This window comes from Syngnathus scovelli, chromosome 16 (genome assembly GCF_024217435.2).
Source record: "Syngnathus scovelli strain Florida chromosome 16, RoL_Ssco_1.2, whole genome shotgun sequence".
NCBI classification, from domain to species: domain Eukaryota; kingdom Metazoa; phylum Chordata; class Actinopteri; order Syngnathiformes; family Syngnathidae; genus Syngnathus; species Syngnathus scovelli.
In genome coordinates, this window is record NC_090862.1 from 9,797,227 (window position 1) to 9,869,315 (window position 72,089).

Sequence of the window (72,089 nt, forward strand, 5' to 3'; positions counted from 1 at the left end):
AACTTTTTCATTTACAACCATTCGTGCTCCCACATAATTACAAGGTGCACATACTGTTTAAGCTGTAGTTCCTGAATTTCCTTTTGGGTGTTATCAAACCTCTCCTGAAAGGGGCGTTTTGTTGTCGGACATATTTTAGAGAGGCCGTAGCATTCTGCGCAGCCGTGGTGATAACAACCAAAATACTCAAACACTATTTTTACGCCCCCGATTCCAGAATAGCCGTCTACCGTGTAGTTACCTATCCTAACCTCGCCCCCGTTCAATGCATGCCTAATGTGAATATTTTGGCTATGCATGATCATGCGAAAAAGCTTTGTACTGACGCATATAGTTGTCTGAAGGTGTAATGGCTAGTGTTTGAGGGGTTAGAAAATTAGTGCGAAAAACTTTCATGCACGCAGAGGCTATTGTCACAGCATTGAATGGGTCTGTTCCGGTGGCCTCAAAAAACTCACTCCTGAATTTCTCACACCCTTGCATTCTCGCAGTAGGCTATCGCCTGTTTAGCAAAATCAAACACATTGCTAGCTTCTTTGGCATATCATTCATCAAACTTGGCTCGTTGAGGGGGTGACATTCGGTCGATATCGTAGTACGTACGGTGAGGGTGACACCCCACGTAGTTTAGATGCTCTAAAGAGCTGAATTTGTGTGGGAAATAACCCTTAGATTTGTCTTGAAGCCCCAGGGCCTTAGGCATCGCACTTAGAAGCATCGTCAGGAATGAGAGCGAGTCTATGAATCGAGATTTTGTGTCTAAATCGACAAAAGACAGAACTTTACTCCCCTGCATCAGAATGTCAAGTGTGAGACCTAATTCAAGCATTCTCCTTATCAAGATATATGAATCAAAACCTCTCGCATTCTGTGCAACAAATGTAGTTTGTTTAAACCGTGGGTTTCGAAAAAATCTGAGAAATTCGTCAACACAGTCTGTGCCAAACCACTGTTTCGCCAGTCTATTTGATTTACACCAGATGAGAAAAGGTTTGTGTCTACACAGGTTTTGAAATCGTAGTAGACTACATTTTTGCAAGGTGGTTGAGGCTTGATGGGCTGAATGTAGCACATGTTGGGGTTCAGCAAGGCATCATCTTGATTTAAGATCTCATCACACACTGTGCATTCTTAACAGGGCGATGTTTAGCACCGGTACCATCAGCTTTCACATAATACTGGAGACCACAATGCAAGCATTTTTTGAAGTGCAGTTGCTCACATGATTCGTCACTCGAAACTCTATGTTTGGCAAAGCATTCCTCATTACGACAAGTTTTGTTACAATCGGGGCAGATAACACGTTTAATCCGCCGTTGTTTACAACACGGATCGAGACAAACGTTACAGTGTCCTTCACACTGGTGCTGTTGCCAATTCTCGTGCCCCTTGTAGCAATGTCTGCAAAATAACGCTTGACCAACGAATGCCTCTATAGCTTTCACGCCGTAGTAATAACCCTCGAGGTGTAAGACAAAGTGTCATTGTCTGTTTTGGGAAAATGTGCGTCGAAAAAAGTCATGGGGCGACAGTCCTCTTTTCGGTACAGTACAGTTATTTTCCGTCTGAGAACTTTCCCAAATTTATGAACATCCCCCAAACTCACAGGTGTTTGACAATTCAACCCCACACTCTCATGTAAAAGCCGTGCCTGTCTTGTGGCCTGTTTTGTTGTTAGTGTGTCATTTAGCAGATAGGTTAGTGAGAGAGCAAAGCATAGATTGTTGTCTTTATTACGAGGTATGGGTAAGTGTTGTTTTTTCAACCTCAAAATTTCTCTGTTGGTACTGTTCAGCAACCTACAACGCATTCCACCGCGCAATGGAGTGACTATTTGTACAATAAGCTCTAAGCTCTCATCAGCCAGAAGCTCTGCATTTGATTGGGCTAAATGCTCAAGCATGTCTGATACACTATCTCTGATAGAGTTTATGTCACTTGTCTGCTGGTAGATGTGAGCTCTTTCATTACCACTCACTAACTCAGCTTGAATCACCTGGTTGTGCTCGGCTAACCACCTCTTGCAAAACATCATGTATTTTATCTTCAATTTGGAGGTAAAAGGTTGCAAAATCATTGATGTTCGCTTGCGATAGTATGTTTAACTGTCGCCTTACCTCGACATTATTGAAATGCGGTCTATTGACTACAACGTTCTTCACATGTCCTGAGTGTTGTTGTTAGTCACCTAAATGTTGAACAGAGGCTGTGATTTACCGAAGTCAAATTCCTTGTTTGGCACGCTCAAACATGGCGAATAAAAAACTCTTGAATCTTGAATCTTGAACAGAACCGCCGCGCTGATCAGTTAATACAGAACCGCTGTTAGATTGGTCGGGCATGTGTTGAAATGCTGATGTGCTGTCATCAATAACATCTATTTCGTGATCAATTATAACAGAGCAGTTGTTAGGCTGAAATGCCGGTGGAATGTCATCAATAGCAACCGGCGTTGAATCAACAGGCTTAACGGTCAACGGGTTAACCAGAGGCTGCGTATTTAGATTTTGGATCATGTTTAGCAATTGAACAGGAATATCAGGACTGATACGCCCGCTGCTATCATTAGCTTGGTTGTTTAATTCTGCTATCATGTTTACCAATTGTGACGGGATCTGTGTAGGACTTTGTCTACCTTCATTCAGACTTTGATTGTTCAGTTCATTTATGAGAACTTGTAAATGGGTAAGAATAGCAGGACTGACGGGGCTTTCTCCCTCCAACAAAGCAGTGTTCACATTGTTGAGCAAATCTGCTATTTGGCTCGTGGACGTATTGTTTGATAGCAAATCATTGTTAACGCTTGACAAATCTAGCTCAGGTGTTTCACTTCTTTGGTGTGTTTCGCTAAATGGTTGCAAATCTATTTCATCAATGTTTGTTAAGAAATCTGACTCTGCTGACGTGAAGTTTGAATGATCCATTATATTTCCTTTTTTACAAAACACAACAGAAACAACACAGAGTAGTAAAAAAAAAAAAAAACACACCTATCTTGATTCGGCCAAATCTATCAGGACACGTATTATCCTAAAACTTTCTTGTAACGGACTTTTGTAGATACAATTACCACTGCATTTTACAGGATGTCTTCTATTCGTGTGGTGATGACTCTCGCGTGCCGGCTTAGGCCCCCTGCTGGCTGAGTGGTTCATGCTGTAGAAGGATGACCCCCTCCTCCTCCTCCTTCCTCTTCGAACCCCTCGTCCTGTGTTACGACGCTTAACTGGAAGTAGATATTAAAAAAAAAACAGTTAAACCGTTATAATACCAAAAATAGCAGGTCGAATGATAACATAGAAAGAGAAAAAAAATAGAAAGAATACCTCTAACTTTGTTTGTCGACTCGTGAGGATGGTTCAAGCCTTCGTATGCCGAAAGAGCCTCCGCTAATTCTGTGTCCGTGGATGCTTCCTGTCGGTCGACGTGGGGCGTAAGTGGATTGGTTTCAATGGTAGCACGTGACTCTGATGCGGTTGGTCTTGCTGGCTCTGATGCGATTGGCTCTGCCGTTTCTGATGCTTCAAAATGGCGTCCAGAGACACCCACTAGAGTCTGTGTTTCAGAATCAGCTTGTGTCGGCTGCTCGTTTTGCCTAGTGGCCGCGGCCACGAGATCTGTTACATACATAAAATAAATCACCAACTAATAGCATTTATATTAACTACCTTAGATTGTCAAACGCACCTCTTGGATTAAGGTGCCCCCGGCTTCCCGGTAACGGGTTTGTGTTAGCCGGGTTCGGAGATTCGTCCGCAATCTAACCATAATTAAATTAACTCCACCGGAATCAATCTAATTTCTGTACGATGCCAATCCCTCTCAAGTCACCCGAAGCTCGAGCCGAGTAACTCAATTCGAGGCAAGACTTCGGAGTGACCGCATCGTATTGATGGCTCCCCGATAGTGTTTGAGGTTCTTATTTGTTACGGATATTTTTTAGATGTCTTTGTTAAGACCTCAGGGATTCGTTTGTATAGCGCACCCAAGCACTAGTTTTGCCGAAGTAAATTGTTGATATGAGTCCGTTCCACTTGGTCGCTCATGCAGCGAGCCGACCAACTTTTTTATTCGAAAGAGAATCGAATTAATAAAAGCGTAACAATAATAGCATTTAAGAAGAAAATTAATGCACTTTACATGATTAATTCTAACTTCCTATACGTAGATCTAGCACTTAACCGTCGGAATTCTTCACCCCACTTGATTGCTTTAAAAAGAGTAACGACTTTCTTAAAACGAATAAAAATGTCGTGCTCTATTTAGATTTGCCCAATAATTAATTTGGAAGGCAAGTCTACTTTTTTTTTTGATCGTGTCCCATTTAACTTTTGCCGCGGCCCGACAAATTTAGGAACTGGGCCGCGCCCGACGGACAATCGAAATACTTTTATCCTCCACCAACTCCAATGATTTATTTTAACCGTCGTCGTTATGGTATTTAGAAGAAGTAAATTTTCAACCGAATTCACTTTTAACGAAATCCACTCTTCCGTTAAATATTTACGAAAGTTATTTAATTCTCTAACTTGCTCGGAGTTACTTTTTACGCGGCCCGTCAAAAAGGGGAAGCGGGCCTGAGCCTTTCAAATAGTTAAATAACTTTCCGTTCTACACAAAACCAATAATCCGATTTAAACACTTCCGTTAATTTATTCAGACGAAACAAACTTTCGAACGGATCGAAATTCACTCGTGGCTCAAATAACTACGGAAGTTATTCAAGTCTCTAACTTGTTCGGAGTTACTTTTTACGCGGCCCGTCAAATGGGGAAGTGGGCCTGAGCCTTTCAAATAGTTAAATAACTTTCCGTTCTACACAAAACCAATAATCCGATTTAAACACTTCCGTTAATTTATTTTATTTAAATCGGCCCTAAACCATCGGTTGCATGTTCAGTACAAATCCGCGCACAACGAAGTAAGTAATATACAAAACACATTTATTGAAGAAACATGGAATAGAATTACAAATCTCAATTACTCCAGAAACCGAACAATTTCACTCACTGATACCCGTGTTAATAAAATCATTCGATCCTAGAACAATTCGATTGCAAAACACAGTTCATGAAAGAGGGAAGAGGTAAATACCAGCTGCGTGCTATTTTTGGTGGAAGCAAAGTCGAGTGATCAATTCGATCTTACTTCTAAAATCCAAATTAGAGAAACAGGCTGGCCTCGAGGGAGCCGGCGGCCCGATGACTATTCCCCCCTCTCGCTAAAATACATAAAAACGGTAATCCCTCACCTATTTCTCCTGTAAAGTTGTCCAGTCCAATTTTTGGGAGTAAATCCAAGTTAATTTCAGTCCAGCGATCCTGCGTCTCACACAAAGATCTTTGGGACTTTGGAAAAAAAAAAAAATCTTGAAACTCCTCCGGGCTTCTTCACGTATGAGCGCTCTTTTGGGGGAAAAAGCCCTGAAGCTGTCCCTGCAGGACTTTTTATAGACTCCTCAGTCCCCCCCCTCCCCTTTCTTTGTTCTATACCTTCCCTATAGGGTAAGACTGCCCAGGTTTCCCACGCCTATAGAATGAACTGGTCAGTTTTCCCACGCCTACTATAGAGTAGGAGTGCCCAGTTTTCTTCCCACGCTTGGACATCTGTGGCCTTCAACAGCTGTTTCCGCCCTGACCACTCAGTACTTTCCACCAAATGCACAGCTAGCCCCTGGTAAAACCTTTCACTTCCCCTTTTCTTCTCTTCCTGTTCCATGAAAATAACTTTTTAAAGATACGCTTCAATTAACTCTGAAATAAAAATCCAAACCCTTGACCTACTTCTCTAAACAATTTAGGTCACGCCACTATTCTCATAGTGACGGGTCTCTTGATCGAATTGACAAATAATATTGCTTAAAGCGGTTACAGAATACATTTTTAGACAAGCAAAGAAATCAAACAAAAAAATCACATTTGTGCTTCTCCAAACAATTTATGTCACACCACTATTCTCATAGTGACGGGTCTCTTGATCGAATTGACAAATAATATTGCTTAAAGCGGTTACAGAATAAATTTTTAGCCAAGCAAAGAAATAAAAAAATAAAAATCACATTTGTGCTTCCATGCGTGACTCACACTCTGACACCGTGTTCCTCTTTTATTTCTATTTTAACTGGCTTAGCTTGTTCTGGCCCCTCTTTTGGTCTCACGTTTTGGTCTGGCGCCATCTTTTGGACAAATTTGGAATTTCAACTCTGCCAATTTATTCCTGTGAACAATCCATATTCTACCATTTGCACCATCTCTACCCCCCATGTTACATGACACGCCCCGTTTGGATTGAAAACAGGTATAAATTATCTCTGACCCCCAAGAGCTAAGCAGCCATGTCGTCGTCCCCGTCGGAGATGCTCACAACCTCAGCGGTCGTCGAAGTAGGGCAGGCCGCTGCCATGTCTCCCTGTCTGGCGATCTCTGCGAGAGCGTTGATCAGGCGTGACAACCGACCAGAAGGGTTGTCGTCGTCAGCGTGGTCCTCCACCGCGAGGGCTCTCAGCACAGGTGGCGTTGAATCCCCTGTGGCCACACTCTCGACATCTGCTTCCTCATTCTCAGCCTCGCTCCCGCGTTCTCTGTCTCGAGCCTCATCGTCGTCCTCAGACTCAGAAGGAGCTGCATCCACATCCAGCGGGTTTACCAGCCGTACGGGGCTGATGGGCGAGTCAAGGGGAGGATCATCATCGTAGCCAGGCCCTCCATACGTACGGCTGCCGTCTGGATCTCGACGCCCCATGCAACCCTCGCATGGTTCTCTGCACCGGACGTAAGACCCATCCAGGGTCCAATGTCCAACACACCGTCCTCCTCCCCGACGCGCAGGCCGGACAAGCCCCACAGGGGCCTCGCTGGGTATCTCCATAGATCGGTGTAATCCATATCCTGCGTTTGGGTGCGTGTAAAAGTCAGCCGGGAGAAAGCGATGAGGAGGGCTCACCGTCAGACAGCGCCCACATTGCCAAGCGAAGTGACGCATTGAGTGCCGTTCAGTTGACGCCAGGTCATGTGAATCAAAGTCCAGATAGTGCCGTGGGTTCTTCCTGCTCCATGTATGAGAACCGTACGTGCTGTCAGGGGCCCTGTAGTTGTCTCGAGCAGAGTCGCGGTGGTCATCAAATCCGCACATCCTTCCCATCCGAGCTGGTCCAAGCTGGACTGCTCTCCCTCTTTTACATACAGACCGTCAGGGACCAGCCAAGCCAAACTAAAGCCGGCCTGATAACAACAGCTTCCCACATAAGATCTCCTGATCACCCAGGCCAATTTCATATGGGGCAATCCGCATAGGATGCATTTAGGTGCATCCGCAATACGGTGTACAGTCTGTAAAACATGGAAGCACAAATTTTAACATTTTTCATGTTACACATCAAACAATCACCCCTCTGCCAGCCCCTCGGTATACAATAGAGGGGCTTCTCTGCGGCTGCCCTCCCGCCTCTCGGGGCGGGAGGGGAAAAAAAACAGAGTATGTAAAAAACCAGGTTATCATTGCCAATTGGTCCACCACTTCGGTCCAAAGTAACACAGACAATGACCCCCATATTATGCACCAGAGTACGAGTTTGGCCGTACGCCATCTCCAAGCGACAGAGGTGCGAGCATGCTGGTCAAGTCTGGCTACCATCTTTATAACATACATGGCCATTCCTATCACTAATATTCCTTCCAATATGACAACCCCGAAAACAACATAATAAACAAAAATTGACACCACTTCCAAAACACTCCACAAAATAAGCAATACAATTTCGGCGATACCTCTGGGTGTATCCGGGTCAACATACATTCGGCCATGCATGTAGACTACAAAAAGACCCAAACCCATCGTGTGTCTTGTGTATAAAAATCTCAAAATCAAAACCTTGAATATTGATAGGACCAAAATCACCGGGCGAGTGAGTTGTTGCAAATCCCAAGACCCAGAACAGCAGTAGGTTGTCCAGATACTGAATAAAACCCAATATTGAACTTCGTTACTCACTCTCATCGCTCCTGGCCTTCCTCTTGGATTTAAAAACCCGCTTGAGTTGTTTGTTGCCATGATTAGTTCCTCTTTTTTTGTTTTTTGTTTTCTCTCTTGAAGTCCCAGTCTCTGAGCTGTCAGGCTCGAATGCCCGATGGCTGCCCGACTTCTCCTTTTAATACGACGTTCCGACCACCCCTCTTGCGGGCTGTCATTTGCCTAACTAGAGACGCCCCCCTCTCGCGGGGTTCGAACAAAATCTTCTTAATACTTCCTTTTATGGCAATGCACAGAGTCGTTGCTATTCCTATCAATGCAAACCCTACTAGCACCCACGCCCAGATTGGCCCCAGTACCACTTCTAACGCACCGCTGATCACATCACCAAAGGCCTCAACCGCGGCACTTGTTGCTGACTGAAGCACCGCCCCTATCTTCTCATACCAAGTGCAATCATGAATGTTCTCTCCATGGCCACATTTTATCCAATGCTCTGAAGGGGAGAAACATGTTCCATTATTGAAAATTTTATTGGGGCCAATCCAATCAAAACCTATAAACTGCCGCCCCTCACACAGACTCTTTCGGAACGCACGTCCCTCAGCAATCTGCATCAGCGCAGGCAGCCGATAGGGGATAGACACTGGCTCGCTTAGATTTAGCAATCCTTCATTTTGTACCCAGGTAGTACAAGGCACCCGGTTTCTAGCGGGCTGACGCCTCCACCTGTTTTGTGGCGAGACGTACTCCCACAAGGCCCCTTCCACACTCCTGTATCCCTCATCTTGATATTTATCTAAACAATATTCTTTCCAATCAGGCAGTGTAACACATTGTTCACGAGCTAAAGTAATCAAACATTTTGTTTTCTCAGTGTTACAAGTCATCGCCCAGGGCCGAGGATTCACATAGATATATGGGGAGTATATTCCTGTGGGCTTGATATCAGTCTCTTTCGAATATACTGTTGACATAAATTGGTATTGAACCCAGTAATTTGTTGTTACGTTTAAACAGAGTATAACCCATTGCTTCATCTCATACCCGTTAAATCCCCACCATGTCTTGGCGGGGTCCCGAACGTTTATTTCAGACCATGCCTGTAAAATTCCTTTCACTGTTTTGTTTACTAAGAGACTGGCACAGTTGTGAACCCACCTGGTGCCCAAGACGGATCGCTTAATCTCATCCAGGTCACATCGTGGTGACTTTCCAACCGTCCAATCCTTCCCATGCAATCCAGCATAAATTTTCCCCACTACACATTGGTCAATTTTGTCAAATTCTCCCGGATTTACCGTCAACAAATCGGCAGGAGTGGGTAACCGTTGAACCCATAAGTGCCTTGCTGACGGGTATAACCGGTGTCTGCCCTGGTAACTGCTGGGCACAGCCATCCGTCTTTCCACCTGCCATAGCCATGGCAATGAACTATTTAGCCAAAATTCAAAATCTACTGGTTCCTTATTTGGGTTGAACTTCCTCCCTCCCCTTGTTGACACTGCGACAGGGGACTTCATCTTTTGGAATTTATATGCCCACATTATCACATGATAATTATTTTCACAAAATTGTCCCACGTTAAAGTAACACGCATTTAACCTACTAAAAACTCTCTGACAGTCCCAAAATACTGACTTCTGGCTGTCGGGCAGGCTTCTCGGCACCCGGTTAAGGCGACGCTTACTTGAATAATCCTGAGTTTTTTCGCAAACCAAATCTAAACAACTCCAGCACGGCTCCCATCCGGGATAAGTGCCACGGCACGTGGAGTTCTTCATTGGGGCCGGGAACGAAAATTCATCCGGCCTTTTTCCACTCTTCTCCCAATACCCTCCTTTTGATTCGGGCAACGGGACACACGAGGCATTGCTATACCATTCCGCATGCTCCTCGCCCACTTTCAAAATCCAATTTCTTTTAACAATTTTCTCTTCACGTTTGTTTTTGCAAATCAAACTTATCGTTAGGTTAGCAAAGTTTTCTGGCGCTTTGAAATACCTCATATCACAAGCACTGATGTTACTTATTATTTGCCCTGTCCAATTCACGTGACCCAAATGATCGGGAAAGTGAGTTACTTCACTCACTATTTCCCTTTTTGTCTTATACCGTCTTTCCTCCTCGTCTCCTGCGCGCGGAATTGCCCCTGGTTCCAGTGGCAAGGCGATCATCTTCTCTCGTCGTCGCAGCACCGATGTCCAATATTGTCTGGTAGCGATGTCTGGTGCTATGGATGTATTCCATTTCACGGTGACGCTTCCAAAGTCCACTGCCCAACAGGTTTGATTGAAGAGCTTCGTTCGATCGTACTCGATATTGATCATCTCCATCGGGTCATAGCGGGCTGCGCTCTTCCAAAGTGTGAAGCCGAGCAGGACGCCTGTTAAGATGACTGAAATCATTATAGCTGTCAGCCAATCCGTCACCAGGTTCTTCTTCCATGATATCGCCGGCTGGGGAAAAATAGATGGTCTCCATTCAATTGTGCTCCAATCCATTGGAGGGTTGTCGGGTAGATTTGGTGGTTCGTCGCAGAAAGGCGAAGTGCTGGGAATCTCATACCCGCTGTCTGCAAATAAAGTTGCTCCTCGACTTTCAAAGTTCGACTCTGGATTCTTTTCCAAGGGAACTGCGTTCGCGTAGATTGGCTCCAGAGCTATCCATTCCTGGTTTGCATAAATCTCTTGCTCCTCTTCCACGAAAGCCGGATTCCTCCAGCTCTTCCCATCGTTGCCTGTGGAAGCCCTGGGCCAGGGGCTCAGCCCAACCGCCGGTTCCGCTAGGTCGCCACCAGCGGGATCATCCGTGTAGCCTGGGAGGGTCATTGGTGACCCCCCATCCTCCAGGGTCATTGTTCTCTTTCTCTTGGCTCCGCGCGGGAAGTTCATGGTGGGTCACTCCTCAGGGGTGAATGAAGATCTGGCTCTTCTCTCCTGGCTTTATAGGAGGTCTTCCAGCCCCTCCTCCTTCCCTGGTTCCTCCCTCGCGCCAAAGAAACCGTTCCCCTCTTCGGCTGGGCCCTTCTTCCGACGGTCTCCGTCTGGTTTTCTTTCTGTTATTAGTTATGTACAGTCCATTAACAATACATTGTTATAGTACTTCTATATACACATGTATACATACACCGCTATATGCACACTCATTTTTATATACACGTATGTACACATTCTTCTCTTTTTTTTTTCTCAGTCGTTCCCCCCCTGGGAATCTGGCTGGCTCCACAGCCTAGTTAATTTCTCTACTGCGGCCCGACCCCTTTTTTTCCTTTGAGGTTCTGTTTTTGTAGACCACACTGCATAATAGGAGGCCGTTTGAGCCAACGTTCCCAGTGGCCTATCGGATGCAGACGGCCCTGGTTCCTCGGGCCTGGTGTCTACCGCATCATTCCACATGTTGTTCTCTTGGCTACCGGCTTGTTTCCTGGTTTCGGAGGCTCTGCGCTTCATTTCTGCCAGCACTGGACATGTCTTAAGGGTGCGGTGACGCTCCGGACCCCATCTGGTGTTTCCTTTTCCATCACATCCAGGCGTGGGACACACCTCGAGGCTCCCCACATACACCGGGCAAGCTCTAAATGAGCGGTGGTGAGTTGCCCCTGGTCGGGTGCTACCGCTCCCGTCGCAGCCAGGAGTAGGGCAATTTGCCGGATACAACTTCGTCCAATCAAAAGGGGTCCAGTCTTGTAGAATCTTCCTGGGTTGGTCACTTACGCCACCGCCCTCCGCTTTTGGACATGATAAGTTTCCCTCCTGGACTTCTGCTTTTGGCGGGAGAGAAGTGGTTTGACTTTCCACTTGGACTTCTGCTTCTGGCAGGAGTGAAGTGGGTTGACTTTCCACTTGTACTTCCGCTTCTGGCAGGAGTGAAGTGGGTTGACTTTCCACTCGGACTTCCGCTTCTGGCAGGAGTGAAGTGGGTTGACTTTCCACTCTGACTTCCGCTTCTGGCAGGAGGGAAGTGGTTTGGCTTTCCACTTGGACTCCTGCTTTTGGCGGGAGAGAAGTGGTTTGACTTTCCACTTGGACTCCTGGTTCTGGCTGGAGAGGAGTGGTTTGACTTTCCACTTCAGTGCTGCCTTTTTCAACGTTATTTCCCTCCCTCAACACTGACATGTTCCCTACAGCTGGACTTTTTTGTGCCAATTCCTGGCCGGGACCTTCTTCCCATTCTTTTGCTTCCGACCGGTCAAGGTCATCCGTCTGTTTGGCCTTTCCTTGAGGTTCCATCGCCGCTACTGTGTCTGGCTCGTTCCTTGTTTGTATTTGTTCACTAGGAATATCCCGTACCTGGGGCCCGATGTTTCCCATGACTACAAACTGGCTAAGCCTTTTGGCCTCCAGTTTGATTCCCAGGAAATATATTCCTTCGTAGGGAATGATTGCCATTTTCACTGTAATCCCTACCAGTGCTGCTTCACCCTCATTCACTATAAGGACTGATCCGGCTTTATTCCCAGGGGCAAAACAGTATATTCCTTTTTTTGTCACATACTGGAAGTCTTTGTTACACGTGTCCAAAACACTTCGATAGCAGTACATGTTGCTCACAGTTGGGCTTGTCTCTGCAGGAGCTGCTGCCACTCTGAGCAATGGTGCGTCTTTGCACGCCACCAATTGGGCTATAGCCCGGGCCCAAGTCATGGGCCTCCAAGGTCCCTCAAGCAGGTCCCCAAGGACTGTGGTTCCTCCTGTGGAAAGAACCGACTCACGAGCAAACAAGGCCATTTCGTTGGCCTTTTCTGTATAACTGTCGGGGGCAGGCCGGCCGACTGGCCTTGGCCAAGGCCAACAATGGCCCAAGGCCACATAAAGGTTCTTCATGGCCTGATTATTATCATATGCCAGCCAAGATGCTCCTCCCAACACTGGATAGAGGGTCGCCAGGGGAGTCATTGCCCTGGTGATTTGCCATCCCTCTGCTTCTCCGACTTTCAATAATTTTCCTTTTGCCATGCGATCTAAACACATGGGGCAATATTCCAGCTCACCCCCGTCCCAAACACACGTGCACGAGCTAATTTGTCGAGCCCGTACATCCGTAGTTGGTCCGATCTCCCATTGTGAAAAGAACACCATTCGTGTCAAAATGGTAATTCGACACTGGTGGCACACCATGGCATCTAATACTTTGACTGGAAGCTTGTCCTCATTTCTCTGGGCAAATTCCAGCTCTCTTACATCGGTGGTCAGTACAGGTGGCATCATGAAGCCTACTCCCGACCACATAGTAGGCAACAGGTTGGGTGTCAAACAAATGACACAAGCTTCGTCGACCCATCTCCAGTGAAAATGTTCTGGTCCACCGGGTGTGCAACCCCGCTTGGCCAATCTCACCAGATTTAGGGCCCTTTCGGTCTGGATCCCATTTGGTGTTCTTCTTACGATGACCGCACCTTTGTGTGCGGCCATGCGCACGAAGGCCGGGATTGTTCTGTGGTCCGTTGCCATATGTTATTTGAATTACTTCTTGGCTTGATTCGGGTCAGCCGATAACGGCTTCAGCTGTTCAACTCCTTGGATACCTTTCTTCTTTAGTCGTACTGTGTTTCTATCCAAAACTTCACTAACGATGTCCGAGCAGTCGTACTTGGCCTTCACTGCCGTGTTGCTGTTCAGGTCCCTCGACTTGATCCACACCTTCTGTCCAACGCTGAACCGACACTTCTCTTTATTCTGGGACGAGCCGTCTTGGGTTCTGCCCACTTCTTGTGACACAAAGAGTCGTTGGTTCAGTTCTTCGGATGGGGAGGGCCGGCTGCTTCTGCTCCTCCCGTTCAGGTCTGCAACCAAATCAAGCAGTTTAGTACTCCACTCTTTCCCGTTTGAATTTTTTCCCAACCAGGTTTTGACTAGACCAATAGTTCTTTCTGCCACCCCATTTGCTTGTGGTGTGTAAGGAGGCGAATAGACTCTGACTATTCCCCACCTACGACACCACTCGCCCACCTGGGCGTTTTTGAAATGAGTTCCATTGTCTGTTCTCAACTCTTTCGGGATTCCTAGCCACATGCACCCATCTTCTAGTGTCTTGATCACACTGTTTGCATTGGCTTTTCTCACTGCTTTCAGCCCGACGTGTCCTGACATCGAGTCTACCAGCACAACCAGGTATTTCTCACCCTTTGTGCCACTTATTCCCATGGGGCCAGCCACGTCCATACAAACCGAGCCGCACGGCACAGTACTCCTGATCGTCAATCCGTCCGTGCGTCGTCCTCTTCGCCCTGCGTTGTATTTGTTGCACGGATTACAATCCCGCAGGACCGCACGAATCGTCCGGTCAGGGACCCAGAGTTCCAGCATCTCTAACTTTTTTCGCGTAGGCAGTGGACCCGCGTGGCCTAGTGCTTAATGCACTGCCGACACGACTTGCCTCACGCTCTCATCTGGGACCACTTTTCCCCGAGGGGTCTTGTCCCATTTTTCTGCTCCTACAACTATTATTCTTCTTTCCTGGACGTATCGATCAACTTCGTTATTACCTCTCCAATGAGCTCCTTCTTTCACATGAGATTTCTGGTGAACCACATCCAGACTCAAATTTAGCCGTAACTCGGCTATCTTTTTCCACACTTCATAGTGGGCCACTAGTTTTCCTTTCGCGCCCTCAAAGCCATTCTCTTCCCAAATGGCTAGATCGAATTTGAGAGCTTGCGCGCAATAATGACTGTCAGTTATAAGTCTTACGCGTCCAGCGTGATTTTTTTCCGCTTCTAACAGTCCTTCCAGCACTGCCGTGGCCTCTCCTGCTTGCGCGCTGCCGGGTGTCTTTCCTTTGCGGCGGCAACGCTCCACTCCATTTTGCTTCAGAATAAAACCCCAGTGGGCATTCTGCTCTCCTTCCTTTTTTGACCCATCGGTGTAAAGAGTCCATTAATAGGGCTTCTCTTCATCCATACTCTTTTTGAGTATCGGCTTCTTTGTGGAGGTTGTAGTTGGTCCAATTTCCAAGTCGGGGTCCAGTAGGATGTCTTCCAATCTGCCCCATCGGATGTTGGTCGCTTTAGTGCTCTCGATTGTAGTCTTTCTTAGAAAACGATGCACGTTACTTCCGGTCTGGACTTTGATACCTTGTCCTTGGGCCAGGTCTTTTAAATTACTCCAGTACCTTGCCAACACTGCAAGTTCTTTCTCCTCCTGGGGGAATTTTTTCTCGACGCTGGACAGGGTGTAGGTCCACAAGGCCACCAAACCGGCACCTTCGTTGCTGACCGACACCATTGCATCATTTTCTTCGCACTGCACCTTTGCGACCAGTCTTACTGTCAAACTTCGTGGCTCAAGCCGCACGGCTTCTCGGACAGCTTGTTTCAAATTATTCAAGTTCTGATTGTCACTGTCTGACCACTGCCACTTTGTTGGTTTTTGGTCCTCCGGAGTTTTCTTCAAGCGGCCGTACAGTGGCCTTGCATGCTTCTGATAGTGAGGAACATGATCCCGCACATAATTGCACAGTCCAAGTATTCGCTGCAATTCTGTTTCTGATCTCGGGGGCGAGATCTGTTCGATTTTCTGTCTAAATCCTTCTGAGATTCCTAGGTTCTCAGTCACTTGGAATCCCAAGTAATCCACTTGGAATCGGGCTAGTTGGCATTTCTTGAGATTCAGCTTGAGACCGGCAGCGGAGACTCGTTCCACCACTTTCTGCAGCAAGTCCAAATGTTCCTCCTCTTCGTCATTCGAAACAAACACATCATCGATGTACACTGTAACATCCAAACCACTCAGAACTTGTAAGACCGCTGATTGAAACACATTTGGGGAGTTTTTGTATCCTTGTGGCAATCTTTGCCACACGTATGATTTCCCTTTGTGCGTGAATGCTGTTTTTCCTTGTGATGTTTTGGCCAGTCGTAGTGAAAAGAACCCGTTTGCTAAATCAATGCATGATTTGTATTTCTTCACTCTTAGAGTCTTTAGGGATGCCTGGGGATTTATGAGGCTCGCTCGATTAGCCACCGTCCGGCGGTTAAGAGCTTTAAAGTTTATAACTGGCCTCCATCCTCCCCCGGACGCCTCTGTTTTTTTCACTGCCTGAATTGGGCTGTTGGTCACTGGATTTGATTCTTCCCGAATGATGCCAAGCTGTAGAAGTTCCTTCACGATTGTTTCCATTTCAGCCACTGCCTCGGGATTCAAGGGATATTGTCTCACCGGTGGATGCACTCCCCCTTCAATTGTGTGGATGTATTTTGATCCAAGGTCACCACAGTCGTTCTTGAAATGCGCCACAGCTGCCTTCTCCAATATAGCGGTCAGTTTCTGCTTCCCATCTGGAGACAGGTCGCTGTTTTGGACCAATTGGATCCGGACGGAATCCACATCCACAGGTTTGTACCACTCATTCAGTGGCATGGTTTTAGTTGGACCCACTCGGACTGTTTTTGCTTTGATGTTTTCCAATCTTGCTTTTACTGGCTGACGCTGATGTGCTGTTTTTTTCAGATCTTCGGCGTCTCTCAATGTCAGTAAATTGTGGGGCCCTTTCACCCAAACGATTCTTTTCCAGACTCCAATCGGCATGCTGGTCACTGATCCATCTGCCATCATAACAGAGGTGTCCTATCACTTTCAAGGCTTTGCGGGTCATCGACACCTCGGCTCCGGTATCTACTAAATATGGAGCTCCATTAATATCAGTGTAGAGATTGTCTCCCTCTCTGTACACACCCGATAGGGTGACCCGCGCCTCTTTTTCACTTATTTTCTGGGCCCAGCAGGGGCCGCAGCCTTGCGAGCCTCTGCCAGGGCCTTCCTTTCTTCTGGTGACATTTTGTCATACACATCTTTTGCCACATAACCAGTTGAATTCACTTTACCATAAAGTGGTTTGGGATTATCTTGGGTGTTTTGTCTCTGATTATCATTAGATTTTTGCCCCTTCCCATAAGTTGGCCGTGGTGGTGGTTTCCGACCTGCTTGTGTATCTTCTGTGCGAGTGCGAGTGCTGCCCGATGGATTCAACTTTTGTCTCTCCATGTAGTGTTTTGTTACTCTGTCCCATTTCTTTATGGATTCTTCGATTCGTGCCAGAGTTGCCTCCGCACCCAGCTTCACAAAAGTGGTGTCCTTGTCCTCGGTAACTGCTCTCAATACTCGCACGTATCTGTTTGGGCTTATCACTTGTTTCAACTTATGCCACACATTCAGCAAGGTGAGACCCTGTTTTAATGCTTCTTTAGCTCTGGTTATGTGTGCATCTTCGTCATCTTCTTCATCATCCACCCACCTCTGGTAGGCTTCCTGGGCTGTCTCATCCCTTCCAATGGGCTCGGCTGCAATATATTGCAGCCACAACTTCTTTGACAACTCTCCGCCCGGACCGTCTTTGATTACTGGCCAGGTTGCCAATAAATATTCTTTGACGCTTTCCTTTTGGTACTTTACGCGTACCATTCCTTTTAGAGTTTTAAAGGCTCGTGTCTCTCTTTCCAGGTCATTTCCGGGCATCCCTGTATTTTCCAGATAAGTCGCTCCCAGTTGCGTGGTGCTCGGCTGAGCTTGTTGGGTGAAGTTTCCAATTATGTTGGTTTGTGTGGACATTGCGGGATTAACAGTGTGTGTGTCCAAATCTTCACACGCTCTCAGTTCTGCTTGAGCGGCATCATACACACCCTGCTTCATCCTCCGCAACAATACGTCATACATTACGGTCACAAAGCCTTCCCTAAATTTTTTTGTCAAATCTGTGTAACTTACTAGGGTGTGGTAGGCTGGTGTGTTTAACACATTCATTGCCTCCCTGTAAGTTAGTTTCACCGGGATGTCTATATTTCTTTCTATTTTTTCCCACCAGGCCGGCGGGAAAGGGTATTCTTTCTGTCTGACTTCTGGGATGTAGGTTTTCCTTCCATCCTTGGTTTCCACCCATCCTAATTGAACTTCCCTTGCCAGCCTTCCCGAAGCCTGGAAGATGCTGAGCACTGGCTGTTGCTTCTTGGCTCCTTTCCGGGTTGCTCCTAACACAACTCTCGGCGGGGGGTCATTGGGATCAGGAGGGACCACCATCACCGAAGCCTGATTTTCCTCTTCGGAGACCACGTCATCACTTGAGGTGGCCGCCTCCCTGTCTTCTCCCTCTCCATCATTATCACCCTCTTCCTCGTTGGATGTATGAGCATGTTCAGTGGCCCCAACTTCGGTGTTCCTTGATTCTATTTGTTGACGTGAGCCCTGTACTGTGGAGGGTCTAATTTTGGGAGTAGACGTCAGGCGTGCTCGGTAAGAGGTACCAGCCACTTCTCGGTTTGATTTTAAAACCACTCTCCTCTCCCTTTCAATTCTTCTCCCTCTTTCCTGAGGTGGTTTCTCTGGAGCCGGGACCTCGGTTGGTGCCGGATCCGGCCCCCCTGGTTTGGTTATCTCTGGGTTGATTTTGTTGGCCACGGTCTCGTCCTCATCCCCTGTTGTTGGGGATGGTGTCCTTGACCGTACGGTCCTCACTTGCAATACTGAGGTAGAACTTGAGGCTGCCCCTTTTTCCTCTTCTGTTCGAATTGCTTTGACCGATGGATGGGGCAGGACTGTCACCTTCTGTTGTGTTTGCTGTTCCATTTCCTGCTCTTTCCGAGCCACCAGTAGCGCTTGGTCATATGTGGCTTCCAGAGCTACTAATTCCCTCTCTCTTCTTTGAGAGGCTGATATTGCCAACACAAACTCCAGCCCTTCCACTGCTGTGATCGGGGTGGCTATCTGCAGCTTATAAGCCCCTGCAATTGCTGTTTCTGCAATTTTCCATGACATCCGTCCAGATCTGACGCCATTCACTTCCGTAACTATTCTTCTGGCTCCCCTCTCGATGGCAGCATCCACCGCTTTCTCCAGAATTTTTGTCATCATCTTCAGATAGTCCTGCTGGTCCAGGTCTGCCCTCCACTTCTGCACGACGGCATGTATTATCATGTGGTATTTTGATCTTCCCCCACTTGTGAAGATGAAAGTAAGATCCTCCGGGTCATGCTCCATTTGTCGTCTTGCATCTTGTAGGTCCTCAATATATTTTTCACCGGCCATCAATCTCAGCCGTGAATCAAAGGTCTGGTTCCATGCACTGAATTTGTCGTTGGTGAAAACAATGAGGGCGTCCCCTGTCAGTGACCAAATATCTCCGACAAACTGGCACATCAACACTCCATTACCCACAATCACTTTCTTGGTTGATTCTTCCGGCAAAGACGGACGGTAGGGGGTCTTTTCTAAAGAGGAGATTAAGCTTCGGTGCAAGGGCGCCTCCGCGCCTGGTGTCCTTGGCCTCCCACACCTCCTCTGTGTCCTTGCTAGTGCCCAGTCCTTCTTCTCCGTTAGGAACTTCCTCTTCTTCTTCACTGGAGAATACCGGTTGATTAGTCGTTTTCTCCAAAATACTTCTCATCTTCGCCAGGTGCTGCAGGCACTCGTAATAGCGAGGCACTGCCTTCACTTCTCCAGGTAATGGGGTTGCAAGCTCGCTCTCGATGCCCGCTTCGTTGGTCAGCATTTTCACTATTGAGTCCAAATCTGTACTTGTGCTTATTAATTTTCTCATATTACATTCCTCCACCATTTTTGCCCCCCATTCACACCAGTCAGGTGCTTCTCTTCGAGTGTAGCCCCTTTCAGGGTGGGCTGACACTATTATTGATAGTCCATCTTCTCCTGGTTGCTCGGCAAAAAATCTTCCATCCCTTTCGATGGCTTCTTTCATCCGCGTCGAGAGGCCTCCCGCCTCTATCGACGGGTTTGATCCCACTATGTACTCAGTCCATTTCTGAGGCCACTTCTCTAGGCCTCCTCCATACAATATTACACATGCTGGTTCTTCATGTCGTCTCGGAGAGTCTGGATTAGACCCCTCCTTTCCGGTTCCTTCCATAGGATTTCCAGGTTCGGGATCCGATCTCCTTCCACCGCTAGCCATCTTTTCAATGAATAGCAGTTTTTCCAGTTGTAGGGTCGAGCTGTCTCCTTTCGAAGCCTTTCCGTGTGCACTCGGAACAGGGTCGATTCAGCTCTTAGTTACTCAGCGCCGCCCTTTGCGTCGCCTCTACTCAGAACACCAATATGAGAACTTTTGCCTCGCTTATTGATGCTCTCAACGGCGGGATGCACTTCTTTTTCTTTTTCTTTTTTCCCCACCAGGTTTTCTACTGACAGGAAATTCTAACAAGGGTACATTCAATTGCAAATTCTAATTCAAACGTTATTGTAGCGAACAGGAAATGACGACTAATCATCAGCCCGAAGCCACTCAGCCTTTCAATTCTTGGGAACCTGTAAGTCACAGAAGGTCTCCAACAGTTAAGAATCATGTACCATACAAGCCTTAGAAGAATTGTCTTGGCCGTTTTTCTTCTGCCTGGAGAGTAAGTACAGTTACTACTCCTGGTCAGCTTTTATTGTAGTCTTCAACAGCAGGAAAAAAAAGAGAAAAGGGCGGAAAGAAGAAAAATCCTTTTGTGAGTTCAGCGGACAAAAATCTGTAATCCTCTGATGCGTCTGAGAACAAAAACATTTTGTAATCCACACAGGTGTCCGGGAACAAGAAAATTTGTAATCCACACAGGTGTCCGGGAACAAAAAAATTTGTAATCCACACAGGTGTCCGGGAACAAAAAAAAAAAATTGTAATCCACACAATTGTCCGGGAACAAAAAATTTGTAATCCACACAGGTGTCCGGGAACAAAAAAAAATTGTAATCCACACAATGTGTCCGGGAACAAAAAAAATTTGTAATCCTCACAAGTGTCCGGGAACAAAAAATCTTTGTAATCCACACAGGTGTCCGGGAACAAAAAAATTTGTAATCCACACAGGTGTCCAGGAACCAAAAAAATTGTAATCCACACAATGTGTCCGGGAACAAAAAAATTTATAATCCACACAAAGAATCCAGCAACAAAAATCTTGCAAGGGAGAAATGAAGGTTTATTATAAAGTTAAATTGAGAAAGAAAAAGGAAAAGGAAGAGGGGAGACAAGTCTTCTCTTTTTATCTTTCAAAATAAAAAGCCCTCTCCACAGTCGGTCTCCTAATTGGTTGCCTTCTCCTTGGCCTTGGTTTTGGCATGAAATCTAAAACATTTGCAGGCTCCTCGTCGACTGGTTCATCTTCTGTATTTATACCCAATATCCGTACCCATGTGCCCTCTTTCTTTTGCGAGTTCTGCCGCATACTCTGCGTATACTACAAACATTACTTTCAGCACCCCATACAAGTACAAGCTGTGAAGGATCTCCTCCTTACTCATGCTTAAAGTAATGTGCTGAGGGGTGACGGTCACCGTTTACCATGACACAATACAGTTCTAATCCTCCCGTGCTATCAAGGTTCTTTTCTAGGAAACTCTATTCCTTAAAGAGACTGTGTACTTATGTCACTCAAGGCCGTTCTGACATTTATTTGTATCAGTGAGCGGAATTAAGACAGTTTCTGGGAAGAAAAAACTGAAAAACTCCACACAGGTTCGTTTTGGAGCTGTGAGCAAAACAAAAAAATAAATGTTCTTCTATTTTCTTATTTTTATTTTTTTTTTCTAAACTTTTAATCACAACCCCCCTCCTACTCGTTGGGCGCCAAAACGTCAAACGCACCTCTTGAATTAAGGTGCCCCCGGCTTCCCGGTAACGGGTTTGTTTTAGCCGGGTTCGGAGATTCGTCCGTAATCTAACCACCCGAGTTAAATTAACTCCACCGGAATCAATCTAATTTCTGTACGACGCCAATCCCTCTCAAGTCACCCGAAGCTCGAGCCGAGTAACTCAATTCGAGGCAAGACTTCGGAGTGACCGCATCGTATTGATGGCTCCCCGCTAGTGTTTGAGGTTCTTATTTGTTACGGATATTTTTTAGATGTCTTTGTTAAGACCTCACGGATTCGTTTGTATAGCGCACCCAAGCACTAGTTTTGCCGAAGTAAATGTTGATATGGGTCCGTTCCACTTGGTCGCTCATGCAGCGAGCCGACCAACTTTTTTATTCGAAAGAGAATTGAATTAATAAAAGCGTGACAATAATAGCATTTAAGAAGGAAATTAATGCACTTTATATGATTAATTCTAACTTCCTATACGTAGATCTAGCACTTAACCGTCGGAATTCTTCACCCCACTTGATTGCTTTAAAAAGAGTAACGACTTTCTTAAAACGAATAAAAATGTCGTGCTCTATTTAGATTTGCCCAATAATTAATTTGGAAGGCAAGTCTATTTTTTTTTTTTATCGTGTCCCATTTAACTTTTGACGCGGCCCGACAAATTTAGGAACTTGGCCGCGCCCGACGGACAATCGAAATACTTTTATCCTCCACCAACTCCAATGATTTATTTTAACCGTCGTCGTTATGGTATTTAGAAGAAGTAAATTTTCAACCGAATTCACTTTTAACAAAATCCACTCTTCCGTTAAATATTTACGAAAGTTATTTAATTCTCTAACTTGCTCGGAGTTACTTTTTACGCGGCCCGTCAAAAAGGGGAAGCGGGCCTGAGCCTTTCAAATAGTTAAATAACTTTCCGTTCTACACAAAACCAATAATCCGATTTAAACACTTCCGTTAATTTATTCAGACGAAACAAACTTTCGAACGGATCGAAATTCACTCGTGGCTCAAATAACTACGGAAGTTATTCAAGTCTCTAACTTGTTCGGAGTTACTTTTTACGCGGCCCATCAAATGGGGAAGCGGGCCTGAGCCTTTCAAATAGTTAAATAACTTTCCGTTCTACACAAAACCAATAATCCGATTTCAACACTTCCGTTAATTTATTTTATTTAAATTGGCCCCAAACCATCGGTTGCATATTCAGTACAAATCCGCGCACAACGAAGTAAGTAATATACAAAACACATTTATTGAAGAAACATGGAATAGAATTACAAATCTCAATTACTCCAGAAACCGAACAATTTCACTCACTGATACCCGTGTTAATAAAATAATTCGATCCCAGAACAATTCGATTGCAAAACACAGTTCATGAAAGAGGGAAGAGGTAAATACCAGCTGCGTGCTATTTTTGGTGGAAGCAAAGTCGAGTGATCAATTCGATCTTACTTCTAAAATCCAAATTAGAGAAACAGGCTGGCCTCGAGGGAGCCGGCGGCCCGATGACTATTCCCCCCTCTCGCTAAAATACATAAAAACGGTAATCCCTCACCTATTTCTCCTGTAAAGTTGTCCAGTCCAATTTTTGGGAGTAAATCCAAGTTAATTTCAGTCCAGCGATCCTGCGTCTCACACAAAGATCTTCGGGACTTTGGAAAAAAAAAAATCTTGAAACTCCTCCGGGCTTCTTCACGTATGAGCGCTCTTTTGGGGGAAAAAGCCCTGAAGCTGTCCCTGGAGGACTTTTTATAGACTCCTCAGTCCCCCCCCTCCCCTTTCTTTGTTCTATACCTTCCCTATAGGGTAAGACTGCCCAGGTTTCCCACGCCTATAGAATGAACTGGTCAGTTTTCCCACGCCTACTATAGAGTAGGAGTGCCCAGTTTTCTTCCCACGCTTGGACATCTGTGGCCTTCAGCAGCTGTTTCCGCCCTGACCACTCAGTACTTTCCACCAAATGCACAGCTAGCCCCTGGTAAAACCTTTCACTTCCCCTTTTCTTCTCTTCCTGTTCCATGAAAATAACTTTTTAAAGATACGCTTCAATTAACTCTGAAATAAAAATCCAAACCCTTGACCTACTTCTCTAAACAATTTAGGTCACGCCACTATTCTCATAGTGACGGGTCTCTTGATCGAATTGACAAATAATATTGCTTAAAGCGGTTACAGAATACATTTTTAGCCAAGCAAAGAAATCAAAAAATAAAAATCACATTTGTGCTTCTCCAAACAATTTATGTCACGCCACTATTCTCATAGTGAAGGGTCTCTTGATCGAATTGACAAATAATATTGCTTAAAGCGGTTACAGAATACATTTTTAGCCAAGCAAAGAAATCAAAAAATAAAAATCACATTTGTGCTTCCATGCGTGACTCACACTCTGACACCGTGTTCCTCTTTTATTTCTATTTTAACTGGCTTAGCTTATTCTGGCCCCTCTTTTGGTCTCACGTTTTGGTCTGGCGCCATCTTTTGGACAAATTTGGAATTTCAACTCTGCCAATTTATTCCTGTGAACAATCCATATTCTACCATTTGCACCATCTCTACCCCCCATGTTACATGACAAGATGAACGGTTGACTCACCGTAGTCTGATTGTGTTAGATAAACCCCACTAAAGTCGTCGTCAAAAGATGCATGGACATCGGCAAAAACGGTGATGTCTACAAACATTACATAAACATTACATCGTGTTTTACAAATAACCCCTGTGTATTATTATTATTATTTATTATTATACCGACAAAATAGTAACATGACTTACCTTTAACCATCTCGAAACAATTCTCGACACACTCCGACCCGTTGATCAGAGCTCATGCGCTGGCTTGTCTTCTCAAAATGAGCGCTGGTCAACCATCCCAAATTAGTAACTTCAAATTCGGCGGAGAAAAGACCACGCCTATGGGGTCACGTGCCGCGAGAACACTCTGCTACCGCTAATGATTTGTGACGTCGTTTTAATGACTCGACCTCAGCTCAAACTATTGTATGTTAAACTTTGTCCTTCAGATGTCTTTTTCAACAAAGTTACACGCAGACAATAATGTTGACTCTCATGACTCAACTAGCGGTGGCCCCACAAGCTATTGTATGTCAAATTAGATGCCTTTTTCAACAAAGTTACACATACAACTCTGAGACCCCATAAACTATTGTATGTCAAATTAGATGTAACAACACCTTGACTATGTCCTTCAGATGCGTCTTTTTCAACAAAACTCCCCCCTTGACCCCCCTTTTATCAACAAAACTCCCCCCTTGACCCTAGACGCACTGGTTGATAGCAAATCTAACTCAGGTGTATCACTTCTCTGCTTTGTTTCACAAAAATACAGGCCCTATACATGCCCATACATGTCCCCATCCACAAATGGCGGCAGCAAACCAAAATGGCGACAGCCAAAGATGGCGCCGTCTCGACTGGCGCTATCTTGGTGCCCGCCAGACTGGCGCACATGCTCCCTCCCTCCCAATCCAAAAGGGGGTTGATTTATGGTGCCATAAAATTTTAGGACCCCTACCTCATTTCCCGTAATTTCCGGACTATAAGCTGCGACCTTTTCCCAAAAATTTGAACCCTGCGGCTTATAGTCAGGTGCGGCTTATGTACGATTTTTTTCGTGATTTTTGTGATGGCTTGATCACTTTTATACACTCGTAAAAAGGCTGTGGACCACTGTTGTGTGGTATCTTGAAGAAAAGAAACAACAAAAATACTATTTTGAAACACTACTATGGCTGCTGCTTATTCTGGCTGTGTTGCTTGTGACTATTATGAGCTTTAGTAGGAATGTATGCAAGGTGACCTGCATCAAAGGGCTCTAAACCCTTTCTCTTAGTCTGCCATGTGACTCAGAGATTACACAAAGCAGTGGCGCTGTTTGGACCATCTGCATTGTATTAAAACCCAATCAATCAGCATTTAAATTCAATTCTTCTGACATTTTGCTCACCAAAAACAAGTTGTAATGAATGTGAACTTTTAATGCATTTTATTCAGAAGGTTACTTTGAACCCTGAGGCTTAAATGGCGCGCGGCGTATTTATGGATTTTTACGGCTTTCTGTGTACTGTCTTTTTTTTGTAAAAAACTCATGTGCACGTGCGGCTTATAGTCCGGTGCAGTTTATGTAAGAAAAAAACTAAAATATCCCTGAATTTTAGCTGGTGCGGCTTATAGTCCGGTGCGGCTTATAGTCCGGAAATTACGGTACATAAAAGGTCTTATGCATTATTCTATTGTGTATCTATGCTTTGCTCTCTCACTAACCTATCTGCTAAATGACACACTGTCAGGGTTTTCCAGATTATCTTTATCGTATGATTATGTTGGAATGCAACCTGTGATAAATAACCTAGCTTGTCCCATCCTACACAAAGTCGTAAAACACTCCTTGGTATGTTTTGACTAGAGGTCAAGGGCTTTCTTTATTCAGTCCCCACTCTGTTTTTCTTAATAAATATGTTCTTGCGGGAGGGAGAGTCAGACTTCATTCGTTTATCGCTGTATGCACAACAACGAATGGACTCTCCACCTGCAGGTGTCGAAAACGACTTACTTGTCTCCCGTGTGGTTCTTGTAAAATAAGTTGGAGTGAGCATAACCCGGGATCCCTCATACCCGCTATCTGGCTGACGAAGAAGGACGCGCTGCATTGTCGACAAGCCAGCGTCCATTAGGAGGACCTGGTAAAGAAAGACCTGGGAAGAGAATGCTTCGCTGGGCCAGCATCTTAGGTCTGCCTTCGTCTGACAGACGTGGAATGACGGGATCCGGCAGTAAGTTGAAGGCCTGAAGTTGTGTGATTGTGTTGTTGTGAAACACGTAAAACGTAGAGGTGCACGAGAACAGCTTGGGTTCAAGTCCCAGTGGAAGAAACAGGCTAAGAAAAGCAGTGCTTCTTTTTCGTTCATCGAAGAAGTGCGTAGACTCTTCTTTGTCTGTTTTTCCGAGCTGAGGGATCTGGCTTGGGTTAGAGTCCCAGTGGAAGGAACGTGCTAAGAAACACAGAGCTTCTTTTTTGTTAATCAAAGAAGGGCATAGATTTTTCTTTGTATGTTTTTCCGGCCAAAGAACAGCTTGGGTTCAAGTCCCAGTGGAAGGAACGGGCTAAGAAAAAACAGAGCTTCTTTTTCTTAATTGAAGAAGGGCGTAGATTCTTTCTTTTGTCCGTTTTTCCAAGCTGTTTGGGAGGGTTTTACACCCATCCCTGGATAGGCCTAAAAAGCGCTGGAGTTTGTGCGATTGAGTGTGTGACTGGTAGGATAAATTGACTAAATAGCAGTTCTAGCATTGATCCACGGCAATAAAACAGGCTAGTAATTTGTTGAAATGTCAATTTAAACCTGCATTGAGGATCCTCAAAGAAAAAACAATTGAAAAAAAATTGGAAAACCTAAAACTACTAAAATTAAGATGGGAAAAAGGAACGCTAAATCTCTAGCTCTTGAAGGAGATGAGAAGTACATGGCGAGTAGATTTCTTAATTGTATGCCGAAGTGGAAGAAAAAGTATGGAGTAGAAGGGAAGTTGAAAGTTGAAGTGTGGAAGATAGTGGTTCAAGTTTTGGAGGACAGTGTAGCTAGGAAGGTAGGACTGAAAAAGAAAGAAAAAGAGAGAGAGTTGAATTGTGCGAGGGTGTGGTTGAAATCTTCACAAAGAGATGAGAACAAATTCAAGAGACAGAACATAGAAAGATGAAAACTGATGAGGTCACAAGTGTTTGTCAGACCAGGACACAATAAGGCCCCTGTGAGCAGGTGCAAGGCCGTGGCTCAAGCAAGGGGCAAGAGGAGGTTCCGGTCCTATGCAAATCATGTATCAAAATTTAAAAGATCTGAAACCTCTCCCATATGACAGCAAAACATGTCATGTCAGGTTATCAAAAATCTTTTTAGATTATTAGAGCTCCTGTCCATACAAGAAGTACGACAATGCTGTTTGTATGCCCAATTACAAATGACTAGAGATCAAATTGTGTGTGTACACTAAAGTTAAAATATGCAAATCAAGTGGTAAAGAAATACAACTTGCTTCTAGAAGATGAATTTAAAAAAAAAAAATAGAATGTGCTGTCCTCGTGTGCGTGGGAGGGACCAGCTCATGATCGACCGAAGGAAATGGCCTGCCTGTGACAAATCATTGGTGCTGGGACCTCCCTTTCGCACACAAGAGCTGTGCATGTGTGTGCATATGTGTTAAAATGATGAAAATTGGCTAAACTTTTAGTATAAAGAAATTTGCTAGACTGTTGTCTATTCAATTTACACCGCAGAACAGAAAAAAAATTGACAGATAAGAATGAGAGGAAAAGAGAGAAATCTGTTTGCGAGCAGAAACTAATCCACACTAGTGCATGTTAGTGTCAAGCCCTCATGAGAAATTCGAAGTAAATAAAACAACAGAAAATGCTTTCAGGAACTTGGAAGACGCTAAATTGTGAATTTAAGATTTTGCAACGCTACAATTAATAGGAATAATTAAAATAATAAACTAAATCTGAGAGATTGAGCTCTTCAAATTTAAAAACAAAGAAAAAAAATTCAGATTAATTTGCCAGTAGTTTTTTTTTAGTTAAGTTTTTTTGAATTGGTGGATTGTTCTACCAGGAACCTTGAGTTGAAAATGATATATGAATGTTGTGTGGTGAGCTTGGATGAATTGGGACCAATGTGATAGGAAGACTCCTTTTTCAAGACTGTGTGAGACGCACCTGATGAGCATTGATAAATGATTGCCCGAATGAAAGGTTGAATGGTTGAAGTCGTTGGCGACTACTATGGAAAATTAGTAGAGCGACTTTGATGAAAGAGTGATTTTGAGCGGGTTGAATGCTAAAAAGAAACACATAGCTTTTGGATTGATAATTAACTAGAGAAAAAACTGGAGAACCAGTAATACATGTAGAAGATGTGTGAACTGAGAAATTGAGAAGCGTTTTGGAAAGAAAGTCAAATTGAATGATGATGGAATTGTATGTAGTAAAGAACACATTCTCCCAAAATGTTTGTCAAGGTGTGAGGAGTTGCCAAGCCTCAGAAGGAGGGAGTGAGTAGGACAGATAGTGGAATAGTAATAATACAACACTTTACGACATTAATTTTCGAATACATTTGGTGTTATACTGTGGTACATTTTTTGTTCTGGTATAATGCAATGTATATCTCACTAGTAAGCCTAAGTGTGACCGGGTCATGTTTCGGGTCAGGTTCGTGCGGGATTATTTGGGCCTTGGTACATGAACGTAGACTAATTGGCACGAGACACATCTGGTTTCCATTAACAACTGACAAGATATGCACCGTGTAGAGTTGGGGAGGCTGACTGTGGGGTCATAGTTCGTCCAGCAGCCCCATGTGCGCGCACCCAAGTGAGGAAAGAAGTGCTGACTCGTAAATAATGAGGAGATTTTGTGAGTAATCTGTTGGTCCTTTCTTTAAGACCCTTTAAATGGTTTTCTGGTGTAGATAGGTTAGCAACACGAGAGATTTAGAGGTTAAAAAGAAAAACAGTTAAAAGAAAACAAATTTTTTGATTTGGACAATTGCAGGCTAACAGGAACATGAGAAAGATAAGAACTAAGAAGTGGGATCCAATTTGATTGGGGAGATTGAGAATTCACAGCACCATATTCCAAGTCACATTTTTGAGCAAGCATGACACAGTTAATAACATTGAAGAGGTCAGGACATATATCAGGGCTAGATGTGGAACGCAGACCTCGATGAGTTAATTTTCAATAATGATACTGAGGACAACGTACTGTCCCAATAAATTGGAACTATAGATAAAATGTAGCTCAAAAATAGGATGAGTTGCAGGATGTACAATATAAAACCGAGACCGCTTTTATTAGGAGAATTTGAAGTTTGGTAAACAAACGTTACCAGCAAATTGATGGCAGCAGCTACATTTGGAGATAGTCTTACAAGTTTGATGTCCCAGCCTGTCATTCTCAGTGTCAGGGTCCCTGAAACCCAATCCGAGACTTCGCCTGCAGCCGTGAACAACTACAAAATGGTGCCTGGTTCTGAAGCACCTTTGACCTTTGGCGAAGGACAAGAAAAGACTGCTGTTGTGCTTGGAGGGGGACAAGTACACTCCGGAGGAAATACAACATCCTCAGGGACGGAAAAGACAGTGAAAAGCAGAGGAACTCACAATGATGAAAATGAACTTGCTTGAACAATGGACTCATTCAAGAGTGATGGATGAGTTTCCTCTGAAGCAACAACAAAAGAACATCAACTTGAGAGGGTGAAGTGCTGCAAAAGATATGGACTTGGAGTGTCCGACGACCAAATCGCACTCCTTGCTACGGCGTTACCAAACTTGGTGGAGCTTGGTTCAAAGTGGAAGGGAGGTTCATTGTGCGCTGAGTTTGACAGAACTGAGGAGATTTGATAAAAAAAAAAAAAAAAATGAAAAACACGTAGGGCTACAGAGAAAAGCATTATAATCAGAGATTGAACGGATTTGGATAAAACAAATAGGCTAAAACGGTAGGAAACAAGAGCAAGATCTGATATTTTGGCTCATCAGGCTTAAGAAATAGAGGTCGAGTTTTATAAATTTTAGAACAGGACATTTGGCAGTCAAGAGGAAGCTAGGTTGCTTAATGTACCTACTCAATACAATAGTAAGGTTTTTTGTACCACAGTGGAGGTTGGATGGTCAGAAAGTTAGGTACGTTCAATTTTTGACTTTCACACAATCATGCATAGGAGTCGCACAAGGCGACAGTTAACAAGACAATGACTGCAATAGGGGCCACCTACGACTGCACCGACATGAAAAAGTAGAAGCGAGAGAGCAGAGTATGGTATTATATGCTAAAACGTCTGCTATACAGTTACGAATAGGAGATTCTATCAAAAGAAGCTACATGAGAGATGGATTAGCATCCCTATGTCTGTGTGTTCTGTGTTTGTGTGTAATCTCTGTAAAGTTGTGACAGTCTGTTGTCGTTCGTCTGAACTTTGTATGCCGTTTTGTGTGTGTGAGTGTGTGTGTGTGTGTGTGTGTGTGTGTGTGTGTGTGTGTGTGTGTGCGCACCCTGTGTGGGCGCGGGCGTGTGAGGAGAAAGAAGGCATGGATAAGACAATCTCTTTTAAAACAGGAGGCAATAAATGGGAAAGCCCCTGTCATAAGTAGTCTTTGGTTAGAGGGAATCATTAGAAAGTGTTTAAACTCTTCCCGCAAACACTCCTATTTGCCAGTTAAATGGGCACAAAAATTGACTACGAGAGTTGCAAACAACAGATGAAGAGCAGTCCTTGGCAGATTATATGATCAGGACGCTCAAACTGTGTCAAAGACAAATTTACTGCCGCCTGATCTTTCCTCCTCACAGGTCGACAACCCCATCAATCCAGGAGACTGGGTCTACATCAAGGTCATCAAAAGAAAGAACTGGGCCAGCCACGACGGGAGGGACCATTCCAAGTCTTGCTGACTACCGCAGTGAAGATCGCTGTACAGCCCAGTTGGATTCACCTCAGCCACTGCAAGTTGCAGAAGGTGCTGGACCCCTAATTCGGAGTGGTGGGGCGTCTCAATGATGGTGAAGCGAACAACGATCCCCACTCCGCTAGGCGAGGGGATGTCCCGGTGTCTCTGCTATCCTAGTAGCAATGGGGATCCATATGCCAGATGGATCCTCTGCTGTGTTGTGGTTGGAGCGTGCTATGGTCTATGGACTCATCTGAACAGACCAAATGACAATGTTGACCGTGGAAAACGATGGTCACATGATGAGAACTTATAGGACTGGTCATAGGACCCCAGAAACCCATACGATACCAACACTTGGTACCGGTATGTGAAGGTCACTGTGAGAGCTCACACACAGGAGGGACGTTATGTGTGTTCGAAACTCCCCTCTTCCTCCACACAAGGTCACCTGGAGGCCAGAGCAAGGAATGTCACTAAAGCGTAATGTATGGCATCCATGGGAGGAGTTGGATATCAACACCGAGCTGTCACAATCAGTGATGCCGACCCATCCCACCCTGGACTTGCAGACGGTGCCTATGATGAACTCTTCTGGGCAATCTCAATCTGACTGTTAGAGGATGAACAATACCGCAAGTGGCCTACACAGGGAAACCAGCTGGAGTTAATTACACATGTTACATCCAAGGTAACGGGACCCACAAATGCATTAACGACGACTGCTCTCCAGGAGGAAACTGGATGGGAGCTTTGGACATCACCGCTGTGTGCCAGGATGAGAGAGCCGTTTTCAAGGTGTAAGGGCTCTACTACCAACATGGCTGCACCATCGGACGGGACCTACTTCATTCAGAAGTTCAGAAGCACTGCCTCACCTGCATCCTATGAGTGCACGTGCCTGTTCAGAACGGATCATGGTTTTGTGGTCACAAGAGTTGTCCGATGCTGCCTGCCAACTGGACGCAAGTGTGTGCACCAGTGTGAGTGACAGACCACACCTACAGACTAGAACATCATCAGCTAACGAAAACACGAGTACATATACAACTTCTTAGACGTGACAGATGTGATAATGATAATGAAACGTGGATTGCGTAGATGCTGTTCTGCTGAGCATGTTTTACAGAAACTTGTTGATTTGACCATCAAAAATGCTTCGTAAGTGATGGATACAATGATGTACTGTTTCTGTGTTTTTCTTTTTCTTTTTTTATTGATAGCATTCTGGTTGCCTAAGGCAGACCGTGTGGGACTTTTCCTGCTAAATAATATCTGGCCAGCGGGTTTTTCGCTTACACAATGAGTTTGATCTGGGGTATTGAGGGACAACCTCATCTTCACTGGAAATTGTTGCTATCATTGTTTGATTTTTGTTTTTACAATTATTTTTCCTTCGTTATATTTTCTTGCTTGCCTTTGTTGTTTGGGGTGGCATAATTATGTGATAAAACAGGAGGGAGATGTCAGGGTTTTCCAGATTATCTTTATCGTATGATTATGTTGGAATGCAACCTGTGATAAATAACCTAGCTTGTCCCATCCTACACAAAGTTGTAAAACACCCCTTGCTATCTTTTGACTAGAGGTCAAGGGCTTTCTCTATTCAGTCCACTCTTACCCCCACTCTGTTTTTCTTAATAAATATGTTCTTGCAGGAGGGAGAGTCAGACTTCATTTGTTCATCGCTGTATGCACAGCAACGAATGGACTCTCCACCTGCAGGTGTCTAAAAGGACTTACTTGTCTCCCGTGTGGTTCTTGCAAAATAAGTTGGAGTGAGCACAACTCTAACACACACTAACAGCAAAACAGGCCACACGACAGGCATGGCTTTTACATGAGAGTGTGGGGTTGAATTGTCAAACCCCTGTGAGTCTGGGGGATGTCCATAAATTTGAAAAAGTGCTCAAATGGAAAATAACTGTAATGTACCGAAAAGAGGACTCTCGCCCCATGACTTTTTTCGACACACATTATCCCAAAACAGACAAAGACACTTTATTTGTCTTACACCTCGAGGGTCATTACTACGGCGTGAAAGCTATAGAGGCATTCGTTGGTCACGCGTTCTTTTGCAGACATTGGTACAAGGGGCACGAGAACTGGCAACAGCACCAATGTGAAGGGCACTGTAACAGTTGTCTCGATCCGCGTTGTAAACAACGGTGGTTTAAACGTGTTATCTGCCCCGATTGTAACAAAACTTGCCGTAATGAGGAATGCTTTGCCAAACATAGAGTTTCGAGCGATGAATCGTGTGAGCAACTGCACTTCATACAAAAAATGCTTGCATTTTGGTCTACAGTATTATGTGAAAGCTGATGGTACCGGTGCTAAACATTGCTGCCCTGTTAAAAAATGTGCAGTGTGTGATGAAATCTTAAATGAAGATGATGCCTTGCTGAACCCCCACATGTGCTACATGCAGCCCATCAAGCCAAAACCACCTTGCAAAAATGTAGTCTACTACAATTTCGAAACCTATTTAGACACAGATGGTTTACACAAACTGTCGGGTTCACAACATTTATCTGAAAAGAATCTCACAGAGACAGGAGATGTCTTCGATGGCAGCAACTTCTGCAGAAGGGCGCAAACCAGACGCACAGCAAGTGTGGCTGAGATTCGCGCTCTTCCTCCAGTTTGGTCGTGCCTTTTATTGAGGAAAAACAATGGGGCAAGTGTACATGAATGCATAGTTTCTTAGACAGGAAGGACATTCCACAATTCCATCTCATGACCACAGAACAACAGGGATACTCTTATGAACCTTATGGACAGAGCAGTATGGTCATCTCATGACTTTGGCTTAACAAAGACGTAGTCTTAGTGCCCCTGGGATGCATACCTCTGTGGCGTACTCATGACTTCTACTTAAATGAGACGTTTGTCTGCTTCAGCCATCCCATAACAACCTCATTGTCACGGTCGGGTGGAGCATGGAGCAGGACGACCAGGTGCAGCTTGGACCAGGGTTTATTGGTGAACTCAAACTAGGCAAACTAACAGACTCGGCAACTAACATGACCTAACAAAACCTAACAACGAGCCTGACCAAAAAGACGTGAAACAAAAAGACAGGGTGACATTACCGATGACAGGAACAGGAATCAAAAAGACATCATGACATGAACGCACAACCTAAATCCAACACCGAACAACCACAACCAATGATCCGACAGGGAGTGAGGGGCAGACAGGACTTATATACACGACAGGTAACGAGAAGCAGGTGGGAATAATCACACTGATCATGGGCACACAGGAGGGGAGGGGCGAGCACACAGACAGAAACCAAGACAACAGACACATAGTGGAGCAGTTGGGGACGAGACGTGACAGAACCCCACCCACAAGGGACGGCTCCCGACGTCCCCCCAAAAAAACTAGGGGAACCGAACCGCACTCGGGCGGCGACTAGGGGAACTGAACCGCACTCGGGCGGCGACTTGGGGAACCGAACCGCACACGGGCGGTGACTTGGGGAACCAAACCGCACTCGGGCGGTGACTTGGGGAACCGAACCGCACTCGGGCGGCGACTTGGGGGACAGAACCGCACTCGGGCGGTGACTTGGGGGACAGAACCGCACTCGGGCGGCGACTTGGGAGACAGAACCGCACTCGGGCGGCGACTTGGGGAACCGAACCGCACTCGGGCGGCGACTTGGGGAACCGAACCGCACTTGGGCGGCGACTTAGGGGACAGAACCGCACTCGGGCGGCGACTTAGGGGACAGAACCGCACTCGGGCGGCGACTTGGGGAACCGAACCGCACTCGGGCGGCGACTTGGGGAACCGAACCGCACCGCACTCGGGCGGCGACTTGGGGAACCGAACCGCACTCGGGCGGCGACTTGGGGAACCGAACCGCACTCGGGCGGTGACTTGGGGAACCGAACCGCGCTCGGGCGGCGACTTGGGGAACCGAACCGCACTCGGGCGGCGACTTGGGGAACCGAACCGCACTCAGGCGGCGAACTGGGGGACCGAACCGCACTCGGGCAGCGAACTGGGAGACAGAACCGCACTCGGGCGGCGACTTGGGGAACCGAACCGCACCGCACTCGGGCGGCGACTTGGGGAACCGAACCGCACTCGGGCGGCGACTTGGGGAACCGAACCGCACTCGGGCGGCGACTTGGGGAACCGAACCGCGCTCGGGCGGCGACTTGGGGAACCGAACCGCACTCGGGCGGCGACTTGGGGAACCGAACCGCACTCAGGCGGCGAACTGGGGGACCGAACCGCGCTCGGGCAGCGAACTGGGGGACCGAACTGCACTCTGGCGGGTACTTGGGGAACCTGAACTGCACTTTGGCGGGTACTCTAACATGAACCGCACTCGGGCGGCAACCCTAACATGAACCGCACTCTGGCGGCAACCCTAACATGAACCGCTCTCGGGCGGCAACCCTAACATGAACCGCTCTCGGGCGGCAACCCTAACCTGAACCGCACTCGGGCGCCAACCTAACCTGAACCGCACTCGGGCGGCAACCCTAACCTGAACCGCACTCGGGCGGCAACCCTAACATGAACCGCAATCTGCGGCAACACAAACATGAACCGCACTCGGGCGGCAACCCAAACATAAGGTGCACTCGGATGGCGACTCTGGAAGTCCGTACAGCAATTGGCGGCGCCTCTGGAAGTCTGTGCCACGATCGGCGGCAACTCTGGAAGTCCGTACGGCAATTGGCGGCGACTCTGGAAGTCTGTATCGCGATCGGCGGCAACTCTGAAAATCCGTACCACGATCGGTGGCATTTCAGAAGGCGTGGCTGAGCGTAGCAGCGGGAGCCATCACGCGCCGCAGTGGGAGTGGAGCCAGGTGCAGCTGGCTCAAAGTCCGGCGACAACCGCGGGTCCGGCGTTGCTGGCAAGAAGTCCGACGACGGCCGTGGGTCCAGTGACGCCGGGGTGAGGCCCGATGGTGGCCGCGAGTATGATGGCGTCCGCGGGTCTGGAGTCGCTGGAGCGAAGTCTGGTGGCGGCCGTGGGTCCGGTGTCGCAGGAGCAAGTTAGACGGCAGCTGTGGAGCCCATGGCGCTGGAACCTGCTCAGACGTGGATCGTGATGTAAAAATACAGAGAAATAATGATATGGCAACTAAAAGAATTGCAACTTTCAAGAGAAGTTGCCTCCAATCGCCGTAAAACAGCCACCAAAAGGGATGGACATCCTTGGGCGGAGTTTCGTCCTGGGACATAGCCTTAGGGAGGTTCCGAAGTCCTTGTAGAGCATACTCGATGTGGGTGTCATTTTCTCCTGGGATGTAAATACAACAGGAGGTACCAACTATTTCACACACACCTCCTTTTTCGGCAGTCAGGAGGTCCAAAACCATTCGGGACTGTAGCGCCATTAGTCTCAGAGCTTGCAGCTCTGTCTGGTAAGCTGTAAGGGCTTCAAGAGTAAAATTGGCAAAGGTCTTCAACCTGTAGTCCATAGTTTCTATTCGGAGAATAGTCTTAGCCACACCCGCCTGTGGGAAGAGTGTGAGTGCCACCTTTCGTCCTGTGCTCCAAAGCTTGTATTCATCTGGTACGTCTGAGCCCCAGATACTGTCGTAGGGACGGAAGGTGGGAGCAACAGCTGCACGTGTCTTTCGCTGATGATGTTCCTGAAAATGTGTCAGACTGAGGAACACTGTGTGATCTGACACATATACGGAGGCACATGTGCCATCCCATTGTCCTGGAAGGACTGCGTAGCCTCGGCAACCACAGAGCCACCATCCCCCTTCGATGATAGAGTGGGGATTCTCGCCTCCTGCTAGGATTTGTCTGATTGCTACTGTGGTATTCATCGAGGTATCGCTGGAAGGGTCTAGAAGTGCAATGGTGATGCAGTGCTTTGTATCTCCCACCTTTATTCCATCAACACGTCTTCGTCGGAAGCACGGGATGTGAGATGGCTTTACTCACTTCGAGAGTCACTGGAGCGGGTGTGACAACAGAACTTTTTGCCACTATTGTGAATGGCCTGGAGATGTTGTAACAGGGATGGGTGGCCAGTTGTGCATCGTTAATTCCTGACTGTTTCAGTCCTTCGAGGGGATTAAATCCAAAAGCCCTTAGTAATGCGAAACACCATCCATTTTTCTCTGGCATCGGTCGGGCATGTAGGACGGGCTGTTGACTTGATCGTGGCATTATGGAACATACGTAACATTCAGTTTGGTTGGATGCTTTGGCTAACATTGACACATACTGGTACCACATGTTGTCTGCATGTGGTATATCTGGGTTTATCGTTATATACTTTGTCAACAGTTCGGTCGTCATTCTCTTGATTCGGGTGGGAGTTCCCCTTTCCCCTTGGGGACCCTGGACACTCCATGTCATCGGCAAGCATGCTACAGCCACAGCACAGACAAGCACTCCTCTGAGTGCCATTTTCCGTTCAGTTCCGCAGAGCCACCTGAACCCCCAGGGAGCTAAATGGTCAGGATTCTTAGATCTTCACCGGTTTGAGACTGATGCCAAACTATAATTGGCACCCCCTTTGTAGCCAGACTTCGTCCTGACCGGGGCCTAGGGGCCAAGCACTCTCTGCAGCTTACAGTGGCTGAGATGTATCCAGCTGGGTCTTTCTGCAATCTTGACAGCGGTGGGTGTGGCGAGTAGGACTTGGAATGGTCCCTCCCACCGGGGTGAAGACCATGTTTTTCTCTTGATTACTTTGATGAAGACCCAGTCACCTGGTTTCGCTGAGTCATCCTGTGGAGCTAAAGGAGTGAAGGGCAGTAAATTTGCATTTGAGACTTCTTTCGTTTGCATGGTTTTGATGATGTAGTCAGCTAGAGTTAGCTCTTCTGTGGCTTTGTCTAGATCATGTGAGAACAGAGGGAGCCTGTATGCTCTGCCATGAATGATCTCATAAGGGGTTAAACCCTTGCTACAGGGCGTAATCCTCATATAGAGTTTTACCAAATCTAGACATTCGGGCCATGGTCTTCCCGTTTCTGCCACACATTTGGTTAATCTATTTTTAATTGTTCCATTTGTCCTTTAAACAAGGCCAGCGCTCGATGGATGATAAGAGCAATACTTTTTTGATATAATCTGCAAATGTTCAGCCATTTTGTTAATGACTGAATTGACAAAATGCGGTCCGTTGTCACTGTAAATGGTTTCTGGGATGCCATAACTGGGAATGATGGTCTTACAGATAGCCTTTGCTGCTGTTATAGCATCTGCATTTTTTGCTGGGATTATTTCTGTCCACCTTGAAAAGGCATTGATTAGGACTAAACAGTATTTGTACAGTCCACACCTGTTTAGTTCTATGAAGTCCATATGCAACATTTGGAACGGATATGTTGGTTCTGGGAATTTTCCTCTTTTTGGTCTTACATTCCCTTGTGGATTATTTTTTATACATACTTCACACGCTCTACAAAAACGTTTTGAGTACAAATTGAAACCATACGTTATAAAGTGTTGTGATATTAGCTCCTGCAGCCCCCTGTCGACACATGAGTACTTCCGTGTGTCAAAATTGCAGCTGCTCTAATAAGGGATTTAGGGAGAACAGGCTTATTATTTACAACGTATATGTCTTTTTCTGTCAGTTGTGCACCTTTAGCAATCCACATTTTCTGTTCTTGTTTAGGAGCTAAATGTTGCATATCATGCAAGATCTGTGTATTTATTAGTTCCTCCTTTTCTGACGGCAATCTCAGAAATAGGTCTGAGGTTCCGTATTTGCCTATAGCAGTTTCCTTTGCTATTTTATATTTGCATTGCCTAGTGATACCAAGTCTTTCCTCCGTGTGTGTGCCTCACATTTGCAAATTGCAAGCTTTGTGGGCAACATTACTGCCTGGAGGAGCTGGAGTAGAAGTTGTGCATGTGTTACCGTATTTGCGGGTGTACAGGTCAACTCGGTGTATAAGTCGATTTTATGATATATCCTTTGTATAAGTCGAGCTCAATTGTTGCATTATATTAAACTTCAAAATTCAATATGCGAAATTTATTGACGAAATGAGTTCAAATTCTGGGAGGCCGTGCGCATGCGGCTGTTTATAAGCACCGCGGAGGAGATCGCGGCCGGCGAGCTCGCGCACGCCGCCCGGCACCAACGGGAGGCCGGAAATAGCTCCAAGCCGAGCGGATCGGCACTTTATAAGCACCGCGCAGGAGATCGCGGCGCCTCATTGGACTTCCAGCGGCCGGCGAGCTCACGCACCCGCCCGGCACATCCGTGAGGCCGTGCGCACGAGCCAAGTGGCCGAAAATAGCCCCCGCCAAGCGGATCGGCTGTTTATAAGCACCGCGGAGGAGATCGCGGCCGGCGAGCTCGCGCACGCCGCCCGGCACCAACGGGAGGCCGGAAATAGCTCCAAGCCGAGCGGATCGGCACTTTATGAGCACCGCGCAGGAGATCGCGGCGCCTCATTCGACTTCCAGCGGGCCGCGCACTCGCGCACGCCGCCCGGTTCAAATTTTCTAAGTGCAACGCACAATGAGATGCATGAGAAACGGCCTTGGTTACCATCACATTTGAAGCGATGAATACGAAGCTAAATTTTATGACTCGGTGTATAAGTCGAGGTCGATTTTTTTCGGTCGATTTTGGATCGAAAAAGGTCGACCAATACACCGGCAAATACGGTATTTGCTTTCCTGTTGAAGTTATCATTCCACGCCTTTCCCATTGTTTTGCAAAGTAAAAAACTGTTGAAAATGCATACTGGCTGTCTGTGTATACAGTTAGGTCTTGTCCATCTGCTAGAGTACATGCTCTGGTCAGTGCAATGATTTCAGCTGCTTGAGCTGAGAAATGCGAAGGAAGAGTTGCTGCTTCTATTACTGTATCTGGGTTTTCCACTACAGCATAACCTGTCTGCGTTTTTCCTATTGGTGTTCTTGAGCAAGACCCATCTACAAACCATGTTTTACCTGTGGTGAGTGGTGTGTCTGACAAATCTGCTCTGGGTAGCTGCAGTTGTTCAGTTTCCTCTACACAATTATGAGGTATTCCATCATTTGGTGTAGGGAGTAAAGTAGCTGGATTTAATACAGTGCAGCGTTTAATGGTTATATGTGGCTGTGACAGTAACAGAGCTGTATAAGACAAATGTTTGGCTGGAGACAGCATATTCATTTTACTTTGAAGTAACAACACATCAACATCATGTGGTACAAACAGGTCTGTGGGATGGAACAAGATAACATCTGCTGACGATTTTACTGCCATCGCAGCAGCACATATAGCTTGAACACATGGTGGCAAAGCTCTAGCTACAGGGTCAAGTCTTTTGGAAAAGAAAGCTATTGGTAGCCATTTCATGCCATGTTGTTGAGTCAGTACTGATGTCATAAACCCATCTTTACAGTCCACTGTTTGCATAGACCTTTTGCTGTAGTCAGGTAGGATCAAATTTGTTGTTTGAACCAATGCCATTTTCAATTTTGTAAGTTCCTGGGGGTGCGCATCAGTGAGGACCTCTCCTGGTCGGCAAACACCGCGTCACTGGCAAAGAAAGCTCAGCGCCGCCTGTACTTCCTGCGGAAACTCAGGCGTGCATGTGCTCCTCAGGCAGTCCTGTCCATTCTACTCCTCTCCAGTTGCATCGCTGTCTGGGGTGGTAGCTGCACTGACCAGAACTTGAAGGCCCTGCAGCGCATAGTGAATACGGCTGGTAAGATTATTGGTGCTTCGCTCCCTTCCCTGAAGGACATTTACACCTCCCATCTCACCCGCAAGGCAACCTCGATTGTGAGTGATGTGAGTCACCCAGCTCACTCTTTGTTTGACCTTCTGCCCTCTGGGAAGAGGTACAGGAGCCTGCGCTCCCGCACCACCAGACTCGCCAACAGCTTCATTCTCCAGGCTGTTAGGACCCTGAACTCGCTACCCCTTTCTGCGTAGCGTGCTGCACTTTTGCGCTATTTTCTGGAATGTCTGCTGTACGCTCACTTGCTCCTTTTTGCTCCTCTTATTTATTTGTTGTGTTATTTATTCATTATTTATTCAGCACGCTGTTGTTTACTTGATTGTCTATTGTGTGCCATGTCTTGTCACCGTTTGATAGCGGGGAACGAAATTTCGTTTTTTTGTGTGTGTCTTTGGCATGTGAAGAAATTGACAATAAAGCTGACTTTGACTTTGAAATGCTTCTTCTGCTTTTGGTGTCCACGTGATTTTATCTTTGAGTGCTAATGGCTGTCCATGAGCTACCTCTATCAGTGGTTGAGCCATTTCAGCATAGAGTGGAACCCAGGCTCTGCAGTAATTAGCATAGTCCTAAGAAAGACATAAGTTGTTCCTTTGTGACAGGTCGTGGCGCGTCTAATATAGCTTGTTTCCTGCCCTGTTGTACTGCTCTTCCTCTTGCTGAGAGTGTGTGACCAAGATAATGCACTTCTGGTTTTACCCAATGTAACTTCTGTTTACTGACTTTATTTCCTGTCTGGCAGAAGGAGGAGGGGATCTCGTCTGCATGCTTCCTTTGTTTCTGAAGCAATTAAGATATCATCAACGTAGACCAAAGCTTGACTCTCAGATGAAGGTGTGAAACCAGCCATACAGTTCATAATAGCCTGTGTGAAAATGGTTGGGCTGTCTGTAAAATCTTGTGGTAATCTGGTATAGGTGTACCTGTTAGAGATTTGCTCACTCCAACTTATTTTGCAAGAACCACAACGGTAGACAAGCAAGTTCTTTTAGACACCTGCAGGTGGAGAGTTCACTCGTTGAAGGAATGAAGTCTAAAAACTCTCCCTCCTGCAATGCATATTTATTAAGAGAAACAGAGTGGGGGTAAGAGTAGGTTGAATAGGAAGCCCTTATGCTCTAGTCAAAACATATCAGGGGATGTTTTACGACCTTGTGGAGGATGGGACAAGGTAGGTTATTTATTACCGGTTGCATTCCAACATAATCATACGATAAGGATAATCTGAAAAACCCTAACATCTCCCTCCTGTTTTATCATATGATTATGCCACCCCAAACAACAAAGACAAGTAAAAAACATATATACATGTATAATGAAGAAAGAAGAATAGTAAAAATAAAAAACAACAAACAATGATAGCAACACTTTCCAGTGAAGATGAGGCATTACCTCAATACCCCAAGATCAAACTTATTGTGTAAGCGAAAAACCTGCCAGCCAGATGTTATTAGCAGGAAAATTCTTACACGGTCCCTTTGCCTAAGACGACCAGAATGCTATCAATAAAAAACAAAACAAAAACACAGAAACAGTACATCATTGTATCCATCACTTGCGAAGCATTTTCGATGGTCAAATCATCAAGTTTCTGTAAAACATGCTCAACAAAAAAACATCTACGCAATCCACGTTTCATTATCGTCATCACATCCGTCATCTCTAAGAAGTTGTATATAAACTTGGGCTACAGTAGAGGACACAAACTTCGACACAGCAGACTTCAAACATGGGATGACGCAGGACGTAAACAAGCACAACACCACCAGCACAACAAGCACAGGAGACAGGAATTTCAAAAGCAGTTGCCACCAGTTGCCAGAGAATAGCCACGAAAAGAAATCAAACTGATGTGGGACCTTGTCATTAGACATGGCCTGCTGTAAGTTCTTCAGTGAATTCATGGCGTCGTTGATGTGGGTGTCATTTTCTCCTGGTATGTATGTGCAACAGGAAGTCCCAATGATGTGGCACACACCACCTTGTGCTGCCGTCAACAAGTCCAGAACCATCCTGTTTTGCAAGACCATCAGTCTAATAGCCTGAATCTCTCTATTTTGTTCATCGTTGATTTGCAGTGAGAGATTCACAAATGATTGAAAACGATAGTTCAGTGTCTCGATGAAGAGCGATAGTTTCCCAACCCCAATCTGAGGAAAGAGCACAAGGACAACTTTGTCTCCGACGGACCATACTTTATGGTCGTCTGGAACGTTTGCACCCCAGACAGGGTCATGAGGGTCGAAGGTTGCAACTGCCCTGCGTCGACGTCCAGAAGAGTTGTGTGCTTCTGTCAGCTGATGATGTCGTATCCTGTAGGTGTGGTCTGTCACCCACACTGGTGCACACACTCCTGTCCAGTTGGCGGGCAGCATCGGATAAACCTGAAATGGCTCTCTTATCTTGACACTCATCAGTGATGTCCAAAGCTCCCATCCAGTTTCCTCCTGTCGAGCAGTCGTCGTTAATGCAGACGTGGGTCCTGTTACCTTGGATGTAACGTGTAATTCACTCCAGCTGGTCTCTCTGTGTAGGCCACTTGTGGTATTGTTCATCCTCTAAGAGTCACATTGAGATTTGCCCAGAATAGCTGATCACAGGCACTGTCTGCAAGTCCAGGGCGGTAAGGGTCAGCATCTTTGACTGTGACAGCACGGTGTTGATATCCAACTCCTGGATGCCGTGTCCCTGTAAAACAATGCTCTAGACTTTCCTGCTACGTTTCACACAATAATAATGATGAGTAAATCATCAGATACCTCTCGTGCATACACTCCAACAAACGTTAAGCAGATGTGAGATAACTTGCAAGAAGTCTACTTAACCAAACATTGAGTAAATATGGGATAACTTAAAAACTGTCCCGGTCAACAACAATTCGTAAATAGAAACTACAAGGCATAATAGATAAAGAACTTCTCTTTAGCTAGACAAAGAACAAAGGTGTTCTGTTCATAAATAGTGAGGGCCTCTCACAGATAAGACAAGGAAGGGAGTATAAGAACTCCCTAAAACCTGGCAGATGTGTTGGCCTTGAGCGAAGGTATGAGACCTCCGGTTCAGGCCGGCCAGCGCTTCTACAAAACTAATTATCCTGACATTTCCCCACTGTTTATCACATATTTGCTGAAATTCACACATCACCGTAAACAACCCCTTTTCTCGACTCTCAGTCGTCGGATCACATTCATGAGGACAAATATGTTTACACCAAGGGATAAACGTTGCGATGTTATCATTCAGAATCCCATGGATCTGGGAAAAGTCTGGTAACACAGATGCAGGAATTTTGCCATCAACATCATCATGTTGCCGCTCAGACATTAGGTATATCTGAGCAATCTCGTCCTCCATGGACGATATTACTGTAGTGGCGAGACAATTAAACAGAGCACGAAGACACGGTATGCAACAGCCATACAAGGTGAGCATAGCAGCAACACTGCAACTGATGGTAAAATTGAGGACACAATGGCGTTATACTTCCCAAAAGCATTCATCCACTTGGAGTGCTCTTTCATCCTCGTTTTGAGGGATCGCAGGCCTGCAATCCGTCAGGCTCCCATCAGGGGCGGTGTTGTTGGGGATGAAGGTGCAGCATTGTTCTCCAAACATTGCGCAGACGCCTCCTTTCTCAGACAACAACATATCATGAGCATTGTGGTTCTGGATCGACATTAGGGAAGGCGTGGCTAGCTGTTTATGCACTGCCTCGAGCCCCGCTTGTGTCCGTTTGCCCAATTTCTGCATGTTGTAATGGATGTAATTTATCCTGTCTACGTTCTTGTTCATCGTTCTCTAGCAGCAAATGGAGGACTCCCATACCGCTGCAATTTGGTCATTTAATTCTTATTAATCAGGAACTCCTCTAGGGACTCCAATTGCATCAATTTCGGTCAAATCATCGTCGCCTCTCAAATTTAAAGATATTTTGGTTTTTACCAGCTTTTTTCCCAGATCTTGGCATGTTGATGTATATACAATTTCGCTTGACTACATTCTCTGAAAGGAATGGCTTCTTTTTTTTTTCTTTTTTCTCTCATTGGATATTATATAGACTGCTCTGTCACACACTTCACAATCCAGTAGACGTGACAGATTTCACACAATCTTTGGTCAATGGCAACGGTACAACATAAATAATCGGTCGCAAATCCATACATATGATATATTCAATTTTTTTTTCTTTGCAGCTTGTTTTGCCATAAGCTATCAATTGTTTCTTTTTTCAGTTACTCTTATAGTTAGTTACCTGAAACAAATTATCCACATTCATTCTAGATATTCATCCCATTCTTTAACATCTACAGAGGTTGTTGACAAAGTACACATATAAACATCATACTTTCATGGCAGTCCAGATCCGAAGGTCAAATTGATCTTTTAAATTGGAGGCATTCAGTGTTTTTGTTTTTGTTGAAACAAGCTCTACAAAAAAAAATTGTTTTGTTTTGAAACTGTTTTGAATATGAATCAAATCCATATGTTGTATAAAGCTGACTGACCTGCCCCACTATCCCTCCTCTTGAGCCATGTGACACGCACCATGGCTCAATATTGCTCACCATTAGCATAGGTTCTTTGGTGGGGTAGGTCATTTATAGATGCCATTCTCTAATCTTGCCCCTCTTTTCGTCCATAATTGAATTTCACTCTATGGACTTTGTCGCTGCACATCTTTAAAAATGTTTCAGTGATCTAATCTGCTTCTTGTGTGTATAAAATTTGAAGTGTCTTTTGCGCTGCAGCTTTGTGGTTCTGTCTGCAAGCTTGTTACCTCTTGACACCTTATCAGTCTCGTGTGTGTGTGCGTGTACTGCACACGTGCACATAGCTACTTTTCGTGGCAATTGGACTGTTTTGACAACTAGCTTAGCAAGTAAATGGATGCCCTCCCCGAATGGGGAGTGACTCAGCTAGCAAATGATTAGACATTTTCACTTTCTTGTAGTTTCTTTAGTTACTTTTCAATCGTTTTCTCATTGTTTATCACAAGAATCTTAGAAATTTGAATACGAATCAAAACGTATGTGTTAGAAAAATTGTATATATATATGTTATCATGCGTTCTCTAATGAGTACTTATTCACAATATTACTGTTCAGTATGCTTGCTGCTTTGCCTTGCTTATTCTTATTTTGTACAACAGAACAGAAGGATTACGGCTGGGTCAGGGGCGAGATGACGGTTGTGTCAAACAAGATGCTGCTGACAGCTCAGCGTCCACCAGAACAGATCGTGAAAACAACACGTCAAACAATGCGTCATGAACCTTCTGATCTTCCTTAAAGAACGTCACTTTCTCTTTTTTCTCTCGGAATATCGCTTAAACTGTTTTGCTGATATAGCCATATCTGCACGCAACACTTTGTGCGTTACTTTTTGTTTCTTACGAGACGAAGCCACAATCTCTTCCCCCCCCCCCCCCCCTTAAGGGCTAATCGTCTCACACTGTGGGTAGGGCATTCCAAATAAAAAGAGCGAGGAGTGTAAAACAGATTTTTAGTGTAGTCGGATTGCTGTAAGTCTGATTGCACTCCTCGCGAGAAAAGACTCAATATTCTGCCTCACTTGTTTTTTGTCTGCTGATCCTTTTCTCTTATTCAGATATTCAGTTAGCACTTTGAACCTAACAGATTTTTGGGGGCTCGTTCCGGGGTCTCAATAGACCTATTTCGGGATTCCAGCTGACTTTTCGACCCAGGACAAGTCCTTGGCCAAGGCATATAGAGGAAACCCTTTTCACGGGGCTGACTCGATCAGTCGGCTGGACGCCGGAGTGGTTGACGAGATCATCCGAGGAGAAGGCCCAGCAGACTGTGAGTACGGATCTTGATTCTGTTAAAAGTAATGAAAGTGCAGTGACAAGAGGTCACTTAAAACCTTGACAATTCTAGACCCTATCAAGTGCAATTAGAAACAGTTAAATTCTGCATGGGATGGTGGAGTCCCCTGACGTAAAAGTCAGTTAAATTCCACGGGAGGGCGGACTCCTCTGTTTTCTAAAAAGTACAGGTAATTTGGAGCAGTTAAATTCCACTGAGGTGTCGTGGGGCCTCCTAACTTAACCTTCCTAATGTGTTAGCTTTCTGCTGCCATCTGTGGTGTTTTTCTTAACTCTTGTTTAGCTGGTTTGGCTCCCTTATCCATGAAAAGATAGGTTTTATATCTACTTCAAGAAAAAGGCAAAATAAGTTTTCTTACACAATAGGAAGGTTAAAGAGTTTGTTAAAATCCACGGGAGGGTGGACTCCCCTGCTTGCCTGTGAGACGATAAAAGTGCGCATTGTGTGTGTGTGTATGGTTTGACTGAGAGTGACCTCATTTGAGCTCTCCTCTATGTAAACAACACAGGATTGTAAGCAGTGGCTTTGTGTGGATGAAAGCAAGGACTCTCTGCTTCCTCCGGGAAGGTGAAAAGAGACTCGCCACACATCGAACATTTAACCACTGTCCTGTGAATAAAGTTGGCTTTAGGACACTGTAGGTGCCATTCGAATTGCCAACTCCGAAATTTAGAAAATAAACCATGGGAAAATCAAATAGCAAACAAAAGCCGCTACCCAGACATGAATTAAAATGCAAAGATTGGAAATTGATGGAAGAGGTCGACCCCGAAAATGTAAAATATCTTGACAAATGGATAACCCATTACAAATTTGATGGTCAGCTGAAAACGAATTCATTGAATAACCTAAAGCAATCAATTGATGCTAAATGTGGCGTAAAGAAGAATAAAGATGGATATTATCTAATAGTACAATGGGAATTGGAAGCTGAGAAGAGAAAATGTGGGCAGATGAGAGGAAAATTGAAAGATAAGGAAGACGAAGAAAAGATAAAAAAGAACTTGCTGTTGAACAGGCAGGAAGATGATGAGACAGTGTCAGGGCGGCCTCGCTTGAAGGCCGAGGCTGACAATGCGATGAATGAGGATGAGAAAAATGATCAAATTATAAAGACGGAGATTGCAGCACGCCAAAGCGAACCAATTTTTCCGTCTCTGTACCCTAAATTACCAAACACAGATCATCCTCCTGAGTATAGTGATTCTACTCGTGGTATGTTGACGCGGAGCCGCGCTAAGTTGGGTCCCTCGGCTGACGCATACCCGATGATTGAAGTGGCCAATCCTCATGATGATGGAGGACCCACCATTTTAGTATACATAACATGGACCCAAGCTGATATAAAATCAGCAATTGAGGGCATAGCGTTGCCCACTGAAGATGTTGATCAATACTGTATCGACATGAAACAACTCATTGCTTCCTATAATTTGAGAGGCGATGAAGTACAACAGGCTTTCATGGCATCTTTAACCAAACATTGGGCAAGCGTTAAAGGCACCTGGAATCCCTTTGATTCCCGGGGCCGTCCATTGGAATGTAACGGGGTGCCATTACAAACAGAAATTGACCAACTATTGGGCAGGATAAAAATAAAATTCGAACGTAGAGCAAATTACACAGACATTGGCCGAACCAAACAAAAAGAAGATGAGTTGTTTGAAGACTTTAGACACAGACTAGAAAGAGTGTTCAAAGCCAATAGTGGCTTGAAGCATGGAACTGATGTTTATGACCAACAACTCAAAAATGCTCTACATGCAAATTCGCGACCAGCAATCCAAAACTGGATCACTAAACATATGATCACTTTCCCGACATCTACCTTGCCACAGTTCATTGATCATGCTATACACGCCGAAAAAGTTGTCAATTCAAAAAGAGCAAAAGAGAAAGGGAAAACAGGCACCATTTTTTTGGTCAATGGAGAGCAGTCTGAAATGTTCTATCAAAATAAGACCTTCGAACCACGCCTAGGGGGGCGTGGTCGTAACAAATTTCGTGGCAAAGGTAGCGGCGGGTATAGTCGTGATTCTCCCAATTATAAAACAAATGACCAGCCCGCCTCAGGTCAGTCAAAACGATACAACGCTGAACCTCCTATTTGCTGGTCATGTGAAAAAAAAGGCCATATAGCAAGAAACTGCCCAGGCAAGGGCGAGAGTAAACCTCCCTTATGACTAGCCGACAGTCAAACTACAATTGAACCAACTGCCTGGCCAACAGCTCTCCCTGTTGATGTAGATTTGAACATTCAAGATTTGTTGATGAACAATATTGAGAAGCCAGTGATAACTCTAATGGTAAACGGGACTCCAATAACTTTTTTGTGTGACTCAGGGGCATGTGTGACCACATGTCGTGACATACCTCCAGATGTGCAAAAAAGCGGTAAAACTTTTTGGGTGAGAGCAGCAAATGGGCTGGCAACCCCAGTTCCCCAGTCTCGACCAGTTTGGATACGGGACCCAGAAGGGGGAAGTTGTTGCATTCCCATTTTGCTGATGCCCAGTTGCCCTATTAATTTGCTAGGTAGAGATGCTCTCACTGCCCTTGGGCTTTCCCTTGTGTCTCTTAACGATCAAATTGTTGTCAAAAGGCGACACCAGTTACAGATTTTTGGTCAATTTCACTGCTACTACTTTTATTCATTGGATTTGGCTGATGCAGAAGTGATGGAATTTGGTTCCCCTCTTTTGGCCCGTGTGGCCACCCTTTTGCGCTGCCCTGAACAGGCAATGGAAGCCAATGAACTACACATAACTATGTGGCATAAAGACACACCTGGTCCTGATCACAACTACGAGAACATGCTTGAGGCTGCTACACCTGCCACCTTGACGACATCTTTCCTTCTGCATGATGGTGAGAGCCGTGCTTGTGTAGTCATACAAACGGCTCCCCCTGCTGTGCAGAAGTTACACGTGTCTCCCACTCCGCTCCACATCTCTCTCTACAGGCCTCACACCGCAACGAGGCAAAGTTTAGGATTTATGGCTGGTGAGGCCTTGGCAGCTTCTGACTGGACTCAGGTTAATCCTGACTCCTTTTATAGTCCTTCCACCAAGCTCTTCAAACAAAATATGACTCAAGACTTGTTATTCATTAGTGGAATCCACGCTGATCCTGGTGTTGAGCAAACACCCTCATTTTGAGATTATGTGTTGACGTCTGATGACGAGCACATCCTCGCTGAGGTCCCAAGTCATCTTTGGTCTACGGGTCCTTCTGACGTTGGTTTAGTGAAAGGTGCGCTTCCTGTTGTCATAAGACCTCGAACTGAATACCGCCCTTGTGTGAGGCAGTATCCTTTAAAACCTAATGCTTTACAGGGTATTGCACCTGTTATTTCTGATTTGCTAAAAGCAGGTGTCATTGTTCCTTGCCCTGATTCTCCTTGCAATACTCCAATTTTCCCTGTAAAGAAGGCGCCCCCTTCTGTGGGGTGGAGAATGATGCAGGACTTGCAAGTTGTAAACAATGCTGTTATTCAGAGAGCACCTTGTGTCCCTGACCCGCATACCTTGTTGAATTCATTGACACCTGATGCGAAAATCTTTACAGTGATTGACATTAGCAATGCTTTTTTCTCTGTCCCTATTGCAGAAGAGAGTCAGTTTTGGTTTGCATTTACATATGCTGGCTCAAGGTACACCTTTACAAGGTTACCACAAGGGTACTGTGAAAGCCCGACAATTTACTCGCAGGTGATGGCAGCCAGCATGGCTAAATTTGTCCCGCCAATGGGAAGTCAAATCTTGCTCTATGTTGATGACATTTTAATAGAATCTCCTGATTTTGCCTCTTGCCAGAAAGACACACTTGCAGTGCTGCATCACTTGGCAAGTGAAGGACACAAGGTCAGCAAGGACAAGCTTCAACTGTGGTCCACTGAAATTAAGTATTTAGGCCACAATCTAAGTTCCCAAGGTTGATCTATAGTTGAGAGCAGAAAGGCCTCTATTTTGCAAGCTCCTAAGCCACTCACAAAGAAACAAATGATGTCTTTTTTGGGTCTCACAGGTTATTGTAGAAGCTGGATACTTGATTATGCCCAAATTGTTGCTCTTCTGTCCAAATTGATGTATGTGGAAAACATCTCAATGTCCACTCACTTAAAATGGACTCCTGAAGCTGAGGAGGCTTTTGTGTTGATCAAACAGACTTTGGTATCCAGCTCCACTCTAGCCTTACCCAACTATGATAAGGCATTTGTCCAAACTGTTGACTGCAAAGGTCATTACATGACCTCTGTTTTACTCCAATCACATGGCTCAAAGTTGCGACCTATTGCTTTTTATTCCTCTAAACTGGACAGTGTTGCATGTGCTCTCCCACCATGCGTGAGGGCCGTGGTGGCGGCCTCCATGGCTGTGGAGAGCAGTGCTGGTGTTGTGTTGTTTCATCCTTTAACACTGAAAGTTCCTCATGCTGTCTCGGCCCTTCTGATACAGACTAATATGACTTTTCTGTCGCCTGCACGTCATCTTTCTTGCATGGCTACGTTGCTGTCTCAGCCGCACCTGACCGTTGAAAGATGCACGACACTCAATCCTGCCACTCTCATTCCCCTTCCTGACGACGGTGAATTCCATGATTGTGTCGATGCTGCCCAACAGATTGCAAAGGCTCGGCCTGACTTGAAAGATACGCCTCTGCCAGATGGTGATGTGGTTTTTGTTGATGGGTCTTCTAAGAAAAATGAATCTGGAGTGACCCTTACTGGGTATGCCATTGTTACTGCCGACGAAGTCTTGGAGACTGCTAAACTGCCATCCTATATGTCAGCACAGGCCGCTGAGCTCATTGCTTTGACTGGGGCCTGCAAATTGTTTGCAAACAAGTCCGTCACTATCTGGACTGATAGTCAGTATGCTTTTGCTACAGTGCACGTTTTTGCTCAGCAGTGGAGCAACCGTGGCATGATAACTTCTACAGGGAAGCCCGTCACCCATTCCACATTACTAACTCAACTTTTGGACGCTGTCCAGCTACCTTTAAAGGTGGCTGTTTGCAAATGTGCTGCTCACACTGCAAGATCTGATCCTGTTTCTCTTGGTAATGCTTTTGCTGACAAATCCGCTAAGGCCGCTGCAGAAGGCCTGCTCCATGTCCTCTCGTCTCTCACTGATCATGATTCGATGTCACACATCTCCCCTGATGTGTTGCTTGATATGCAGTCTCAGAGCCCCTCCCAGGAACGACTCTCTTGGGAAAAACGGGGTGCAACTAAAAACACTGATGGTCTTTTTGTGTGACCTTTGGGCAAACCTATCTTGCCTCGTAACTTGTTCAAATGGGCTGCTATTTCGAGTCATGGGGTCACCCATGTCTCGACGGGGGGTATGGTGAAACAAGTTGAAGCTATTTATACAACATACGGCTTTGCAGCTTTCTCACAACAATTTTGCAGAGCCTGTCTGATCTGTGCTAAACACAACCCACAAGGCAATTTAAGACCTCAGAGAGGGAAATACCCGACTCCATTGTATCCGTTTCAGACAATATATATTATATTCAATTACATAAATGTGAAGGGAAAGAATATTGTTTGGTCATAATAGACGCATTTTCTAAATGGGTAGAAACATTTCCTACCAAACATGCTGATGCACTCACAGTGGCAAAAGCCTTATGCAAAGACATCATTCCAAGGTACGGTATTCCAGAAAAAATTTACAGCGACAATGGTCCACACTTTGTAAATCAAATAGTGCATAACATTGGGAGAAGGTTCCACATAAATTTAAAGAACCATTGTTCTTATCATCCACAATCAGCTGGCCTTGTTGAGAGATCTAACGCGACTATAAAAAACAGATTAAAGAAATGTATCGAGGAAACCAAACGACCATGGACTCAGTGCTTAGACCTGGTCAAAATGTACATAAATATTACAAGTACAACAGGGCTAACTCCCTATGAAACTATGTTTGGAAGACCTTACAGGCTTCCTCAGTTCAAGAACACATGGGAGATCCCCGAGGAAGCCACATTAGCTGATTACATGAGAAAAATGTTGGAACGTCAAAAGAATCCAACCAATAACACTGATGATGAACCCATTTCTCCGCAGGAAGACCCCAAAGTGGTACCGGGAGACTGGGTTTTGATCAAGAGTATCAAGAGGAAGAATTGGCATTCACCCAAGTGGGAAGGTCCCTTTTTGGTACTACTCACGACACCTAATGCTTTGAAAATAGCCTAACGCAACACATGGATTCATTTATCTCATTGTAAAAAGGTGATCTCCGCAGACCCAACCTAAGTACGGAAGGTGAGCAAAGTCTGGTAATAGTGCCTGATCCTGGTGCCAAGATCCAGGGTTGACACGAAAGCTAGCAGAAGCCAATTTCCAAGACACCAACCCGAAGCTCAGGGTGTTGACTCTGAGGAGATCCAAAAACATGAGCATTAGAGAGTCATTTGGTGAGTGCTTTAATTGGGCTGTAGCCTGCGCAAAGTCTACCATGCGCTTTTGGTTGCTTTTGCTGATTTGTTTTACCATTATATTTTTTTCGGGGGTTATTTTATTCGTATGGATAGAGTACCATGAGCCTCGAACATTCTTCTCTCAGGCAACTACCAACACTGATTCTAATCAATATGGCTCATGGGAAAAAATTGCTAGACATAAGCGCAACACAAAATCCCCTTTCGATCATGTTGTTTGTACACCAGAAACCGTCCGCGTTCCAACTTGCGTACCATGGCTTTTGTCTTGGACTTACAATAACTCATTAATGTTTACTGTGGCTCCTAATACATCTTCTTCTATTATTTTACCAATGAAAAGTTTGAAAGGTTTTCGAAATGGTCACCCCACTACTGGGGATAAATGGCTCGGATATTGGTGGTATTTAACTGGTCACCCAGTTAGCACCGACTGGGGCACCCTTGTCACCACACAAACGCAAGATTTTTGGCCCTCTGGTTCCAGTGAAGAGGCTGTGTTCTTTGCTAAACGAGTAACTCTGAAAAATCAGGGCACAAGCCTCCTTTTGACTCTTACACTCCCTGATGGTCAAATTCGTCCTCCAAATGCCACTTTGTTTAACACTTCTTGTTGGGGTTTTCAACTGTGGGCTTGGTCCTCTGGAATTGATCCCCACTTTCCTATTGCTATTTGCATTAACAAAACAATGTCGATCGCAGACCGTCCCGTTACAAATAATTACACCTTGTCAGCAGGAGCAAAAATCACAAGTATGCCCCTCACTGATATAGACAGCTATTTTGTAGCCTCCACAGGAATAAGCGGTCAAACCAACAACTGGCTTCTTATGGCTGAGCAAGCCGCAAAAATGGCTAACACCAGTTGCATTGCATGTATGGGTCCAAGACCTCTTTTGAAAATCATACCTGTAAATATAGTTCCTAAGTGTGCTGTTGTTTTAATGTTAAACTCATCCATTTCACCCACTCATGATTGTTTTAAATGGGATAAGGTTTACCCTGTTGCCTCTATGACAAAATATAAACCCCTTTTTTCGTCCGATGTAGCTAAGGGTAATTTTACATGCATTAGATTACCTGGTACTGATGAGAAGCTCGGCGCCCTACCTACTCCATGGTGTGAGTCCATGACCAATGTCACTGCCCCTTTTTTGCCCATTGCTCGTAGTGATATTTGGTTTTGGTGTTATAGTAACAAACTTTATGATAGGTTGCCTTTAAACAGCTCTGGAATTTGCGCTTTGGTAACCCTATTGTTTCCTGTTCATTTGATACCAATGTCCTCTTATGATCTAACATCTTTTGCTAAGTCCGTAGTGCCCAAATACTGTCCGAGAACGAAGCGAAACGCCGAATGGCAGGGCGCAGCTAATCCAACTTACATAGATGCCATTGGTGTTCCTAGAGGAGTACCGGATGAGTATAAGCTGGTGAATCAGATAGCAGCTGGTTTTGAATCCGCCCTGTGTTGGTGGTGTACTCTTAACAAAAATGTTGACAGGATTAACTACATCCACTATAACGTGCAGAGGCTTGGAAACTGGACCGAGGCGGGTTTCAAGGCGGTCCACTCCCAACTGGCCGCTACTTCCCTCATGGCTTTCCAGAATCGAATGGCCCTTGACATGCTACTCTCAAAAGAGGGCGGTGTCTGCGCCATGTTTGGTGAGCAATGTTGCACATTTATTCCAAATAATACTGCAGCCGACGGAAGCCTGTCCCGGGCCCTTGAGGGTCTGAGGACCTTGAATGGGAGGATGAAGGAACACAGTGGGGTGAACACGGAGGTTTGGACCGACTGGTTGAACGTGTTCGGAAAGTACCGCACCCTGGTTTCCTCGGTCCTGGTCTCCATTGCCGTTTTCTCTGCCATTTTGACCCTGTGTGGATGTTGCTGCATTCCTTGTCTCCGAACCTTAATTATTAAGCTAATTACAACTGCTATCTCTCCACCAGCTGAGACTTTTCCGTTACTCCAAAGGGATGACCTTTCGATCGACGGGAGTTCTTTCTCTAGTGACGACTCTGTCAGCGAATCCATTGTGGTAAACCTGTCCGATTTGTTTCGTGACTCTGGCTTTGACGATTAAGACTCAATTTCCTCCCAAGTGTAAGTTAGTTCTTGCGAAATGTGATCCCTTGGCTGAAAATCTTTTGAAGTGGCCATATGGGTGATAAGTTAGTCCCCGAGAACTTATGATAAACAGGGGGGAATTGTTAGAAAAATTGTATATATATGTTATCATGCGTTCTCTAATGAGTACTTATTCACAATATTACTGTTCAGTATGCTTGCTGCTTTGCCTTGCTTATTCTTATCTTGTACAACAGAACAGAAGGATTACGGCTGGGTCAGGGGCGAGATGACGGTTGTGTCAAACAAGATGCTGCTGACAGCTCAGCGTCCACCAGAACAGATCGTGAAAACAACACGTCAAACAATGCGTCATGAACCTTCTGATCTTCCTTAAAGAACGTCACTTTCTCTTTTTATCTCTCGGAATATCGCTTAAACTGTTTTGCTGATATAGCCATATCTGCACGCAACACTTTGTACGTTACTTTTTGTTTCTTACGAGACGAAGCCACAATCTCTTTCCCCCCCCCCCCCCCCCCCTTAAGGGCTAATCGTCTCACACTGTGGGTAGGGCATTCCAAATAAAAAGAGCGAGGAGTGTAAAACAGATTTTTAGTGTAGTCGGATTGCTGTAAGTCTGATTGCACTCCTCGCGAGAAAAGACTCAATATTCTGCCTCACTTGTTTTTTGTCTGCTGATCCTTTTCTCATATTCAGATATTCAGTTAGCACTTTGAACCTAACAGTATGTTTTATTTTACTCAATTGTATGATTTAGAGAATCCATATGTAGTAAAGTGTTGTATTACTACATATGATTTCATCATCTTTTAATTTGACTTTCTTTCCAAAACGCTTCTTAATTTCTCAGTTCACACATCTTTTACATGTGTTACTGGTTCTCCAGTTTTTTTCTCTAGTTAACTATCAATCCAAAACCTACGTTTTCTTTTTAGCATTCAACCTGCTCAAAATCACTCTTTCATCAAAGTCGCTCTACTAATTTTCTATAGTAGTCGCCAACGACTTCAACCATTCAACCTTTCATTCGGGCAATCATTCATCAATGCTCATCATAGTTATCTCACACAGTCTCCAAAAAGGAGTCTTCTTATCACATTGGTCCCATTTCATCCAAGCTCACCACACAACATTCATATATCATTTTCAACTCAAGTTTCCTGGTAGAACAATCCACCAATTCAAAAAAAAACTAAAACAAATAACTGGTAAATTAATCAGAATTTTTTTTTTATTTTTTTTTATTTGAAGAACTCAATCTCTCAGATTTAGCTTGCATTCAGAATTTTGCATAATGTTATAACACAACCAATCAATTATTCCTATTAAATGTAGCATTGCAAAATCTTAAATTCACAATTTAGCTCCTTCCAATTCCTGAAAGCATGTTCTGTCGTTTTTTTTTCTTCTTCGAATTTCTCATGTGAGCTCGACACTTAACATGCACTAGTGTGGATTAGTTTCTGCTCGCAAACAGATTTCTCTCTTTTCCTCTCATTTTTATCTGTCAAAATTGTTTCTGTTCTGCGGTGTAAATTGAATAGACAACAGTCTAGCAAATTTCTTTATACTAAAAGTTTAGCCAATCTTCATTATTTTAACCCATACGCACACACATGCACAGCTCTCGCGTGCGGAAGGTAGGTTCCAGCACCAATGATTCGTCACAGGCTGGCCATTTCCTGTGGTCGATCATGAGCTGGTCCCTCCCATGCACACGAGGACAGCACATTCTAATTTTATTTATTTATCTTCTAGAAGCAAGTTGCATTTCTTTACCACTTGATTTGCATATTTTAACTTCAGTGTAACACAATTTGATCCCTATTCATTTGTAATTGGGCCTACAAACAGCATTGTCATACTTCTTGTGTGGACAGGGGCTCTAACGATCTAAAAAGCTTTTTGATAACCTGACAATGACATGTTTTGCTGTCATATGGGAGAGGTTTCAGATCTTTTAAATTTCGATACATGATTTGCATAGGACCGGAAACTCCTCTTGCCCCTTGCTTGAGCCGCGGCTTGAGCTGCGGCTTTGCACCTGCTCACAGGGGCCTTATTGTCTCCTGGTCTGACAAACACTTGTGACCTCATCAGTTTTCATCTTTCTAGCTTTTGTCTATTGAATTCGTTCTCATCTCTTTGTGAAGCTTTCAACCGCACTCTAGCACTTCTACCACTTCAGCATGTATTGCATACAATTAAGAAATCTACTTGCCATGAACTTCTCATCTCAAAGAAGAGCAGAGCAAGAGATTTACCGTTCTTATTTCCCATCTTAATTTTAGTAGTTTAAGGTTTTACAATTTTTTTTTCATTTTTTTTTTTTTCTTTGAGGATCCTCAATGCAGGTTTAAATTGATCTTTCAACAGATTACTAGCCTGTTTTATTGCCGTGGATCAACGCTAGAACTGCTTTTTAGTCAATTTATCCTACCAGTCACACACTCAATCACACACACTCCAGCGCTTTTTTAGGCCTCATAGCTCGGAACACAATCACACAACTTCAGGCCTTTAACTTACTTGTCCCCTGGTTCGTTGCACTGCCGGGTCCCGTCAATCCACCTCTGTCAGACGAAGGCAGACCTAAGATGCTGGCCCAGCGAAGAATTCTCTTCCCAGGACTTTCTTTTCCAGGTCCTCCAAATGGACGCTGGCTTGTCGACAATGCAGCACGTCCTTCTTCGTCAGACAGATAGCGGGTATGAGGGGTCCCGGGTTTCGGCACCAAAATGTTAGAGATTTGCTCAATCCAACTTATTTTGCAAGAACCACACGGTAGACAAGCAAGTTCTTTTAAACACCTGCAGGTGGAGAGTTCACTCGTTGAAGGAATGAAGTCTGGCTCTCCACCCTGCAAAGGCATATTTATTAAGAGAAACAGAGTGGGGGTAAGAGTAGGTTGAATAGGAAGCCCTTGTGCTCTAGTCAAAACATATCAGGGGATGTTTTACGACCTTGTGGAGGATGGGACAAGGTAGGTTATTTATTACCGGTTGCATTCCAACATAATCATACGATAAGGATAATCTGAAAAACACTAACACTGTCTGTCATTCTAGGGCATGGATTTTTGGAGTAGCTGTGAATAACATGCAAAATTTATGTCTGTACATGTCACAGCTCGGGCTGTACTCACAACTTGGAGCTTCCGATCCTGTTTCACAAGGCTTATAATCAGCTGCTGCAACAGCTATTTTTGGCTTCGGTCTTTCCACTGAATATGCTCTGGTTTCAAAAGTGACACGTGAGGCACTGATCCTCCTCTATACATGTTTTTTAGATTTGTAGGTAAGATTACTGTGGCACCTGCAAATGATCTGTGATCAGAATATACATATATAGTCAATGGACACTGGAACGGAGGGCTTGTTTAGGAACTCCTCACTATATTCAACATCTGTACATGGTGAAACTTTCATTGTGACATGTAATTTGGTGTACTGCAATTCATTTTGTAAATCAGAAATGGTGGATTTTGCAAATTTGATCAGATCTGCAGTTTCTCGGTCGCAGAGGGAGTGTGGGAAATCAAGTGAATAGTAAACAGCTTCATCTCCCTCTGTGAGTAAGAGGTGTGGCACTCTGGCTGCTGTCATTCCATCTTTTAGCGGGAACACAGCTATGCCTAGGGCTGACATTAGGTCTCTTCCTAGGAGATTTACAGGACAGTGAGGTGAGAAGAACGCTGGTGCTGAAATCACACTGCCTGTTTCTGGATCTTTAACCTTTAGTGGTAGTGTCATGTGTTCCAGGTATGTCTGACCAATAGCTGTTTTGACCCAAATTGACTGCTTTCCAGTGGTGGCTTTTAACTTTGTGTCTTAAAACTGATGTACAGGCGCCAGAATCACACAAAAAGGTTACTTTTTGTTCATTAACAATCAAATCTATGATTTTTTTTCTCTTTTAAGTGACTCAATGATTCGACTGCTGTAAAAACATCCAAGAGATCATGCCTGTCCTCATCATTTAGTCATGCGCTCTGTTTTGGCCGCGGTCCCTTTTTCTTTTTAGGACATTCTTTGGACCAGTGGCCTTTTTCTCCACAATGCCAGCAGACATTGGGGTCACCAGACCAGTGGGGAGGATTTTTGGATGCTGATCCTCTACCTCTCCCCCTGAAATTTCCTCTGCGTCCACCTCGGCCTTGATAGGGCAGATGGTTCTGATAGAAGAATTCTGATTCTTCCACGCAGTCCGAGTCTGCCCAAAAAACTCCGGCTGACCCTGTGGGAGTTTTAGGTTTCTTTACAATTTTAGCGGCATGTCTCGCCCATTGCATTACGGTAGTAACACTGGCTGTGTCTACCTCTACATTGTGTTTTCGAATCCATTCACTGATTTTGGATTCCATTCCATTTAAAAGGGCATTTTTTAATTGTTGTTGGTAGGGGCTTGCGTCTTGGTCGTCTACAGGGATTCCACTGTGAACTCTGAATTACTTTTCAAATCTCACCCTAAAGTCATCAACCTCCTCACCCAATTTATGTTTTATCCCTGCCAGACGTCCATAATCAGCTCTTCTCCTAAATGTTGTTCTACAGCGGTCCCATAAAGCGTTTAATTGAGCCAAATATGGACCTCTTAATTGTCCATCATTTAGGTATTGGAAAATTTTCCCTTGATTAGTTCTACCTGTGTAATCTCCCCTCACTCTTCCCCATAAACGAGGGATAGAGCACTGGAAGGCTTCTCCTGCATCCCTACCATTTAATCTATATGAGTGTATTACTCCTTCCATGTCTCTGATCCAGGACTCTACATCCTCTTGTGGATCAGGGATTCCCTCAACAGCTTCTCTGCACTCTCTGTTTGACCAAGGTCGAAACACGTATGTGTGTTGATTATTTGGTCCGTCGGCATTTGGATTAGGGACCTGAATCATGGGATAGTTGCCCATTATCGGGTCGTCACCTTCCTCATCTGAGTATGTGTCGCATGTTAGTTCAGTCATTTTGTCTGGGACAGCCTGCGGCTGGACTGTCATTCGTCTTGTCTTTTGTCTAGTGTGCTGAAAAAACGGAGAATAAGGTGGGGGCACACTAGCTTCAGCTCTAGCTGCGGCCTGTAATTCCCTCGTGGGATACAGACTGGAATGCTCAGGTTGTGCTTGAACTGCTTCTCCATTCATTCCGTCACATCCATGTGGTGCCACGTCATTTTGTCTCTGTCCTAGCCGTTCCTTGTCCTTCATTGTCGTCTGGTTTGACAAAACAAATTGTACCATTGTAATTCATTTTATTTGGCTGTGATTTTCGGTCCTCTCGAGCTTTTAGTCCAGCTATGCCTCTTTTAACCATAACTTTGCACATTGCAATTATTTTTCCTTTAGTTCTTTTTTCTTTCCTTTTTTCATAATCACACTAGCCCCAAGCTTGGCAACTACATTTTTCCACTGGTCTACTTTAAGGTGACCAGTCACACCATACTTTTTATTCCATTTTGTCAACCATTCGATACTGTTTGGAAACGTATTTAACATATACTTGTCATCTCCTGATACCTTGTCAGTAACACTTTGACGGCTCCCAATAATCAATTTAGTCCAACTGTCAAATCCTAGGGATTTCTAAAGTTGGAATGTTTCTTTAGTGGGATAACGACTTTCTGTGGTAATTCCTGCTTCGACCAGTTTCCTGGTGAGAAATTCTTGCCTGTGCTTCCACAGAAATTTGCTATTTTCTTCCCACTATGTTACATGCAGCACAATACCGAGTGATACATGCTACCATTCACACACATTCACACCGCGGAATTTTCTTAACACAACGAGGTGTATTTATGTCTACAAGTTACATCTGTAGACCGAATACCTATTACTTGGAATTCACAACAAGGACTCCGCCGTCCTTACCCGGGTACCCTTTTTTCCGGGGACTAAAATACCACAACCACGCAACCAACAAAGGGGTCTCACCGAGTCTCTGAAAGATTTCTCTTGAAGATTCCGTCAATCGTCGCCGCCGAGAGGTGCTGAACTGGACTTCGCCGGCCTGGTGGATGAACGTCGCTCCCCAGGGCTTTTCTTCAGGCGTCCTGTGACCCCTGCCGTGCATGGATTAGCACGGCTAAGCGAGCAGATTTCCAGGAATCCCGGACGAGCCCCCACAAAATGTTGGGTTGACAACATTTATCTGAAAAGAATCTCACAGAGACAGGAGATCTCTTCGATGGCAGCAACTTCCGCAGAAGGGCGCAAACCAGATGTACAGCAAGTGTGGCTGAGATTCGCGCTTTTCCTCCAGTTTGATCGTGCCTTTTATTGAGAAAAACAATGGGGCAAGTGTACATGAATGCATAGTTTCTTAGACAGGAAGGACATTCCACAATTCCATCTCATGACCACAGAACAACAGGGTTACTCTTATGGACCTTATGAACAGAGCAGTATGGTCGTTTCATGACTTTAGCTTAACAAAGATGTCGTATTAGTGCCCCTGGGATGCATACCTCTGTGGCATACTCGTGACTTCTACTTAAATGAGACGTTTGTCTGCTTCAGCCATCCCATAATAACCTCATGATCTGTTCATGTATAGCTAACTATGGGGTTTATTGTATAGCTCGACTCATGACTCCAGTCATGAGCTCCTTAGCCGGCCAAGTCATTATCACGAGGCCAAACTGTCACATACTGCGGAAAATCTTGCACACATAAGTAGATACATAGATTCCAATGATAAAAAGTATATTTTTCCCAACACAAACCTTTTCTCATCTGCTGTAAATCAAATAGACTGGAGAAACAGTGGTTTGGCACAGATTGTGTTGACGAATTTCTCAGATTTTTTCGAAACCCACGGTTTAAACAAACGACATTTGTTGCACATAATGCGAGAGGTTTTGATTCATACATCTTGATAAGGTATCAAACTTGACATTCTGATGCAGGGTAGTAAAGTTCTGTCATTTGTCGATTTAGACACAAAATCTCGATTCATAGGCTCGCTCTCATTCCTGACGATGCCTCTAAGTGCAATGCCTAAGGCCCTGGGGTTTGAAGACAAATCAAAGGGTTATTTCCCACACAAATTCAGCTCTTTAGAGCATCTAAACTACGTGGGGTGTCACCCTCACCGTACGTACTACGATATCGACCGAATGTCACCCCCTCAACGAGCCAAGTTTGATGAATGGTATGCCAAAGAAGCTAGCAATGTGTTTGATTTTGCTAAACAGGCAATAGCCTACTGCGAGAATGACGTTGACCTGTTAATGCAGGGGTGTGAGAAATTCAGGAGTGAGTTTTTTGAGGCCACCGGAACAGACCCATTCAATGCTGTGACAATAGCCTCTGCGTGCATGAACATTTTTTGCACTAATTTCCTAACCCCTCAGACACTAGCTATTACACATTCAGACAACTATATGCGTCAGTACAAAGCTTTTTCGCATGACTCTATTCAATACCTGCAATGGATCAAGCATAGCCAAAATATTCACATTAGGTATGCATTGAACGGGGGCGAGGTTAAGATAGATAACTACACGGTCGACGGGTATTCGGAAAGTGGAGGCGTAAAAATAGTGTTTGAGTATTTTGGTTGTTATCACCACGGCTGCGCAGAATGCTACGACCTCTCTAAAATATGTCCAACAACAAAACGCCCCTTTCAAGAGAGTTTTGATGACACCCAAAAGGAAATTCAGGAACTACAGCTTAAACAGGATGTGTACCTTGTAAATTATGTGGGAGCGCGAATGGTTGCAAATGAAAAAGTTGAACATAGAGGTGAAGGAATTCCTGAAAGAAGCCAAATTTCCTACACCGCTCAAGCCGAGGCAGGCCCTTTTTGGGGGTCGAACAAACGCATTCATTTTAAGATACACAGCAGAACCTAACGAGCGTGTGTTGTATGTTGATGTGATATCATTATACCCTTTCATCAATAGTACAGGCACCTACCCCATCGGTCATCCAACGATTATACACGGTGATTTTAAAGACCCCAAGTCGTATTTCGGTTTCATCAGCACCACAGTCAACCCACCCCGTGGTTTGTATTTTCCTGTTTTACCCTTCAAAACAGCTAAAGGTAAACTCGTCTTCACACTGTGTCGTACATGCGCTGAGCGTAAAAACCAGCAGACACCGTGTACACATAATGATGAGCAAAGATTGTTAACAGGTGTTTGGACAACCCCTGAATTTGTTAAGGCACTTGATCTCACGGTTGCAGATATTACAGAAGTATGGCATTACACAAGAGCGAGCGACACAATTTTCCATGATTACATGCGAACATTTCTAAAAGTTAAACAGGAATCTTCAGGTTATCCGGCTCACGTGGTCAATCAGGCTGATAGAGAAAGATACATAGAAGGGTATGCAATTCATCAGGGTATCCAACTAGACCCTTCCAAAATTGCTGTAAACCAGGGAAAAAGACAAGTTTCAAAACTCTGTCTTAACAATCTATGGGGGAAACTCGCGCAGCGTTAGAACATGACAAACACAAAAATTGTGACAAAATCTGAGGAATATTTTGAACTTCTGTTTTCAGGTCTGTACGATGTGAAATTCTTCCACTTTATCAGCGAAAAGCTTTCAATTTTACAGTATTGTTTCAACATAATGAGATACCCGCGTCAAAAACATCAAACGTGGCTGCAGCGTGTTTCACAACAGCCTATGCACGTCTAAAAATATACAGCTATTTAGAAATTTTACAGAGGCGAGTCCTTTACACCGATACAGACAGCCTCGTGTACACGGTGAAACCGGGCGAAAGTGTTTTCCCTCTAGGGGATTATCTGGGTGATTTGACAGATGAGCTTTCGAATGACAGCATTTTAGAATTTGTCTCAGCAGGGCCAAAAACATACACTTACAGGACGCGGGAGACAGGTCACACAGTCATGAAGGTGAAGGGAATCATGCAGACTCACGAAAGCGGTCAGAGCATCAATCTCGATAGCATGCTCAATTTGGTTCAAGGGTACATCGACACAGCAGGTGCAACCTCAGATGTGCTATATGCCCCCCAACACAGCATTGTTCGCGATAAGAGAGGGTTTCATCTCAGAAACACGTCATTTTCCAAGCGGCTTCGTGTGGTGTATGATAAAAGAAGGCTGCTGGAACGAGGCACCACTGAACCGTTTGGCTATTGATATTTCTCTCTATCCATACGTACAGCTGTGTGTGTGTGTGTGTGTGTGTGTGTGTGTGTGTGTGTGTGTGTGTGTGTGCGTGCGTGCGTGCGTGCGTGCGTGCGTGTGCGTGTGCGCGTGCGCGCGTGTGTGTGTGTGTGTGTGTGTGTGCGTGCGTGCGTGCGTGCGTGCGTGAGTGCGTGCGTGCGTGCGTGCGTGTGTGCGTGTGTGTGTGTGTGTGTGTGTGTGTGTGTGTGTAAATGGCTTTTAACCAGATTGAATTTGACCCTAGATTAGAACTTCCTTTTTCATCTTTAGTAGCAGGGCCTTCAGGTTGTGGCAAGAGTTTCTTTTTAAAAAATATATTGGAAAATCCTGAACATGTTATGAGAAAAAAACCTGATAATATTGTCTGTGTTTATACTTCATATCAACCAATGTATGATGAGCTCAAAAACCTGAATAAAGACATCATTTTTATCAAGGGACTGCCTGAATCTTTTGATGACGAGAAGTTGTTCCCACCACAGCAGCAGCATCTATTCATTCTGGAGGACATCATCTTCCAAGCTTCGGATAATCCGGAAGTGATTCGAATATTCACCCAACATAGACATCATAAAAATGTAAGCGTTATAATGCTAACACAGAATGTATTCCATCCGTGGCGAATTCAGCTGTACTATTAGTTTAAACAGTAATTATTTGATTTTGTTCAAAAACCCCCACAATAAATTGCAAGTGAATGTTTTGGCGAATCAAATTTCTCCCAACAACCGGAAGGTTTTCCTGGAGTGTTTTGAGGATGCTACAAGGGAGCCGCACGGGTATTTAGTGATAGATTTGACACCTACGTGCCCAGAACAATATAGACTACGTACAGGTGTACTACATAACCAGTGGCCTGTAGTTTATATCCTGTCAAGTGGCATGGTGTAAAATTAGGTATTGAATTTGGCCCAGGCACATTGGCTATCCCAAAACATGTAGTAGTTCCAAAATTTCACCAGGAGATGGTGTTAAAGCTTGACATGGGGTGACCTGATGGAAATTAACAAATCTAATAAATTAAATTGTTAGCAATTGGGAGGACACGACCTGTTCAAACACGTAGCAATGCACAATTTTGGAATATGAGTTTGCTATGCCATAATTTTAAGATGTTAAAATGTTTTAAGATTGCTTGAGCAATATCAATATTTCCGTTTAAGTTGGAGGAAGCCATTATTATGTTAAGTACTATTATGGGTTGAGATTGATCTTTATTAGACAAATTATATGTGATTAATGTTGCAATGTTTTGTCCAACCTGTATTTAACATTGGTGTTCCATCCATACCTGAATATATTAAGTTGAAAGGAGACATTAAGGGCTAGTAGGGAAAGAATGAGCAAAACAGGAAACACCTGCATCCGGTGGCCGGTGGCTGTCGGGTGCAGTGGTTGCTGCTTGAAGCAGGGTTGCCAGGACAACCAGAGGTGCAGGCATTCTGACTTTTCATCTACATATTCCAATGAGGTAATGCCAGAAGCCTATAAATATGATGCCCGAATGCGGAGCGCGCGCTTCTTCCTAGTCAGGGCGTTAACCGTGACGCTGCCCGGAGTAAAAGAACGAAGATGGATTTTTCATTCTTTTTGAGATTGAACCAAAATCTACTAAGAAGAATTTCCAGAGTCTTCGAATTGGACTTGGTCAAATTTTAAGCTTCGAGGAAGGGCAGAGGAGACAGCCGCTCCGGGCAGAAAGGGGAAGTCGTCAATTTTAGTTTTTTAGGCTACGCTCCTCACGGACCTTTCCTATTTTTTAAACAGAATTCGGATTTTGGAACAAAGGAGAGCTGATCACTCGACTTGTTCAACCAAATAGGTTTTTAGACCTTTAGCCTCCTCTTCTGTTTAGAGTGGATGAGTCTTGTTTTCTTTGTTTTTTCGACTTGTAATTCTTTTGCTTGCTTATTCATTAAATCTCTTCTTAAGCCTTAATTCGGTTATCGATTATTTCGTAGTAACTATGTTGAGCATGGTTTTATATGCAGTAATTACAACTTTAAAATGTTTTTATTCCCCTATCGTAGTCATTCTTTAAATCCGTTCAATTCTTTTTAAAGTGAAGACAGCTTTAATCCTTAACATCAGGAATTGTCAGATCTGGTTCAAAGTAGTTATCTTGAGCTCAGCTAGGGCGAGGGCGCTCTAGTAAATTAACGAATCCTTGAGGTCTTAACAAAACATCTAAAAATATCCGTAACATAACATCTTCAAACAGAAAAAAAGGGGAGCCATCATTACGACGCGGTCATTTCGAAGTCTTGCCTCGAATTGAGTTACTCGGCTCGAGCTTCGGGTGACTTGAGAGGGATTGGCGTCGTAAAGAAATTAGATTGATTCTGGTAGAGTTAATTTAACTCGGGTGGTTAGATTACGGACGAATCCCCTTACCCCGGCTGGTCCAAACCCATTACCAGGAAGCCGGTGTCACTTTGATAAAAAGTGCGCGTTTGACAATCCCCAAACAATAAAATGATGACGAAGCTTTTAAAAACAAATGCTCCGTTACTCAAGTCTTTGTTTACATCCAAACCGGCCAAACGTAAGCATTTACTCCTCACAGGTCCTACTAGTTTAGTGAAAGCATTGTGTGAGATTGCTCTAAATCTTCTTAAAGGACATGTGCTTCTAAAATCAAAACTCTACAAGAAACTTAAAAATCAAAAGAAAAATATCCGCTTTTTGGCTGATAAGAAAAATACTTTGAAGAAGAAAAGAGCTGTGTTAGTACAGAAAGGTGGTTTTATATTGCCTTTACTAGCCACATTCGCACCTGTTCTGGGAACCATTGTTGGTAGTTTTATGAACAAATAATAAAATGAGTTTGAAAATGGCGCAGAAAATGTACCTGGTCTCCCCTTATTAGCTCGAGAGGCTAAATTGGCCTGCCCCGACCATTCGTGATACAGCCGAGTATTCTTTGGATGAAGAGATGAAGCAGGTTTTGGATAATAAAAATTTAAATCAATATGAAAAAATCAAAATTTATCAAGCCCTGATGCAACGTTACATAGGGTTGGTCAAACAAAAATACTCCGAGCAAATTCCTATTGCAATTCGCAACAAAGCCAATGAGGAGGGTGAAAGAAAGACAACAGATAAGGTGACAGGTGAAAAATGGGGGGATATTTTGGACGCCATTGGGCCACGTTACCGCCGCAACGCCACCTATGTGTTGAAAAGATTATCGGCAGAAGATGTAAGCTCGACGCCGCTAAGTGAATTTATTTTTAGAGGAAAAACTGTCAAAGGCTCACATATGAGCGATTTGTTAAAGCATTTAATCGTAAATGGAAGGAAACTAACCGGTCAACCGGTAGGGTGGGCCGAATTTCTGTGTACACTAGCACAGCTTAACCTACCGGAAACAAGCATCTCGAATCCTTTGGCTCGTGCTGATTTTAAACGTTTAAAATACGCTAGAGATGAAGATGGCAATGTTTCTTACGCAAAAGATGTAAGCGTGATAAATAAAAGAAAAAGAAAGAAGACATCACCGGTAGTAAAGTGGGTTAGTTATTAGACATTAGATACTCTATTGTTGTTACTGTTACTGGGAAAAAAAACACATGACTCTCTAACTCTCTTTAACAATGTTTATTGAATAAAAGAGATTTTATAAAACATTAACATGGTTTCAGACAATGACATTTTTTTAATTTATGCAATGAACATGATGTTTGTCCGCCACACATCCGGTCTGGCCTCCGACATTTTTTGACAAACTCGCTAACCATTGCGTCGTTATTCAGAGGATCAAGAGTGTAATGAGTCAACACTTCATGGTAAGTAAGACCCCATCCACGTTGGCACAAATAATACACGCAGTGCTGACCGCAGGTGTCTGTCAGCTCGTGTTGCAGTTGGCTGTTCTGGTATTCTACCCGACTAGAATGCTTCTTCAGAAATCTGTATATACTTAACGGGTAATATAGATTGTCCGGTGGCAGACCAAAAGGGTCAAAGAATGTGGCCGAACCATCCGATTCTAAAGTTAAAGCGAGCCAATGTTCGCCAGGGAGCTGCGTCGGATGCGTGTTTACTGTATTATTACTATTACTATTATTCAATAGATGGCGTTCAGAAAAGAAAATATCTCCATGAAGCGGTCCCGTTAGATGGAATTCACGTGACCCAGCTATCAGTTGCGCATGTCGGACTAAACCCTCGTTGGCCCCGCCTCCTTCGAATGCGATAGAATCCATACGGCCTCTTGTATCCTTCGCGAACATTCCTGCTGTTAATTGTGATTCCAAAGAATCGTTTGAAAAATTTAACAATAACTCAATGATGGACCAATAGGCGTGTGTGGCGCTAGATTGTGAGATTAGCCGACCGCCCAGCGAAACATCTACTTGACTAGAAATTGTGTTTATCGGGAAATTCACAATGCCAACTTGCTCTTGTGGCAGTAAATTAGTCCCATCTCTACGTGTTACTTTTAAACACAGGTGGAGTAATTGTGGCGGATAAATCTAAATATTTTGAGCCGTCCCCGGGTATAAAAAATTCGATTGGACCCTGGTCCACAATGGCGGATAAAGGGAGACATTCCACATAAGAACTGTCTTCGATGGAGAGTTGCGTCATGGGAGGACAAAAAATGTCGAGACTTGATAGCGTTCCCTCTTGACTTTTAAAATGTAGAAGGGCCATTTCAAGAGAAAATATCTGTCTTGCGTCTCCTCCGCCTTTGCTTGACAAATGACCTGAGATCGGCCGAGCGCGTTTTTCTTTTAAAGGGCTAGAGACATCCCTTTTTTTTTTCAATTAGAACGGAATTTGATAGAATGTATAAAGTAAACACATTTGCCGCATTGGAAATTAAAAATGGACACCGATTACTAAGAATAAAGCTGAAATGAAATGCCAGTTTATCGATCGGGTCGCGCACGAAGCCAAACTGGCGGCACCATTACTGTGACGTCACAAGTTGTACATCTGGATGTCAACAAACCCAAACAACATGGCAGATGATAGCGACAGCTCCATTTCTAGCGGCAATATTAGCATCATTTTATCCGATTCAGAAACCTCTTTTGACGCAGAATATGATGAATCTAGCAGTTCACTTGGGCTGAGCTGAGCACATTTACTGAATTGTGCCCCTCCCGTCACTCTGGTTAGGTTGGCATAGTAAAAAGTGCTCTTGGGGGCTTTAGAGTGCCGAGTTGATCTCGGCACATGAAGACATGACCACCTGCAACGTTTGGTTTAGGTTTTATAAGCATTTTTAATTTTATTGCTTAAATCTCATTTTCTCGACGAGCTGAGCACGTTTTCTGAATTGTGCCTCTCCCGTCACTGTGGTTAGGTTGGCATAGTAAAAAGAGTAGAGTGCCGAGTTGACCACTGCGAATGAAGAAATGAACATCTGCAGCGTTTGGTTTAGGTTTTAGGCGCATTTTTAATTTTATTTCTTAAATCACATTTTTTCGACGAGCTGAGCACGTTTTCTGAATTGTGCCCCTCCCGTCACGCTTCGACATACTTTTCAAAGTCAAAGTCTCAAAGTCTCCTTTATTATATGTCAATTCCTCCGCATGTCAAGACACACAAAGAGATCGAAATTACGTTTCTCACTATCCCAGGGTGACAAGACAGCGTTCACAACGCACATACAAGTAAACAACACAGGAAAAATAAAACAAGAAGATGAACAATAAGAGTGATAGCACGCTAGCCGCTCCCGATGCACAGCAGAGTCCGGAAAGATAAGACAGAGTTCACAACGCACATACAAGTAAACAACACAGGAAAAATAAAACAAGAAGATGAACAATAAGAGTGATAGCACGCTAGCCGCTCCCGATGCACAGCAGAGTCCGGAAAGATGACAGTCAACCAGGCCACTGTGAACACGAGCGCACAGCAGGCACGCACTGTCCGGTTCGTGGATCCTATCAGGCGAACTCAACCCATCTTGTCGTCCCGCGAACGAACGTACGCCAGGATAATGGAAGGCACGGCTAGGCGAGCTGGGTTGGCCGCAAACCTGGCCCGACGTCTCCGCGCTGGCCCCCTCTTCTCTTTTTGTTTACATTCACTGAAGCTAAACGCGTACAACTTGAGACGTCATGAGACGTCACTTCCGGCTGGCGGCTCGGTGCAGTCAAACTCGTCTGTGCGGCAAATTTAAATGATATTTTTCAGAGCAACAGCTTCCTTTTCGTTGTTTCGAGCGTCAATTTATATTTATAAGCCCATAAGCTAACTAAAACCGATTTATACATATACCGGTGTCTCTAGCCCTTTAACACTCCTTTTTCTCCGCCCACCAGGGTGCAGCCCTCGGCGTGATAAAGCTGCAAGTACTGAACCTTCTTGAGTGGTTTCCGGTTTCCGGTGAATCCTCTCTATGACCCGCCCTGCTACATCCGTTGCTATGTTTTTAGCAGCGGCTTAAAGGTGTGGCTTCGCCAGGTTAAAGCCGTTTTTGAACCTGCGTGAACTTGGCCCACCCCAACCTCGCAAAATTTAAGGAAAATAGCCTGATTCGTTTGTGCCGGTTTGTGCAGCAAAAATCATCGTTTGTGCTGCTATGGTTTTTTTAGTTATGAACGATTATTTTATAGGTCATCCAGAGTTCACCCAGCCCCCCCTTTTCCTCCAAATGGACCCAAATTGGTACCGTTCGTTTGTGCTGGTTTGTGCAGCAAAAAGTTTCGTTTCTGCTGCTTCCGTTTCGGAGATATTACACATTTATTTTATAGCGATGAGTCACGTAGCCCCGCCCCCCTATTTACTTTCAAATGGACCCAAAATAGTGCCGTTTGTTTGGGCTTCGTTTGTGCTGCAAAAAGTTTCGTTTGTGCTGCTACGGTTTTGCAGAAATTACACATTTAATTTATAGCGATGACGTCACCGTATTTCGTCGAGAATTTCAAGCTACTGGAATGCTCCTGATGTAGGACGAATACAAGGTAAATATGTTCTTCGTCTTTTTCTTCTTCTTTTTATCTTGCAGAAAACTTTCACTGCGGGAAATGGCTTTTGGTGCGAGGATATTTCTGTACTTATGTTTTTATTGTGCTTATTGATTAATTCCCTTGTTATCATTACGCCTATATGATCATTATTTTCAATTAAATCTGACGTGTAAAAGGTTCACTGCAACCTAAATACCTGGCGAGTCTATGTTTGTTCCAAAACATTAATTAGTGCGACAATTAATACATGTATGTGAAGTTGATGACAGCCAGAAAAAGAAACTTGAAAACGTGAAAAAATAACTTTCTTTGTCAAAGGGAACATTTTCAACATTTTTTTACAACAATTCAAACAATGTATCACTGCAATGTGTAGAACACAGCATGCGGGAAGATTTTAGTGTTTACTGATGCTGCTTTCACTCCACTTCCCAGGTCACTATAGATCTCCCAGGCATATGCAGTCCTCCTGCAGTATGCCACATAATGGCCAAGAGAATCCTGGGTCAGTCCTGGTTCAAAGCCAATGACAGCTCTTAAAGTAAATGTCTTCTCTTTTAGCTCCAGACTGGAGAGAAATTCAAGCAAGGCAACTTCCTTGCAACTGCTACCAAGGTCAGTGTCAATCCACACAAACTTTCCCAGATTGTAGCTGTGAGTAACATTACCTGAACACAGAGCCTTGCCTGTACTATCGTCCTGTGTTTCGAATGAAGACGGACACTGGGAAGGGTTTTCTATTGGCCTGAGGCAGAGAGAGTCAGGAAGACTGAGTCCCTCTTCAGCAGCAGTCTGAAGATAAGCCATGCCACACAGGTCTGCAGGACAGCAATGTTTGCACAAACAAATGAAACTTGCCTTGTTACTTGTTGGCTTGAACTGCAGTACTGT

The 72,089-nt window shown here is 44.6% G+C and overlaps 2 long non-coding RNA genes across 12 annotated transcripts in view; one reads left to right on the forward strand and one right to left on the reverse strand.

The window, feature by feature from the left end:
• Positions 1–22,784: 22,784 nt before the first annotated feature.
• Positions 22,785–23,791, reverse strand: LOC137841071 (uncharacterized). Its single transcript, XR_011088418.1, has 2 exons — positions 23,437–23,791; positions 22,785–23,206 (listed from the first exon to the last, which is right to left on the reverse strand). It is a non-coding gene; the product is annotated as an uncharacterized lncRNA (long non-coding RNA).
• Positions 23,792–70,611: 46,820 nt separating this feature from the next.
• Positions 70,612–72,089, forward strand: part of LOC137841013 (uncharacterized) — a 10,511-nt gene continuing 9,033 nt past the window's right edge. Inside the window, exons 1-4 of one of the 11 annotated variants that reach the window (XR_011088307.1) lie at positions 70,613–71,192; positions 71,634–71,703; positions 71,760–71,813; positions 71,877–72,014. This is a non-coding gene — a long non-coding RNA (uncharacterized lncRNA). Of the gene's footprint in view, positions 71,193–71,633; positions 72,015–72,089 lie in introns of all 11 variants that reach the window. The other 10 variants (XR_011088306.1, XR_011088310.1, XR_011088303.1 and 7 more) reach the window with 10 other exon arrangements.